This window comes from Rutidosis leptorrhynchoides, chromosome 3 (assembly GCF_046630445.1).
Source record: "Rutidosis leptorrhynchoides isolate AG116_Rl617_1_P2 chromosome 3, CSIRO_AGI_Rlap_v1, whole genome shotgun sequence".
Taxonomy (NCBI): domain Eukaryota; kingdom Viridiplantae; phylum Streptophyta; class Magnoliopsida; order Asterales; family Asteraceae; genus Rutidosis; species Rutidosis leptorrhynchoides.
The window spans coordinates 645,206,780-645,278,868 of NC_092335.1; the positions used below are offsets into that span (position 1 = coordinate 645,206,780).

Below are 72,089 nucleotides of genomic sequence, written 5' to 3' on the forward strand. Positions count from 1 at the left end.
AGCTACGAAAATTTTGTAACAAATCTAGACTAAACATATCCTAACTAATTTATATTGTATTATACATATTATGTAATCTTGGGATACCATAGACACGTATACAATGTTTTGACATATCATATCGACCCATATACATATATATATATATATATATATATATATATATATATATATATATATATATATATATAGTGGTAGGATCAAGAGGGAAGTAACCATTTGGGGGGAAGCGGGGGGAAGCAAAAACTTTTTTTTTTTTCGTTTTTTGAAAAAACTTTGTTCACGAACATTATAGATGAGATGAAAATATGAACATTTAGTAGAGACACTTTGTGATAAATGTTTTTATTTTGGCGGGAAAACGCTCGAAGAAGTAATATATAACAATTATCGTGTTTTTCGAGCGTATTTTGAGATTTTAGCTATTGGGGTTTAGATATTAGGGTTTATAGGGTTTAGATATTAGGGTTTAGAAATTTAGGGTTTAGGGTTTGGATTTAGGGTTTAGATTTAGGATTTAGATTGAGTTTTTAACCCGAACGGTTTAGAGTTTAGGGTTTAGGGTTTGGTGTTTTGGGTTTATGGAATAAACCCAAAACACCAAACCCTAAACCCTAAACTCTAAATCGGGCTAAATTTTACTTCACAAAACATGAAAAAAAAAACGTTCATATTCTTCACGGACAATATTATCTTGAATGTTATTTTTTTCGATCGTTTTCCCGCCTAAATAATAACATTTATCGCGAAGTGTCTCTTTTAAATGTTTATATTTTTGTGTGATCTTGATGCCGGAAAAAAAAATTTCAAAAAAAACAAAAAAAAAAATTTTTTTTGCTTCCCCCCGCTTCCCCCCGATTGGTTACTTCCCCATTGATCCTGCCCCTATATATATATATATATATATATATATATATATATATATATATATATATATATATATATATATATATATATATATATTTCGGAACAACCATAGACACTCTATATGCAGTAATGTTTGAGTTAGCTATACAGGGTTGAGGTTGATTCCAAAATAATATATATACCTTGAGTTGTGATCTAGCCTGAGATTTGTATACACTGGGTCGTGGATTGTATATTGATTTATTTTCTATACATCTAACTGTGGACAACTAGTTGTAGGTTACTGACGAGGACTGCTAACTTAACAAACTTAAATCATTAAAACGTAATAAATGTGGTGAATATACTTTTATCATACATTGATATATATATGTACATATTTGATATAGGTTCGTGAATCGACCAGTGGCCAAGTCTTATTTCCAACAAAGGAAAAATATGTGAAAGTGAGTTATAGTCCCACTTTTACAATCTAATATTTTTTTTGGGATGAGAATACATGCAGCTTTATAAATGTTTTACAAAATAGACACAAGTACGCAAAACTACATTCTATGGTTGGATTATTAAACCGAATATCGCCCTTCAAGTCTGGTAACCTAAGAATTAGGGAAATGGCCCCTAATTGACGCGAATCCTAAAGATAGATCTATTGGGCTTAACAGCCCCCATTCAGGTTATGGATGGTTTAGTACTTCGAGATTATTATACAGACGAGAGGTTCTGTTTTGGGGATATTCTATGCATTAAGTTAACGTCGGTTACCAGGTGTTCAACATATGAATGATTTTTATCTCTATGCAGTTTGCGAAATGCCTGATATGAGATGTGTTATAAAAATGAAATCTTGTGGTCTATTATTATGATTTGATAATATATAGGTTAGACCTATAACTCACCACCATTTTTTTTGACATTTTAAGCATGTTTATTCTCAGGTGATTATTAAGAGCTTCCGCTGTTGCATACTAAAATAAGGACAAGATTTGGAGTCCATGCTTGTATGATATTGTGTAAAAACTGCATTCAAGAAACTTATTTTTGATGTAATATATTCTTATTGTAAACCATTATGTAATGGTCTTGTGTAAACGGTATATTTTAGATTATCATTATTTGATAATCTACGTAATGCTTTTTAAAACTTTTATCGATAAAATAAAGGTTATGGTTGTTTTAAAAATGAATGCAGTCTTTGAAAAACGTCTCATATAGAGGTCAAAACCTCGCGACGAAATCAATTAATATGGAACGTTTATAATCAATATGAACGGGATATTTCAGTTGGTATCCGAGCATTGGTCTTAGAGAACCAGAAATTTGCATTAGTGTGTCTTATCGAGTTCGTTAGGATACATTAGTGAGTCTGGACTTCGACCGTGTTTACTTGAAAAATGATTGCTTAACATTTTTGTTGGAAACTATATATTGTTAACATGTAAATATTATGTGATATATTAATCTCTTAACGTGTTTGATATTGTGTGTTAGATGTCTACCTCTAGTACAAATCCCATCGACTCACCTAATAATAATGAGGAGTCGAATATAGTTTGGGAAGATTCACAAATTCCTGAAGAGGAACCGGAAGAGGAGGAATTGGAAGAGGAGGAACCGGAAGAGGAGGAACCGGAAGAAGAGGAACCGGAAGAAGAGGTTCCGGAGGAGGAAATATTAGGAACCATAGAAAAACAGATAAATAAAAGAAAATCCTCAAACAATGGACCAAAGTTAAAAATGGTCAATGGTGTTTCCGCCGAGGAAGAAAAATAATGGGAAGATTACCAATTATCCGATGAATCGGATCCCGATGAGGATTCCGATGATGTTATAGAAATTACCTCGACCCAATTTGAAAAGGCAAAAGAAAATAATAAGGGAAAGGGCATCAAAATAGAGAAACCTGATTCCAACCCCGATGAACTTTATATGTATCGTCAACAACCGTATTTCTTAAGTTGTAACAATAACCCGGGAACCTCTAAGCCACCAGGTTTTTCTAAACCATTTGTGAAAACAACGGTTCGTATTAGAGGAACATCATATATCCCTAGAAAATTAGCAAAACGAAACAGGTCCGAAGAGGAAGAAACTAGTGAGTCGGAATATAGAATTGTAATCATGAGGTGTAAAATATATAAAATAAGTGTGCTTGTACTTTTCTTGTTGTATGTGAAAATTGCTTGTATTATTTGATAATTATCTTTTACAAATCTAATTCTCGTCTGTTTTACAGTATAAAAACACAATGGACGTTAAGGATAGACAACCAAAAATTTTAGAAGACCTACCCGGGGACATGATTGATGAAATCTTGTCTAAAGTCGGTCAAAATTCGTTGGTACAATTATTTATGACAAAATTAGTTTGTAGAACATTTGAAGAACGTTCCAGACATGCCTTAGTTTATAAAAGGCTTTCATTTGAAAGATGGGGTATATCACATTAGGGACACCGTAAGTTACTCCGTGTTTTCTTTAAAGCGTTAAATACGGGGAACCCAAATGCAATTTTACGCTACGGGTTAAAAACCTATTTTGACTCAACATATCCCAACGTAGGACTTCGTGAGTTAGAAAGAGCTTCTAACATGCAACATAAAGAAGCATGTTATGCTTATGGGTTAGTGATGTTCGCTTCTCACTAAAGTGAGAAAAAGAACATCGGATTACAACTTTTAAATAAAACCTTCCCACAAGTGACGTATTCAGTAGTTGGGGTGAGAAACAAGGTTTTAAGATTATAACGGGGCTGTTGGGCATTACGAAACCCTCGTCCCTTTGACGACGTTACAACATGTTGTCTTGTCAATGACCACAATGGTTATGTTCCACAAGACCAAGGATCGGAAGTAGTCTTAGTAAAACCAGAATGCATGACTTGTTTCTGGACTTATGAATTACGTGTTTTTATTGCCTTTGCTGAACGACTTGCATATTAACTAGGATTGTTGTCACAACTGTTTTGTATCAAAGTTATTGTGTGCTATATTTCATGCTATATGTATAATAGCGGTATTCTAAGTTTGTAAAATATTGTATAAAAGTTTGAACGCGAAATATTATTATAATCAGTTTTTCATATAGAATTGTAGTAGTTGAATTGAATATTAGCTACTAAGTATGAACTTAACGGGTAGGTACTACCCGAATTAAAACTATAAAACACTAATATGAAGAAAAAGCTTTTATAAATGAGTTCATATTATGCTACGAAATACTATTGACTACTCTTAATATTTTATATGATTAACTTAATTCTTTTGAGCTATTTTTGAAGGAAATGGCACCGACGACTCGTCTGAATTTGAACATGAGCGAGGAAGACTTCTGTGTTTTCCTTGCAGCAAACATAGCCGCGGTACAGGCCGCAATGCAAAACAACAACAATAACTCTGAATCTAGCAATACAAATAACACTACAAGAAATTGTGTAGGATGCTCCTACAAAGAATTCATTGCCTGTAAACCTTTGGAATTCGATGGAACTGAGGGTCCAATCGGATTGAAACGGTGGACCGAAAAGGTTGAATCGGTGTTTGTCATAAGTAAGTGTACTGAAGAAGACAAAGTAAAGTACGCTACGCATACCTTCACAGGTACTGCGTTAACATGGTGGAATACCTACCTAGAGCAAGTGGGACAAGATGCTGCGTACGCACTACCGTGGTCAGCATTCAAACATCTGATGACTGAGCAGTATCGTCCCAGAAACGAGGTCAATAAGCTCAAAGTAGAGCTTAAAGGATTATGAACACAAGGTTTCGACATTACCACATACGAACAACGATTCACGGAGTTGTGTTTATTGTGCCCAAGAGCGTTCGAAAATGAAGAGGAGAAAATCGACGCATTTGTAAAAGGGTTACCAGAAAGGATCCAAGAAGATATAAGTTCACACGAGCCCGCCTCCATACAAAAGGTGAGTCGAATGGCTCATAAACTCATAAATCAGATTGAGGAAAGAGTTAAAGAGCAGGCGGCCGAAGAAGCCAACACGAAACAAATCAAGAGAAAGTGGGAAGAAACCAGTGACAAGGGTCACAATTTTAACAATCAACACAACTACAATCGCACCAATTTTCGCAACAACAAACGCAACAACAACCACCCCAGCAACAACTGTTTCAACAACAATAACAACCGCAACAACAACAATCCCAACAATAACAACAAGAGGTAGAAACCATGTCAGAGGTGTGAAGGATACCATCCGACTGGGCTCTGTACGGCAGTGTGTACTAAGTGTAAAAGAAAGGGCCATGGTGTGACAAAGTGCGAAATCTACGGATCAATGGCTAAGGGAACAAATAATGCTGGAACAAGTTATGCCGACATTACCTATTTCGGATGCGGGAAGAAGGGCCATTACAAAAATGCGTGTCCAAATTAGGGGGATAATAATGGGCAAGGCCGAGGAAGAGTCTTCAACATTAATGAGGTTGAAGCGCAGGAAGACCCGGAGCTTGTTACGGGTACGTTTCTTATTGACAATACATCTGCTTATGTTTTATTTGATTCGGGTGCGGATATAAGCTATATGAGTAAGGATTTCTATGCTAAAATAAGTTGTCCATTGACGCCTTTGGATAATAAATTTTTACTCGAATTAGCAAATGGTAAATTAATTACAGCAGATAAGATATGTCAGAATCGAGAAATTAAACTGGTTAGCGAAACGTTTAAGATTGATTTGATACTAGTAGAGTTAGGGAGTTTTGATGTGATAATCGGCATGGACTGGTTGAAAAAGGAGAGAGCGGAAATCGTATGTTACAAAAATGCGATTCGCATTATGCGTGAAAAAGGAAAACCTTTAATGGTGTACGGAGAAAAGAGCAACGCGAAGTTAAATCTTATTAGTAATTTTAAGGCGCAAAAACTAATAAGAAAAGGTTGCTATGCCGTTCTAGCACACATCGAAGAAGTTAAACCCGAAGAAAAGAACATCAATGATGTTCCCGTCGCAAAAGAATTTCCCGATGTATTTCCGAAAGAATTACCGGGACTACCTCCACACCGATCTGTTGAATTTCAAATAGATCTCGTACCAGGAGCTGCACCAATAGCTCGTGCTCCATACACACTCGCACCCAGCGAAATGAAGGAACTCTAAAGCCAATTACAAGAACTCTTAGAGTGTGGTTTCATTCGACCAAGTACATCACCATGGGGAGCTCCTGTTTTGTTTGTCAAGAAGAAAGATGGTACATTCAGGTTGTGTATCGACTACCGAGAGTTGAACAAAGTTACCATCAAGAACCGTTACCCACTACCGAGAATCGATGACTTATTTGATCAACTACAAAGTTGTCAGTTTATTCGAAGATTGATTTACGTTCTGGATATCATCAAATGCGGGTGAAGGAGAATGATATTCTGAAGACTGCTTTTAGGACGCGTTACGGTCATTACGAGTTTATGGTTATTCCGTTTGGTTTAACTAACGCACCAGCTGTGATCATGGACCTCATGAACCTAGTTTGTGGGCCATATCTTGACAAGTTTGTCATTGTCTTCATCGATGACATACTTATATACTCAAAGAATGATCAAGAGCACGAAGAACATTTGAGAAAAGTGCTAGAGTTATTGAGGAAAGAAAAACTGTACGCTAGGTTTTCAAAGTGTGCATTTTGGTTGGAAGAAGTTCAATTCCTCGGTCACATAGTGAACAAAGAAGGTATTCAGGTGGATCCGGCAAAGATTGAAACCGTTGAAAAGTGGGAAACCCCAAAAACTCCGAAGCATATACGCCAATTTTTAGGACTGGCTGGTTACTACAGAAGATTCATCCAAGATTTTTTCAAAATAGCAAAACCCTTGACTGCATTAACGCATAAAGGGAAGAAGTTTGAATGGAAGGATGAGCAGGAGAAAGCGTTTCAATTGTTGAAGGAAAAGTTAACTACGGCACCTATATTGTCATTGCCTGAAGGAAATGATGATTTTGTGATATATTGTGACGCCTCAAAGCAAGGTCTCGGTTGTGTATTAATCCAACGAACGAAAGTAATTGCTTATGCATCTAGACAATTGAAGATTCATGACCAGAATTATACGACGCATGATTTGGAATTAGGCGCGGTTGTTTTTGCATTAAAGACTTGGAGGCACTACTTATATGGGGTCAAAAGTATTATAAATACCGATCACAAAAGTCTCCAACACATATTTAATCAGAAACAACTAAACATGAGGCAGCGTAGGTGGATTGATTTATTGAATGATTACGATTTCGAGATTCGTTACCATCCGGAGAAGGTGAATGTGGTAGCAGACGCTTTGAGTAGAAAGGACAGAGAACCTATGCGGGTAAAAGCTATGAATATAATTATTCGTACTAACCATACTACTCAAATAAAGGAGGCGCAGCAGGGTGTCGTAAAAGAAGGGAATTTGGAGAATGAAATACCCAAAGGATCGGAGAAACACCTTAATATTCGAGAAGACGGAACCCGGTATAGAGCCGAAAGAATTTGGGTACCAAAGTTTGGAGATGTGAGAAAAATGGTACTTGGGGAAGCACATAAAACCAGATACTCAATACATCCCGGAGCGGGAAAGATGTACAAGGACCTCAAGAAATATTTTTGGTGGCCGGGTATGAAAGCCGATATTGCGAGATATGTAGGAGAATGTTTGACGTGTTCTAAGGTCAAAGCTGAACATCAGAAACCATCAGGTCTACTTCAACAACCTGAAATCTCAGAATGGAAATGGGAAAATATTACCATGGATTTCATTACTAAATTGCCAAGAACTGCAAGTGGTTATGATACTATTTGGGTAATAGTCGATCGTCTTACCAAATCAGCACACTTTCTGCCAATGAGAGAAGATGATAAAATAGAGAAGTTGGCACGATTATATTTAAAGGAAGTTGTCTCCAAACATGGAATACCAATCTCTATTATCTCTGATAGGGATGGCAGATTTGTTTCAAGGTTTTGGCAGACACTTCAACAAGCATTGGGGACTCGTCTAGACATGAGTACTACTTATCATCCACAAACTGATGGGCAAAGTGAAAGGACAATACAAACCCTTGAAGACATGCTACGAGCATGTGTTATCGATTTCGGAAATAGTTGGGATCGACACCTACCGTTAGCAGAATTTTCCTACAACAACAGTTACCATTCGACTATTGAGATGACGCCGTTTGAAGCACTTTATGGTAGAAAGTGCAGGTCTCCGATTTGTTGGAGTGAAGTGGGGGGTAGACAGATTACGGGTCCGGAGATAATACAAGAAACTACTGAGAAAATCATCCAAATTCAACAACGATTGAAAACCGCCCAGAGTCGACAAAAGAGCTACGCGGACAGTAAAAGAAAAGATATAGAATTTGAGATTGGAGAGATGGTCATGCTTAAGGTTTCACCTTGGAAAGGCGTTGTTCGATTTGGTAAACGGGGGAAACTAAATCCAAGGTACATTGGACCATTCAAGATTATAGATCGTGTCGGACCAGTAGCTTACCAACTTGAGTTACCTCAACAACTCGCGGCTGTACATAACACTTTCCACGTCTCGAATTTGAAGAAATATTTTGCTAAAGAATATCTCACTATTCCATAAGACGAAATCCAAATCAATGAAAAACTTTAATTTATTGAAGAACCCGTCGAAATAATTGATCGTGAGGTTAAAAGACTTAAGCAAAAAAAGATACCAATTGTTAAGGTTCGATGGAATGCTCGTAGAGGACCCGAGTTCACCTGGGAGCGTGAAGATCAGATGAAGAAGAAATACCCGCACCTATTTCCAGAAGATTCGTCAACACCTTCTACAGCTTAAAATTTCGGGACGAAATTTATTTAACGTGTAGGTACTGTAGTGACCCGAACTTTTCCATGTTTATATATATTAAATGAAATTGATATTTACATGATTAAATGTTTCCAACATGTTAAGCAATCAAACTTGTTAAGACTTGATTATTTGAAATGAGTGTCATGTAGACAATTGACCACCCAAGTTGACCGGCGATTCACGAACGTTAAAACTTATAAAAACTATATGATATATATATATATATATATATATATATATATATATATATATATATATATATATATATATATATATATATATATATATATATATATATATATATATATATATATAGTTAACATGATATTATGATAAGTAAGTATATCACTAGGTATATTAACAATGAGTTATATGCATAAAAATGAGACTACTAAGTTAAGAAACTCGAAACGATATATATAACGATTATCGTTATAACAACGTCTTACTAAATACATATGTATCATATTAAGATATTGTTACACTATATTTAACATGATAAAATGATAATTATATATATCATTAAGTATATTAACAATGAACTACATATGTAAAACAAGACTACTAACTTAAGAATTTTGAAACAATATATATACGTAACGATTATCGTTGTAATTGTATTTTAACATATATATTTGATGTTAAGATATATTCATACACCATGTTATCATGTTAACATAACAATTTAACATCTCATTTAAGTATAATAACAATGAATTAATTACATTTAACAATATCGTTAACTTAAAGGTTTCAAAACAACACTTACATGTAACGACTAACGATGACTTAACGACTCAGTTAAAATGTATATACATGTAGTGTATTTAGATGTATTAGTACACTTTTCAAAGACTTCAAGACACATATCAAAGTACTTCTACTTAACAAAAATGCTTACAATTATATCCTCATTCATTTTCATCAACAATTCTACTCGTATGCACCCGTATTCGTATTCGTACAATACATAGCTTCTAGATGTATATACTATATACTATTGGTATATACACTTCAATGATCAGCTCCTTAGCAGCCCATGTGAGTTATTAAATATGTGGGAACCATCATTTGGCAACTAGCATGAAATATCTCACAAAATTACAAAAAATAATATAAATCAATCATGAATTATTTACATGAAAACAAACTTACAAATTCTTTATATCTAATCCATATACCAACGACCAAAAACACCTACAAACACTTTCATTCTTCAATTTTCTTCATCTAATTGATCTCTCTCAAGTTCTATCTTCAAGTTCTAAGTGTTCTTCATAAATTCTATAAGTTCTAGTTTCATAAAATCAAGAATACTCTCAAGTTTACAAGTCTACTTCCAAGCTTTCTAATCCATTTCAAGTGATCATCCAATCTCAAAAATTCGTTCTTATTTACAGTAAGATATCTTTCTAATTCAAGGTAATACTCATATTCAAACTTTGGTTCAATTTCTATAACTATAACAATCTTATTTCGAGTGATAATCTTACTTGAACTTGTTTTCTTGTCATGATTCTACTTCAAGAACTTTCAAGCCATCCAAGAATCCTTTAAAGCTAGATCAATTTTTGTCACTTCCAGTAGGTTTACCTACTAAACTTGAGCTAGTAATGATGTTCATAACATCATTCGATTCATATATATAAAACTATCTTATTCGAAGATTTGAACATGTAATCACTAGAACATAGTTTAGTTAATTCTAAACTTGTTCGCAAATGATGCGTGATTATGACTTTAAAAATGCAATTTAGAACAAGCTTTCTTCACCCAACAGATCTGAACACAAAGACCCAATTTGTAACAGTAACAACCCAAAACAGAGTATAAAACTCTGAAATAAGAACAAAAAGGATAGAGAATCTAAACCCTTAATTGATAAAGATACCACCACAATTAGAGATCTAGAAACACTCCAAGTCTTCAATTACAGCTGATAAAGATTCCACCACAACTATAATATCAGATATGAAGATTTGGATTTCACCACAATGTTTGATAAAGTAACACCACAAACACTGATAAAGAAACCACTCTTAGCCACCGGAATCAAAGATTCATAAAGACACGGAGATTTTTGTAAATAGATAAGCTCTATCAAACTTTTCATTCAATCATCAACTAACTTTTACAATTACAAGAGCTCTCTATTTATAGCAGAAGCTTAACAGCTATTTTCTAGAAAAGACAAAAACATAAAAAGGAAATGGAGACAAAAATGACAAACAATTACAAATTAGCCAATAAGAATAAAGGACACAATCTACAAAAGCCTGCCATTTGGTAGTGCTCCTTCCCATGATAAAAGCATCCAATGATAGATGAGAATCTTCCTTGGACATCTAACATTCTTCTAGAACAGCCACGCACGTGTTAAACACATGACCTGACCAGTTTATTGAAAAGCATAAGTAAACTTTGAATCGTATCAGCAAGTTGGCCCCTCAAAAGAAAACAACGTCGCCTGCTGGTTGAACTAAGTTTCGTATGCTGGTTGAACTAAAATTCTTCAGCTGGTTGAACTAGCTAGTTTGCCTAAGTATTAACTTTGCTTGTTCAATTTGCTGGTTACCCGGCTGAGTGAATTAAAGCTTTACTGGCTGAACTAAGCTCATTTGCTGGTCCGGCTAGCTGGTTCTTCTTAATTGTTGGCTTGCCTTCAACTATCAAAAACTTTATTCATCAAAACATAACTACTTCAGTTTAAGGACTGAAGTAGGGTCACCCCTGAGCTTCTTGAACCAGCTCCAAAAACACTTAGATGATATGAAATAGATGGCAACACGACCATTTCTTGACCTGATTCGGGTATAACATCTTTTGAGCTCGTGCTGGCTGTGTTGCTGGTTACATTGCCCAGCTCACCCGCATCATCCTCCCCCTCTAAAAAGGAACTTGACCTTAAGTTCTCGAGGTTGTCATCTTTCAAGTAGGGCATTAAATCACCAACATTAAAAGTGCTAGACACAGCAGTATCACCAGGCAGCTCGACCTTGTAAGCATTATCACCAAATTTTTCCAACACTTTGAAAGGACCCTCAGCTCTTGGCATCAGCTTGTTCTTCCTTTTTACTGGGAACCTTTCCGTCCTTAGATGAATCCAAACAAGATCATCAGGAATAAAAGTGGGCTGCTTTCTCTGTTGGTTAGCTTTAGCCTTGTATTGCTGGTTGGTCTTCTCAATTTTGGATTTCACTTGCTCATACAACTTCTTTATTTCTTTGGCCTTTGCTACTGCATCAACACTTGCCTTAGGCTCAATTGCAAAAGGAATCAGATCAATGGGTGTGAGTGGATTTGCACCATAGCAGATTTCAAATGGTGATTTTCCTATGGAGTAATTATGTGCACTGTTAAAAGCAAATTCAGCTTGAGCAAGCTTTAAATCCCACTCCTTCAAACTTTTCTTCACAAGTGGTCTCAGCAGCATTCCCACAGTTCTATTGGTAACTTCAGTTTAACCATCAGTTTGGAGATGGTGAGAAGTGCTGAATAAAAGCTTTGTTCTAAGAAGCTTCCATAATGTCTTCCAAAAATAGCTTAAGAACTTTGTATCTCGATCAGACACAATGGTTTTGGGAACTCCATGAAGACGAACAATTTCTTTGAAGAATAAAGTAGCAACAATAGTAGCATCATTGGTTTTGTTGCAGGCTATGAAATGAGCCATCTTTGAAAATCTGTCAACAACAACCATAATAGAATCTTTGCCTCGCTGAGTCCTTGGCAACACAATAATGAAATCCATGCTCAAATCTTCCCATGGCTGGTTGGGAACAGGAAGAGGAGTATATAAACCCTTGTGAAAAGTTGACTTAGCTTGACAGCAGGTAGCATAACGATTAATCACAGCTTTAACATCTTTATCCATACATGGCCAGCAAAAGTGTTCATTTAGCATCTCCAATGTCTTGTTAACCCCAAAATGACCAGCTAGACCGCCTCCATATGCTTCTCTAATTAGCAACTCCCTGATTGAATCTTTTGGGATGTACAATCTGCTACCCTTGAATAGAAAACCATCATGTTCAACATAATCTCTTTTAAACTCAGCAGGTGAACAATTCAAAATTGGAGCAAAGTCTGGATCAGCTTCATACAACTCCTTAACAAATGAGAATCCAAGAACTCTAGCTTCCAGAATTGACAACAAAGAATATCTCCTTGATAGAGCATCAGTGTTTAGACACAAAGGAGTACATCTGCAAGAATTCAACCCATTTTGCATGCCTTGGATTTAGTTTGTGCTGCCCATTAATGTACTTCAAAGCTTCATGATCAGAAAAGAGAACAAACTGCCTTGGCTTCAAATAATGAGACCAGTGATCAACAGCTCGAATGATGGCATAAAATTCTTTATCATAGGTGCTATAATTTAGCTTGGACCCCCTTAGCTTTTCACTGAAATAAGCTACTAGTCATTTTCCTTGCACTAGCACAGCTCCAATGCCAACACCACTTGCATCACATTCAAGTTCAAACAGCATATCAAAATTAGGCAAAGCAAGTATAGGTGCTGAACTTAGCTTCTCTTTCAATGATTCAAATGCTGATTGGGCAGAACTAGACCATTCAAATACCCCTTTCTTCATACAATCAGTAATTGGAGCAACAATTGTGGAGAAGTCTTTGATAAATCTTCTATAAAATGAAGCTAAACCATGAAAACTTCTGACTTCAGTGATGGAAGAAGGACTTGGCCATGATCTGATTGCTTCCACCTTAGATGGATCCATTCAAATGCCTTCTTCAGAAACCACATATCCAAGAAACACTACTTTGCTGACAAAGAAATCACACTTCTCCAGCTTTGCATATAACTGATTCTGCCTTAACAGCTCAAATACTTTCCTCAGATGATCCAAGTGTTCTTCTTTAGTTTTCGAGTACACTAGGATGTCATCAAAGTAAACAACCATAAACTGACCAATAAGTGGCCTGAGCACTTCATTCATAAGTCTCATGAATGTGCTGGGTGCATTAGACAACCCAAAAGGCATAACCAACCACTCGAATAATCCACCTTTGATCTTGAAAGCTATCTTCCATTCATCTCCTTCTTTCATTCGAATCTGATGATACCCACTTCTAAGATCAACTTTGGAAAACACAAGAACCATGCAGCTCATCTAGCATATCATCTAATCTAGGTATGGGATACCTATGCTTGATGGTGATGTTGTTAATAGCTCTGCTGTCTACACACATTCTCATAGAACCATCTTTCTTTGGAACCAGCAAAGCTGGTACTGAACAAGGACTCATGCTGGTTCTAACATACCCCTTGGCAACCAGCTCATTAACTTGCTTTTCTAATTCTTTTGCTTCATGAGGGGAACATCGATAAGCTACTTTATTAGGAAGAATAGATCCAGGTACAAGATCAATTTGATGTTCAATACCCCTGATTGGTGGTAAACCAGTAGGTAACTCAGTAGGAAACACATAAGCAAATTCGGATAACAATGGCTTTACCCTAGCTGGTATTTCATCATGCTGGTTCAACTCATCACTTTCAACCATCAGCAATAGATAAGCACCAGTACCACCCTTTAACTCAGTATCAACTTCAGCTTGAGTCATAAACGAAGTTTTATCATTCTTAACAGTAGGATCAGCTCTTGGTATTTCACCAGGCTTTAAAGAAGTGAGGGTGATCTTCTTTCCATTCACATACATTGAATAAGTATATTGGTGTCCATTATGATAGACATACTTATCAAATAACCAAGGTCTACCAAGCAGCAAATGACAAGCATCCATAGGAATAACATCACAAGTAATCTCATCCTGATAAACAGTACCAATTGAAAATGGAACAGTAACTTGGTGAGTAACCTTTACCTCGCTGCCTTGGTTAAGCCATTGAAGTTTGTATGGATGAGGATGCTTCTTTGTAACCAGCTCAAGCTTTTCTACCATATGAGCAGATGCTGCGTTTGCATAGTTGCCTCCATCAACAATCAGGCTGCACACTTTGCCCTTGACTGTGCACCTTGAATGAAAGATGTTTTCACGCTGACTCTTATCTTCAATAGCCTCAGCTGAGTGCATTACTCTTCGAACTACTAAAAACTCTCCAATATCAGCAGCAACAAACTCTTCACTATCAGACTCATCATATGCTGGTTCAGTTTCAAAACCCCCTTCCAAATCTTCAATCTCTTTTAGTGTAAGAGCACGCTGGTTAGGACATTAAGCTTGAAAATGCCCAAATCCATGGCACTTGAAGCATTTCCTTCTATCATCTTTAGGACCAGCTACAACCTGCTCTTTGTCTTTAGATACATTGGATGCTGCCTCGTTATGCCTAGGCAGCATAGATGATTGACCCTTCATAGGCAGCACAGCTGACTTGGAATAAGACTTAAAATTAATTTTCTTCTTTGCTTGTTTCTCTACTTGAATACCAACGACCAAAAACACCTACAAATACTTTCATTCTTCAATTTTCTTCATCTAATTGATCTCTCTCAAGTTCTATCTTCAAGTTCTAAGTGTTCTTCATAAATTCTATAAGTTCTAGTTTCATAAAATCAAGAATACTCTCAAGTTTACAAGTCTACTTCCAAGCTTTCTAATCCATTTCAAGTGATCATCCAAACTCAAGAATTCGTTCTTATTTATAGTAAGATATCTTTCTAATTCAAGGTAATACTCATATTCAAACTTTGGTTCAATTTCTATAACTATAACAATCTTATTTCGAGTGATAATCTTACTTGAACTTGTTTTCTTGTCATGATTCTACTTCAAGAACTTTCAAGCCACCCAAGAATCCTTTGAAGCTAGATCAATTTTTGTCACTTCCAGTAGGTTTACCTACTAAGCTTGAGCTAGTAATTATGTTCATAACATCATTTGATTCATATATATAAAACTATCTTATTCGAAGATTTGAACATGTAATCACTAGAACATAGTTTAGTTAATTCTAAACTTGTTCGCAAATGATGCGTGATTATGACTTTAAAAACGCAATTTAGAACAAGCTTTCTTCACCCAACAGATCTGAACACAAAGACCCAATTTGTAACAGTAACAACCCAAAACAGAGTATAAAACTCTGAAATAAGAACACAAAGGATAGAGAATCTAAACCATTAATTTATAAAGATACCACCACAATTAGAGATCTAGAAACACTCCAAGTCTTCAATTACAGCTGATAAAGATTCCACCACAACTATAATGTCAGATATGAAGATTTGGATTTCACCACAATGTTTGATAAAGTAACACCACAAACACTGATAAAGAAACCACTCTTAGCCACCGGAATCAAAGATTCGTAAAGACACAGAGATTTTTGTAAATAGATAAGCTCTATCAAACTTTTCATTCAATCATCAACTAACTTTTACAATTACAAGAGCTCTCTATTTATAGGAGAAGCTTAACAGTTATTTTCTAGAAAAGACAAAAACATAAAAAGGAAATGGAGACAAAAAGGACAAACAATTACAAATTAGCCAATAAGAATAAAGGACACAATCTGCAAAAGCCTGCCATTTGGTAGTGCTCCTTCCCATGATAAAAGCATCCAATGATAGATGGGAATCTTCCTTGGACATCTAACATTTTTCTAGAACAGCCACGCACGTGTTAAACACATGACCTGACCAGTTTATTGAAAAGCATAAGTAAACTTTAAATCGTATCAGCAAGTTGGCCCCTCAAAAGAAAACAACGTCGCATGCTGGTTGAACTAAGTTTCGTATGCTGGTTGAACTAAAATTCTTCAGCTGGTTGAACTAGCTGGTTCGCCTAAGTATTAACTTTGCTTGTTCGATTTGCTAGTTACCCGGCTGAGTGAATTAAAGCTTTACTGGCTGAACTAAGCTCATTTGCTGGTCCGGCTAGCTGGTTCTTCTTAATTGCTGGCTTGCCTTCAACTATCAAAAACTTTATTCATCAAAACATAACTACTTCAGTTTAAGGACCGAAGTAGGGTCACCCCTGAGCTTCTTGACCCAGCTTCAAAAACACTTAGATGATACGAAATAGATGGCAACATGACCATTGCTTGACCTGATTCGGGTGTAACATCTTTTGAGCTCGTGTTGGCTGTGTTGCTTGTTACATTGCCCAGCTCACCCGCATCAGTAAATAAAGTTAATCCTTCTAACTTGACCTTTAAAATCAACTAAACACATGTTCTATATCTATATGATATGCTAATTTAATGATTTAAAACCTGGAAACACGAAAAACACCGTAAAATCGGACATACGCCGTTGTAGTAACACCGCGGGCTGTTTTGGGCTTGATAATTAAAGACTATGATAAACTTTGATTTAAAAGTTGTTCTTCTGGGAAAATGATTTTTCTTATGAACATGAAACTATATCCAAAAATCATGGTTAAACTCAAAGTGGAAGTATGTTTTTCAAAATGGTCATTAAGATGTCGTTCTTTCGACGGAAATGACTACCTCTTTAAAAAATGACTTGTAACCTGTATTTTTGACTAGAAACTTATACTTTTTCTGTTTAGTTTCATAAATTTCAGTTCATTATGAAACCATAGCAACTTGAATCACTCAAAACGGATTTGAAACGAAGAAATGACGGGTAAAACAAAATTGGATAAATTTGCTAGTTTTAGCTACGAAAATTTTGTAACAAATCTAGACTAAACATATCCTAACTAATTTATATTGTATTATACATATTATGTAATCTTGGGATGCCATAGACACGTATACAATGTTTTGACATATCATATCGACCCATCTATATATATATATATATATATATATATATATATATATATATATATATATATATATATATATATATATATATATATATATATATATATATATATATATATATATATATATATATATATATTTCGGAACAATCATAGACACTCTATATGCAGTAATGTTTGAGTTAGCTATACAGGGTTAAGGTTGATTCTAAAATAATATATATACTTTGAGTTGTGATCTAGCCCGAGACTTGTATACACTGGGTCGTGGATTGATTCAAGATAATATATAATGATTTTTTTCTATACATCTAAATGTGGACAACTAGTTGTAGGTTACTGATGAGGACTGCTAACTTAACAAACTTAAATCATTAAAACGTAATAAATGTGGTGAATATACTTTTATCATTCTTTGATATATATGTACATATTTGATATAGGTTCGTGAATCGACCAGTGGCCAAGTCTTATTTCCAACAAAGGAAAAATCTGTGAAAGTGAGTTATAGTCCCACTTTTACAATCTAATATTTTTTTTTGGGATGAGAATACATGCAGCTTTATAAATATTTTACAAAATAGACACAAGTACTCAAAATTACATTCTATGGTTGGATTATTAAACCGAATATCGCCCTTCAAGTTTGGTAACCTAAGAATTAGGAAAATGGCCCCTAATTGACGCGAATCCTAAAGATAGATCTATCGGGCTTAACAACCCCCATTCAGGTTATGGATGGTTTAGTACTTCGAGATTATTATACAGACGAGAGGTTCTATTTTGGAGATATTCTATGCATTAAGTTAACGTCGGTTGCCAGGTGTTCAACATATGAATGATTTTTATCTCTATGCAGTTTGCGAAATGCCTGATATGAGATGTGTTATAAAAATGAAATCTTGTGGTCTATTATTATGATTTGATAATATATAGGTTAAACCTATAACTCACCAACATTTTTGTTGATATTTTAAGCATGTTTATTCTCAGGTGATTATTAAGAACTTCCGCTGTTGCATACTAAAATAAAGACAAGATTTGGAGTCCATGCTTGTATGATATTGTGTAAAAACTGCATTCAAGAAACTTATTTTTAATGTAATATATTCTTATTGTAAACCATTATGTAATGGTCGTGTCTAAACAGTATATTTTAGATTATCATTATTTGATAATCTACGTAATGCTTTTTAAAACCTTTATCGATAAAATAAAGGTTATGGTTGTTTTAAAAATGAATGCAGTCTTTGAAAAACGTCTCATATAGAGGTCAAAACCTCGCGACGAAACCAATTAATATGGAACGTTTATAATCAATATGAAGGGAACATTTCATCAGGGTTCATTTATTTCGCATAATCTTCAACGATCAATTTGATTCGCAATTGATCCCAATTTCTCTCATAGACTTCAAAGATATTTTGAAATTCCTATGCTGAATTCAGTCGTCATAAAGGGAACGATTTGTTGATAATATGCTGATTCAAATGATGATTTTCGTGGGTATATTTAGAGGGGATTAGGGTTCTAAGCTTTCTAGTTAGATAGCGAATGGGTGAAAATTACATAACCCATTTTATTTAATCTCATTCCGCCTTTTTTCAATTAGAATGGGTATTTTAGTCATAATAGCGTTAATCATTTAGATTATGAGGTCATAATCATGATGTGTAGATTTTAATGGTCTAGATTAGTTGTTATTAGATAACATGATCTATTTTTGTGTTTGTTATTATATATATATATATATATATATATATATATATATATATATATATATATATATATATATATATATATATATATATATATATATATATATATATATATATATATATATATAATATATATATAGTATAAATTATTATTATTATTATTATTATTATTATTATTATTATTATTATTATTATTATTATTATTGTTATTATTATTATTGTTATTATTATTATTATTATTATTATTATTATTATTATTATTATTATGAGTAACACTTATTATAATTAAAATTATTATTGTTACAATTAATAATAATAATAATAATAATAATAATAATAATAATAATAATAATAATTATTATTATTATTATTATTATTATTATTATTATTATTATTATTATTATTATTATTATTATTATATATGAATAATAATATTATATTATTAAACATATTTCATTAGAATAATAAGATCACATAATAACACGTCTTAAAAAAAATTAAAAATTGCATTTATTAAAATCCTAAAAACACAATAACAATTACATAAACGATAATGACGAATACAAAAATTAATTGGTGTTGTATCCCTCGTAACATGTGTTAGAAAGGTCGTCAAATATACTCTACAGTACAACGTGATTCGCCCCGAGCGGAGCACAGTTTTCCAACTACATATACCATTTTTTTCTTTTTTTGAGAAACCAGAGTTCTTCCGAGTCTTCATCATAATAGGCAAACTCCGATGCCTCTAGATCAACTTGTTGTTGCATTAAATTGAATAAATTGCCTATATAATATCCGGTAACATCAACATCTTCTAACAGCTTTTTGGAACCACCATGATATTTTTTCATGTCTTCTTCAAAAAAAAAATCACAGTAACAAACGTCATGTGGGAGCTTTTATTGTCCTTAGTTTGACCTCTTAATCCCATGTCGGCTCATGGGATCAAGCATAGGATATTGGGCTAGGCTATATATGTGTGTGATGCATGGTTGTGTTTTATTTTATGCATTTATATTTAATTGTTGATTTAATATATGATAAATGGTTATGATGGAAACATCAAATAAAAGCGGTAACGAGTTTCTAAAATTAAAATTGATGATTTTAAAAAAAAAAAGTTAAACTCTAACGAGTTTAAAGTTAAATGATTTTGAAACTAAAATTATTTATGTTTTTGATGAAAACATTAAATAAAGTAATGAGTTTCAAAGATTAAAATTGATGATTTTAAAAAGTTAAACTCTAACAAGTTTAAAGTTAAAAGATTTTGAAACTCAAATTATATATGACCGAAATCTTTTAAAATTGTTTTAAAACGATACACGTTTGTGTATTTGTTATTTTTTTATATATAAAATAAAATAACAAACTAGACGCATAAATATGATTGATATATATAATTGGTTAAAATGATTTTTCAAAAAATGTAACGAATCTTGTGTGCATGCATTATTCATTGACACAAACATTTTCAAATACCCGTCAAATTTAAGTCATGTCATCCAATGAGCTTGCAAACACTCCTAGTTATTTTTTGGTTACGGTGAGACCTAATCGAATTATAGCCACGAGGTGAATTTTCTAATCTAGTGAGACTAGCGTGAATTTTCATTGTTTTCAAATTGGACGACTTAATCGTATTCACGGTGAGACCTGAGTTCGAGGCAAAGATGGGACAAACATGCCAGTAGATAATAATAGTTTGTTGGACTACATATATCTCTAGGTCCCATAAAGATCTAAGAGTTGCACTTGAAATGCAATTAGTACCCGCTACCTACCAATAGACTCCATAACTGGTAGCTGATCAATAGATGTGGCTATGGAACCTCTATGTGGATCTTAGGCTTTCGTAAATTAATTATTTTTAAAAAGTAAAAAAAAAAACTTGGGTAGTTAATTTATTACAGCTCAATATAGAAAATACTAATTTGAATCTTATTTATGTTGTAGATGTCAAACAATCAAAACGTAAACCAAAATACACTTCCTTCTTTATTGGAGAAGGATAAAATCAATTGTTCGAACTTCCTGGAGTGACACTGCAACTAGAGAACTATTCTCAAATATGAAGGGAAGTTGAACAATATTAAAGAACCCTTACTCAATCCTCTTGCTGAGACAATTGTTGCTATTCAGCAAAGTGCTTATCGGATGTTGTTTAATGAGTAGAGGAAGAAGGGTGGTAGGGTAAAAAAGAATAAGACAAATACTTTGTGGAAGAAAAATGGCAAATCATTTGCTAGGAAGAATATTCTACCTTCCAAGAAGGAAAACCTATCAAATGACACTGAATGTTTCCATTGTGAAAAAGTTGGCCGTTGGAGAAGGAATTATCCTATCTTCCAATCTAAGCTGAGAAATGGCACGGCTGGTGAGACTAGCAATCAAGTATATTTATATACAGTTATATATTTTCTTCTAGTGATTCCTGGACTTTTGTTACCGGTTGTGGCCTTCACATCTATAACAATATGAAGGGAATGAGAAGAAGTATTGAACTGTAAAAGGATGTAGTGACCCGAACTTTTCCATGTTTATATATATTAATTGAGATTGATATTTACATGATTAAATGTTTCCAACATGTTAAGCAATCAAACTTGTTAAGACTTGATTAATTGAAATATGTTTCATATAGACAATTGACCACCCAAGTTGACCGGTGATTCACGAACGTTAAAACTTGTAAAAACTATATGATGACATATATATGGATATATATATAGTTAACATGATACTATGATAAAGTACCAACTTTAACTAGCATGTTCTCCATTATCCCTCTAGGATATTTTATTGATCTATCGGCTAGTTGTATGCTTATTCTGGTTGGTTTCAATTCTCCAAGGTCTAGTTTAGCGTATAGTGAATACGGCATTAGATTTATACTAGCACCTAAGTCTGCCAATGCTTCTATTGAACTAAGACTACCCAGAAAACATGTAATTGTGAAACTTCCTGGATCAGATAGTTTTTCTGGTATCTTATTCAACAGCACTGCTGAACAATTGGCATTCATGGTAACAGCCGAGAGTTCTTCCATTTTCTTTCTATTTGAGATTAGATCTTTCAAGAATTTAGCATATCTAGGCATTCCTGAAATCACATCAATGAAAGGAAGATTTACATTTATCTGTTTAAACATATCCAAGAATTTGGATTGCTCGGCTTCAAGTTTCTCTTTCTTCATTTTACTCGGGTAAGGAAGTGGTGGTTGGTATGGTTTAACATAAGGTTTATCCTTAACTGTGTTATCTTCATTAACCTTTTCAACTACCGGTTCTTTTTCCTTATCTTGATCAGGTTGTGGTTCTTGTGGAGTAGGAATAGTTTCATCAGAAGTTACAGGTATTTCAGGTGGTTTAAGTGTTGTACCACTTCTTGTGGTAATGACTTTAGCTGTTTCATTCCGGGGGTTAGCATTTGTATCGCTTGGTAGACTTCCCGGTTTTCTTTCACCTATTAACCTTGCTAGGTTACTTACTTCTTGTTCCAGATTTTGAATAGAAGCTTGTTGATTTCTAAATGCTTGAGCATTTTGTTCATTTGTTTGTTTTTGAGATGTGAAAAACTGTGTTTGAGTTTCAACTAGCTTCGTCATCATATCTTCTAAATTTGGCTTTTTATCATCGGTTTGTTGTGGTGGTTTGTTTTGAAAATTCGGTCTTTGCTGATTGTAAGTATTATTGGATACTTGTTGATTGCTAGGACCTTGTTGGTTGTTGTATGGAATATTTCGGTTATAATTCTGGTTTTGATTGTAAATCGGTCTTGGCGGTTGATAATTATTCTGATAATTATTTCCAGGCCTTTGGTTTATGTATGAAATATTCTCTCTTTGTTCCATTGTTAATTCAATACTGAGACAATCTTTTGTCAAATGTGGTCCTCCACACTGCTCACAACTAATTCGTATTGAGTGAATATCCTTAGTCATCTTTTCCATTCGTCTCTCGAAAGCATCTATCTTTGCCGAAATGGAATCTAAGTCATGGCTAGAATCGGCTCTAGCTGCTTTAGATGATCTAATGATATCTTTTTCTTGGTGCCACTCATGTGAGTGGGAAGCAGTATTATCAATAATTTTGTAAGCATCAGTTTCGGTTTTCTTCATAATAGAACCACCAGCTGCTATATCTATGTCTTTTCTTGTAGTGATGTCGCATCCTTGGTAAAATATTTGTACTATTTGACAGGTGTCTAAACCATGTTGCGGACATCCTCTTAACAACTTTCCATATCTTGTCCACGCCTCATATAGAGTTTCATTTGGTTTTTGTGTGAATGTAACAATTTCTGCTTGAAGTCTTACGACTTTAGATGCAGGAAAGAATTGTTTAAGAAATTTGTCAATTAAAACATCCCATGTATCAATCGCCCCTTCAGGTAACGATTCCAACCAATCTTTGGCTTCTCCCTTTAAAGTCCAGGGAAATAACATGAGATATATCTGTTCATCCTCCACTTCTCGGATTTTAAATAGTGTGCAGATCCTATTAAAGGTACGTAGATGTTCATTTGGATCTTCCTTCGGCGCACCACTAAATTGGCATTGATTAGTCACCATGTGTAGAATTTGTCCTTTGATTTCATAATCTGGCGCATTAATGTCTGGATGGGTAATTGCGTGACTTTGGCCAGTGCGTTTAGCTCTCATTCGGTCTTCCATACTTAAAGGTTCCAGATTCTCCATAATTGAATTTGTTGACTCGGTATCACTAGATGATTCTGTTTTAATGGTTCGTTCCTCAACAATCTCTGTTTGAATGATTGGTGGTTCCGGAGGAAAATTTAGTGGTTCAGGATCTACGAACCGTTCCTGAATATTTTCCGGATTCTCAATTGTGAGGTTGGGTTCAAAAAATTGGATTATCGGAAATTTGAACTGAAGTACTTGGTTGACTGGATGACGATTCTAAAGAAAAATCAACGGCGGTTATATTTGTTAAACGATGTCTTGATCGAGTTACAGGTGGTGAACGTACAAAAGGTGATGAACGTCTTGCTCGGTGCATTCACTGAATATCCTATTAGTTTTAAAAAGGAAAGAAAAATTATAATAAGTTATCCAATCAATAGACTTTTCTGATTTTGCCCACGTTTCGAATAGCCAAAAGATGCAGCAGAGGGGCAGGATTCGTTTGGTCTCAATATAATTGAGGACTGTTTGGCTCCAATAACCCGGTCCACGTACAAATCCAACTATTACTACGAACCAGAAAATTTTGATGTCTATTAATTTAACCACTCAAAATAAATTTTCGTAATTTTAAGAAATTTAGATAAGAAGTAGAAAAAAATTCTAAGTCCTAAAACTAGAATAGCGAGAAATAAGAGAGAAAAAGAGTTCGTCGCAAAAGGTCGAAAAAGAAAAAAAATGGTTGAAAAATAAAAGGTGACGGAAAAATAAAAGAAACTTATAAAAACTTAAAAATACTTAACTAACCTAACCTTATTACTACAACTAACTTAAAATTATAATCGCAAATTGAAATTATTAATTGGAATGATAATTGGTACATAGTAAAAGGTCTAAAAATATTAAAGCTTACAGGAGAAACTAAATCCCAAATGGAAATAACTTAAAAAGAAACTAAAACTTAAAAAGGCGTCGCAAAATTCTAAAGCACCTAAATCTTAGTCTAAAGAAAAAGCACTTAAGGAATTCTACGGCAAAGCCTAAAAATCTAGGAGTAAAAATAACTATAGCAAAAACTAAGTTTAAAATTAAATATGAGCTAAAAATACAAATATTACGCTACAACGATTAAAAAGGGACAAAATATTAAAAGAAATAAAAAGTGATAAAAAAAATACAATTTTTATTAAAATATTATTTTTATATTAATTATATTAAAGTATTAAGTTTTAAATATAATAAAACTAATTAAAAGTAGTTAAAATTAATTAAACTAAAAACTTAATTAATAATAATAAAATCAAATTAGGGTTTAATTAATAATAATAAAATAATATCCGTAATAAATGCGTTTTTAGGGTTTATTTGTGGCCCTGTCAGACCCCTCATGCGAGTCGCATGATTTTAGAGGGTGGGTCATGCGAGTCGCATGGATACCCTGAACTGGTTCAATTAGACTGGTTCAAATGACAGGTCACGTAATATTTAATATTTTATTTTCTTTTTTTTCTGTTTTAAATTTAAATAAAATATATATATATAATTAAAATAAAAACTTAAAAATAAACTTAAAATACTTTATAATTTTGTAAAAATAAAAGAAAAACTTAAAAATATACTTAAAATATTTTTTTTTCGATTTTAAAAGCTTTTTTTTTTTTATATTTTTTAATTTTTAAACAAAAATATAAATTTTACAAAAACTAATTATAACTTAAAAATTAAAAATTATAACGTTTCGCTTGGCGAATGTCCCCGGCAGCGGCGCCAAAAATACTTGATGTTATGCGAGGTGTATATAAAATAGTTATTATTTTACTAGGAAAAACTATTAAATACGATACAATTTTACACAAGATATTTATTTATTTATAGAATGGATATACTTAAACCTTGCTACAACACTTATAGGCAGTGTACCTAATCGTACAGTAGTGTAGTTTTTAGTAAGTCCGGTTCGTTCCACAGGGAAATCTTTGAACAAAGCTCAACGCTATATTAGTTTACTTTTATAAAAATACAAATATATATATAAGTAATATTATTGTTATAAAGGGGGGTTTTTACCGTTTAATGACCGGTTTGTCGATTTTAAAACTTTAGTCGCAGTTAAAACCTAATGTAAAATATAAATACAAGACTAAAATTAAAGCGTAAAGTAAATAACGATAATGAAATTGCGAATAATAAAAATGCGATAAAATAAAATTGCGATAATTAAAAAGTACGATAATTAAAAGTGCGATAAAATAAAATAACAATAAATAAAAGTGCGATAATTAGAAGTGCAATTAAATATAAAATAAAGGAAATTAAATATGAAATAAAAGAATTATGCTTATTTAAACTTCCGTAATCATGATGTTTGACGTGTTGATTTTAGTTTTATGCCCATGGGTTAATTGTCCTTTGTCCTGGATTATTTAATATGTCCGTCTGGTTTTTGTCCATAACAGTCCATCAGTCATAAATATAAATTGCAAGTGTCCTTGTCAAATTATTATTATACCCGAAGTTAAATATTCCAACTAATTGGGGATTCGAATTGTAACAAGGTTTTAATACTTTGTTTGATGAATACACCAGGTTATCGACTGCGTGTAAACCAAGGTTTTACTACTTTGTTAACAATTACACCAATTACCCTTGAATGTAATTTCACCCCTGTTTTAATTATTCTAGTGGCTATTAATCCATTCCCGTGTCCGGTTAAATGAACGATTATTCGTACATATAAATACCACGCCCATCGTGTCCGATCGAGTGTATATGGTAATTTATAGGGACGCCCAATTGTAAATCTTTATATTAACATTAACAAACTTTCATTTAGTTAAACAAATATAAAGCCCATTAATAGCCCATAGTCTAATTTCCACAAGTGTCGTTCTTTTGTCCAAACCCCAATTATGGTACAAAGCCTAATTACCCAATTTTAGTAATTAGCCCAACATCATGATTACTTCGTTTTAAATAAGCATAATAATAACTTAGCTACGAGACATTAATATAAAAAGGTTGAACATAACTTACAATGATTAAAAATAGCGTAGCGTTACACGGACAGAATTTCGACTTACACCCTTACAACATTCGCTAACATACCCTTATTATTAGAATTATAATTAAAATTAAAATTAAAATATAAATTATATATATATATATATCGTATATATTGAGAGAGATTAAAATTATGTGTATAAAACTCGGCAGAAAACTGGCTTTATATAGGACCTGACCAACATTTTCACTCCATGCGACTCGCATGGATTTGTGCCTCTGGCCATGCGAGTCGCATGGCCACCCTGGATCCAGCCAAATTGCTTTGTTTTCTTCTTGCCGACGTAATATAATAATAATAATATATATAATATATAATTATATATAATTATATATATATTATATTATATTCTTGTGCATAGTAGACTAGATATTTTTGGTCCGTTGCGTCGGGCGTTTCTTCTTGGCTCAGGTCCCGGTTCCGGATTTTCGAACGTCCTCGCGTACAATTTAATATCTTGTACTTTGCGTTTTGAATCTTGTACTCTTGTGATTTCGAGACGTTTCTTATCAATAATTGGAACCTCTTTGATTGTCTTTTGTTCTTTTGAGCTTTTTGGTCGTTTGCGTCTTCAATTCGTCGAATCTGTCTTTTGTCTTCACCTTTTATTATTTAAACGAATATCACTTGTAAATAGAACAATTGCAACTAAAAGCTTGTCTTTCTTGAGGAATAATGCTATGAAATATATGTTCGTTTTTAGCATTATCAGTCCACCTTCGATAGCGGTCGCTGATCGGAAGGCCCCAAATAAGGTCGTAGGTACTAGCTTACAAAAGACTAACCTGTTAACCTTGAAAAGATGCTGAATGATGCTGTTCTACGTAATGTGTATCGTATGCGATGGTTACGTAATGTGCTGTGTGTGGTAAACGATGATTAGGGTTTGTATTTATAGGCAAACCCTAATTCTAGAACCGTCCCAGATCATGATAATCTCATCCATAACTGACTCCCCCGAATCACGGATATAATTATGGAAAAGATATTTACTTGACAGCTAAGCAACCGCCGTACCGGGAACAAATGCATTCGCACGCCGCATACCGCACACAAGAACACGCATACGCACAATAGTGATTGTCCGCATACATTCGCGGTGAGCATGCGGGTTGCGGTATCATTACACACATTTTTTATTTACGACATGGCTCGAACTCACATCCTCAAGCAGTGTCAGAGCTATTTTTTTATTTTTTTGAAGTATTAGACTAGGTATATAGCAATTGAGCCCAGCGTAGCGGGCTGACGCACTTACTTATGTTCTTCAATTCTAACTCCTTACTAGAGAGTTGCTTTTTATTTGCTAATATAATTTTACCATTAAAAAAAACTAGAGTCATCTCAATTTTTTTATTTTAGTAAGGAAGCATCTAAATGTATCAATTTGAAAACTTTTATTTAAGTATTATTTTATGCATATCAAAATAAATTTAAAACTTGTAAGAAAATTTGTAAAATAATTTTTGGAACATCAAATACACACATTTTTTTGTTTATAACATGGCTCGAACTCACAAGCTCAAGCAGTGTTAGAGATTAATGAGAGCAAGGAGGGGCCCTGGCCACCCCACAAATTTTAGTAGTTAATAAAGTTTGTAACCCAAATTTTGAGTTACGTACGTTTGCGCTTTTGAATCTACTCGATTGGAGTCCGTATGAAGGAGATGTGACCAAAACGGCGAGGGCTCGCAAAATTTAACTGTCACCGTTTTAGTCATATCTACTTCATATCAACTCCAAAACTCAATTTTATGGTTACCAGAAATTCAGAGTATTCCGTTCGAAATCTTTATACTTTATAGTTTAGTGACTATTCTTATTTATTGACATATACATATGTCTTTCAACACACTATAAATTTATATTGTATGCTAAAAGCATTATATCTTCACGGTAAAACATGTCATGTTCTCCTCCAATGAGCATGTTCAATTTCTGACGCTGATTTTTATGTTGATAAGTTCGCTTATGACCGTTGAGCTAGAAGTCTTTTTTAGTAAATAAAAATTGCCAAGTGACATAAACTCTCATTGACTTCTCAATTAACATCATTTGTGTTTTTTTTTTTCACTTAGTTTTTGTCGAATTTGTTAAGTTTAAAACACCATTTAAACTTAGATGTCAAAATCATTTATAAATATGAGTGTCGAAAAAGGAAAATGATATAGTTAACTAACCTCTAAATGTTTAAGCTTTGTAAAAATGTACGGTATAATACAAGGGCAACAATCTAAAAAAATGGAAAAAAGTTGCCTTGTTTACTTAATTATCTTTTGATATGATGGAAGAACAAATCTTCAAAACAAAAATAAATATAAGTAAATATATAATAATGGAAAGAGAGTTGATATTTTCACTCTTGATTTGATAAATTCATTCATAATTTTGCTTAAAATATAAATACAGTACAAGTTTCAAATGCATGATATAAGTAGATTTATCAATTATACAAACTGTATTTAAAAATATAATGTATAACTAGTAAAATGACCCGTGGAATCACGAGTTTGTTTAAACGAAACAATTTAATGACATATTTTAGGTATTAAGTAAATGTAAATGCTAAAGTCATTTATTTTAATGATCCGTTCGACTAAAGAAACTTGTCCTTGTTTTTACAAATATATAGAGACATGAATTTTCGCATACATATGTAACGTAATTAATCTCGTAAAGAGATCCATATTTGAATATTATATAATAATTATAATTATAATTATCAAAATATAAATAGTAATAATAAAGTTTATTCAAAGTTAAGTATTTATATTTTTAATATAATAATAATTATTAATAACAAATGTCTTTTGAAATTTTGTTAGAAAATTAAAATACAATTATTATATAAAGATTGTACAATATACTTTAAAATTTATAGATGTGTTTGTACAAATTAGGAGGGACCCGTAAAATCACGGGTTTGATAAAGAAAATCATTTGTAAAGAAAATCACGGGCTTGCCATCCACTTTGATAGTATTTGATAAGGCTTCTTGTGGAAGCTATGTGTTTAATTTAATACTGCGTTTATTTTTAATTAAAGTACCTAATAATTTTTAATTATAAATTAATTAGCTTTATGACATTACTTACATGTTCTCACAATTTTTCTTTTTCTTTTCTGATTTTTTTATTGAAGAAAAAAGAGTAATTATTAGACTATCATTTTAGCATTTTAATAGAACTTATAAATAAATAGATTTATATGATTGATATGATGCACACAATTAATATTTTATAATATAAATATTTTCTTATTGTTATTGAAGTAAGAAGTAAGGTGGACGATGAAAACCTTAATTGTTGGTATGATCATGATTCTTGACTCTGCCTTTTTCCTTTTAACTATCGCGTCAATATGGAATTATTATTGGCGTTCATGTATACATCGCATCCAACGTCTTTTGTATCTGATAAATTAACCTTGTTACGTAAAAATACATAAATAGAAAAGAAGTAAAAAAACAATCATGAGATAACTCGATTAAACGGAGTATATTTGAAAAAAGGGTAGCATAGACATGATAAACCTCACATGTTTTGACATTGGCTATGTTTGACATGAAGCGTTTTAAAGCTTTTAGGAGCATTTAACTTTTATAGAAATAACTCTTAAAAAATTCGTTTGGTTAAAAAGGCTTAAAGCATTTAGACTGAGGGAAAAAACTAAAAGCTAATTGAACTCACGTTTGAGAAAAAGCTCATAATTTTTTGTCATTTTTATTTATTTATTTTAACAGTTTTAACTATTATGTCAAACACATAAATACATATGAAAACTAGAAGCTCCAAGCTACAAGCTACAAGTTACCAGGTAATAGCTACAAGCTACAAGCTACTTTGGGCAAACATACCCACCACCTACGTAAATTTAAATTTAAAGCGTATAACATACTTCAGTGATAGCCAGATTTATAAGTTATTGAATTTTACCACCGCGTTTCTAGTCAAGTGGTATCCCCATTCATTGTGTTTGGGGTTTAGGTTAAGGTCGTAAGTTCGAGCGTCACTTAGCTCACTCAATTAATCTGCTTGAAATATCGAGCTCCAATTGACCTCGAGGGGGTTTTCTCCTAGTTCCATTCAGGATTCAAACTCGATCCACCTGCCACTCGAGATGGTTTGAGGATCGAGTTTCTGCAATGCGATTCGTGTTTCCTTCCGAAAGTGCGTGCGTGCATGGGAAATGATCGCGAAGGTGGTTAATACCCCTCTAGGTGATGCCGACAACTTGCCTCCTTTCAAAGAACAAAATAAAAAATAAGTTATTGAATTTTTTGGTGCACATTAGGTTCATTTGCGTTAACTACTTTTTCCTACATTTATCAACAACGAGTTAAAAAAAACCCGTGAGTATATTTGTTAATTATATGTTGTTAAGAAAAGGAATGTGATTTTACCGATATATTTATATTTTTTGTTATAACGCAGCCTAAGCTTTTAAATCAAAGCTTCGGAAGCTGAGATAAAGTGTCTGAAAGAGAAAGAAGAACTTAATAAACCAAACTGACGAAAATAGAATCAAATATGAGAAATAAGGGAGTGACATGCTTACAATACCGAAGTAACGTAGCAGCTCACCATCCTAAAAATCATCAATTCATCCTCCATGATCCCAACATATAGATGTACTCATTCTTTATTAACGGGCTATAGGCCCAATTGTCAAATTTTCGGCCCAATTGTCAAATGTTCGGCCTAATAGTAAACAAATCATTAGCCCATTACTGGAAACCGTATATATGAAACCCTAAATCATACCAGTTGGCTTTTGCGCACAGGGTTCTTCATTGCAATATTTTTGCTTCTCAATTTACAGGTCTGTAGCTCTCGTTTCTGTTTATTCCTAATCAGTTATACACAATTATGCAAACACATGAGTGTTTGCGTATGTTAATTTGTGATTTGTGTATATTGTGCGTTACATCTCTTTAGGTTAGGGTTTATATTTGAAGCTCATCTATATTTCATTTAATGAAATTAATTTGTGATTAATTTCTCCCTTTTTAAAATTCATTATTAACATATGAAGTACAGAAGAAATTAGGGCTATTATATCATTTCCTAAATAATCTGCAATATCGCCCCGAACTTACTTAAGTGTCGGTAAGTTTGCTTATTAAGTCATAATTATTTTCTATTAGTGCTATTTAATTTCTGTAAAAAAATGTTTCACTTATGTAGTTAAACTTGATATTGTACAATTGTATTTTATTTGAAGTTTTTATGCAGGATAGATATATCAGGTATTTATCTTAAGAATATTGTGCTAGTTAGATTATTGTTTGATGAAAAGTTGTTTCTTTAGTAGGATCCCTATATATGTTTTATGAAATGTTAAATTAAGGTTATGTGAATAAACAGATTTTGGTTGTTCTGCAGTAATCAATCAATGGCAGTCCCTAAGCTTGATAAGAAGATTATCAAAAAGCGGGTCAAGAAGTTCAAGAGGCCCCAAAGCGACTGGAAAATATGTGTCAAGGTAGTTACTTGTTCATGTTTTATTAGTGTAAATGCTAAATGAATAAGAGTGGATTGAAACTTTAACGTTGTGTGCTATTTTTACAGGAAAACTGGCGCAGGCCAAAGGGTATTGATTCGCGTGTTAGGCGAAAGTTTAAAGGTGTCACTCTTATGCCCAACATTGGTTATGGCTCAGACAAGAAGACCCGCCACTTTTTGCCAAATGGTTTCAAGAAGTTCGTTGTGCACAATGCCAAAGAGTTGGAAGTTCTCATGATGCACAACCGGTACAACAAGTTTTTACCAATATATGCATTACTTTTATATCATATATAAATAAATGATGATAATGATAATGATTAACTTGAACCTAATAAAATTCAGGACATACTGTGCTGAGATAGCACACAATGTTTCTACACGCAAAAGGAAGGATATTGTTGAGCGTGCGGCTCAATTGGATGTGGTTGTTACCAACAAGTTAGCCAGGCTTCGCAGCCAGGAAGACGAATAGGCTTGAATTCCCTTACCCGCAGTTTCATTTTCGAATTCTAGCATACTTTATGTTCGCGTAGTTTTATTATCAGAAGCTTTATTCGATTGTGATGCTTATGAAGTGGTTTTATTAAATTAAAGATTTCTTATAAGAATGCATGCATATTTACTAAATGCTATGAATCTTTTCTACATGCGGTGATCTTTCATATTGCTTGCCACAGCGCTTTATTGTCTGTAGAATCAACGAAGCCTTGATATCCGTGTGCTACGCGATTCTTTGTTGGCTTGTACTTGACGCTTTAAATTCAGTACTCTTGTATCTCTTTGTTGAAAGATGCTTACTGATTGCTTCATGGTGCATTTGCTACATCTACCTTGTAGTAAATTTTGTTAAAATCTAACTTTTTAGTAGGATTTTCACTTCTAATGATCTCTTTAATGCAATTTTCGACCTCCATTGTTTCTCCCGTAAGTCTCTTTATGCAAAACCCTAAAGAATTCAAGTGAAGAATTGTTTTCTCCTTGCACTCTGCATCTCCTTGAATCTTGTCTGTAACTTCAATTGAAACACACATCGTCTCCAAAGTTTGTTGATTTCCTGCTTCCAAATCCTTTGATCCTTCTGTTTCTTGTAACTTGTCTTCATTTTCGTCAATAGATTTCACCAAAACAATGTTCTGTAAACGTTTGACACATGGGCTCGTGTTCTCCTTCAACATCCCCAAATTGCCATTGATATGTTCTTGAAGCTCTTTCAAAACCCCGTTATTGCATCGTGTTATAAACTCCATGTTATAGATCGTAAGTTGCATCAAATCGACCATATTTGATATTCTTTCTTGCACGCGAAAGTAGTTAGAAGCCTGAAAAGGTAGAAACCAGAAGCTAGGCTCTAACGACGCATCTTTGATCAAGTTCTTGAAGTTTCGTATATCGTCTTTCAATCTTTCGATATTTTCTCTCATCGAAGGAAAATTTGGAGCCATGTTATCTTTATGACTTGCTACTCGGTGTAAGCATTCGTCTAAAGTCACCAAGCATCGAGACAACTGACGCTTGACCAAAGTTCGTTTGCTTATGGGTCGAAGGACGATTTCCATTAAGACCATACAAAAAAGCCCGATTGAAACTTCGGTTAGTCTCGCAATAGCGAACTCCTTTGGCGGGCCATAGTTTTTTCGACCAAGTATCAAAAGTGCTCCGATAACAGCTGATATGCCACCGCTTTCGCCCAACATTTTACTATGATGTAACATGCTTGTGAACACGATCCACGGTAGAAGAATAATGAACCTGATTTCGGCAACTTGGTTTAACAGACAACTACCTAGGACCCCGTATACTGTCCCGATTGCTGTACCTTGCACTCGAGCATTTGCAACCGTGAAAATCGGTAAATCTCCTTCTACGAAACTAATTGCAATAGTAAGCCCCGACCAATACCCGTTCTTTTTATCGAAGAACATGCCAAGAAGCACGGCTAGACCTAACGATATCGAGCACTTTAAAGCGAATATGACTCGCTTTGAACTCGATTGAGTCTCATTCGGGCTAATTATAGATTCTTCTGTTGTATTAACCTTTTGACTATCGAGTGATTCGGTCCTAGGGTTCATGTTTGTGTTGTTTACAAGTAGTTCAAAGCAAGATAAGAAGAAAAAAGCCGGTAGGTCTTTGTGGGTAGTCGAAATGTTTGTGAGTGTGTGTAACGACTTGTCAAATAGTTCATCTTTTCTTTCGGGAACGGTCATTGCATCATCAAACGGTACGAGACACCTAGCGTGATCAAGCTTTAGCGTTTGTTGGATTCGTGTGCTTTGTAAGACGGTTTTTAACTCTTCGTTGATTATATCAAGCGGAAATGAACGAACGTCAGATAACGCCATTTTCATCCCTCGAATTGGCGTTTCTATGTCGTTTACTCTGTCTCCCATCTTCTTAAAGTCCCGTACATGATATTTTTCCCACTTCACACCTTCCTGTTAACAATAAAAGGAAATATCAGTAATATATTCATTAAAATATACAGTTAAAATCAGAGTCTCCCTTAAAAAAAAATTTCTTTCTAGGTTGATCTTTTTACAACAAGTTTTAATTTCGTGGTTACCTGAATAAAGTTGATGTGATCAAGAAGCTTGTTTGCTGATTTGGTGATCGGTTCAGCTTGAGAAATGAGATCGTCTGCTGTTGCTTTGTCATCGCTTAAGAAAGCTTTCATATAAAGACTGCTTCGTTTTGATGCGTTTTCAGTATAAACTTGGAATTGCTTTTTTACCTGCAAGCATAAGAAAATAAATTTACTTATCTTGAACCTAGATCATTTACAGTTTTTAACATGTTAATTTTACAACTATACTTATAATTGTAACTATTATTACTCCGTATAATATAATGATTAACTTTTTAATTAAGAAAATTCTTGTAATAATCAAACAATCAGTTTCAAATGGTGAATCTACATACCAAATTGTTGTGTAGATTTACTGTTTTATTGACTTCATTAAAAATTTCCAATGTATAAATCAAAATTAAGAGATACTCAGATATTAAGACCGGCCTCGTACTATTTTTTTATCTGTAAAAGTATAAAAATTGACCCTTTTTTAAAATTTAACAACGACCCTTTTCTTCTAAATATATATACTGTATGTAACGTTGTAACATCATTATTTATTTGTTTATCAGTTATTCGTGCAACAAGTTAACTACAAGATACAAAAATTCACTAAGATATCAATTCTGTCAACTATGACACATGAATTAAATACACAAAAAATTAATTAGTACGTTGAAAATGAATAAACGATTATTATAAAAAAAAATTAAAATTAAAATAAGCCAAATGGAAGTTGTCCACACATACCTCATTTACAGCTAGCCTAGGGTATGGTAGAATCAAAGCTAGGACCGAAGCAGACACCCCAAGAGCCGTGCATGCTGCAATATGAACCGGATGGGTCACGGGCCCTGCATTCGGGCCACGAACCACCGCACCCACATAGATAATCACAAGTTGTGCAAACGCAATTCGTTTAGTTAGTAATGGAAGGAACTCTGGCACTGCAACTAAAAACGAACTGATAGCCACAGCGACAGAAGCACCAACCTCCGTGAATTGATCCGGGCCCACGGTCCAAAGACATAAGACCGTGGAAGGAACCACTAACACGGTTGCAACAAATGCATACCATGATCCTCTTAACGCGGTGCCTAGTGTTGCATCGGATACAATTAGTATAGCGGTTACATAAGCCACCGAAGGGTATTGGATTTGGTGACGAACTTGTTCTGGTCCATATAACGCAGTGCAACCGATTATGGTGCATGCTATGGCAGTCCTAAAGGCGGATCCAAGTCTTTCGCGCCATATAGCTCCTGCATGGGACTCTGCTACACTTTTGAGTCCCATTTTATTGAAAGGGTTGGGGCTTGAAATTGATTAAAAATGTGTGTTTTGAAGGAACCTTAGTTTTGGGAGAATTTTGAGTATGGTTTAGATGTAAGACATATGTATTTGGTTCATTTGATATCTTGCAAGGTGGTTTTGTAGGGGAAAAAAGCGAGGGGCATTACTATGTTGTGGTCCTACGTGTGGGACAAATTTTCATTAGTAGTAGAGAAGAGGACTATTACGTAGTAGTATTATAATATGATTAGTTTATTTATATACTTATATTTATACTATTATTATTATAGTACTCCGTATATAGTATACTATACAGTATATAGTATAGTATAGTATAGTATAGTATAGTATAGTATAGTATAGTATAGTATAGTATAGTATAGTATAGTATAGTATAGTATAGTATAGTATAGTATAATGTAATAATAATGTATGTATTGTATATTATTATTATTATTATTATTATTATTATTATTATTATTATTATTATTATACTATATTGTAAATTGTAATGTAATAAATATATCGTATGTACTGTATATATGCACTCGGATTGGTTATATAGTAAAATATATAACATCATTGGTAAAATTAATAAATAAAGATTTAGAGAAGCTGCCACGTGAGAATTTTTGAATGATTAAAATAAAATTATACTATCTCCTTGGCCGGAGTAGTACAAAGGATTTTGAACAGAATATTTTTTTCCGTACGTGACAATCATTTTCAAGTCTTGAGGTGGGAGAAGCGGAGCCAGAAATTGTAATTAAAAGAGATTTAGCTTATTGTATTTTGAAAGGTAAACTTAAATATTGAAACAAAATATTTGTTATTTTCAAGCGACTATTATATTTGACGTATAAAAAATGTACATGTTAATGATAGCTTGGATATATGCTTATTCAAATTTGCAATGTATTTTGTATATAGAGTCCTTATAAAAAGATACGCAGAGTAGGACAAACTTTATGATAAAATACGTAGAGTAGCACAAACTTTTTTGATTAAAATGCACTCGAAGTTTAAACATATACATGTTGATGAAAGATATCAATTAACGAGCGTTGAGCGAGTGAGGTGTCCAATAAGCTATAAGAGCGAGCTATATGTATCAAAATTCCAAAGTTAGAGGATGTTGAACACCCACAAGCCTCTCTACCATGGTTGCAAAAATCGGGAGAACTCGGCGAGAACTCGGAATTTCATTCCTGGCGAGAACTCGTTTTGAAATCGGTCAACGACCAAAAATCGGTCGAATCTCCAAAAAATCTGTCAAATCTCGGAAAAATCGGTCAAATCTCAGAAAAATCGGTCAAATCTCGGTAAAATCGGTCAAATCTCGGAAAAAACTCGATAAAATCTCAAAAGTCAACGAAAGTCAACTGCCGATAACTCCCCGAGTTCTCCCCGAGTTCTCCGAGTTCTCGTTTTGGAGACCCTGCCGAGAACTCCCCGAGAACCGATTTCTGCAACCTTGCTCTTTACTAGCTCCGCCTCCGAACGTGGGGATCCGGGACGGGAGGCCATATTCTCGTCCGGAAGATTTGACCCGGACCCAAAAATATGTTTAATCATTGCTACTTTTTAACCAAACTAAAACACGACTTTTGAAACATCAAGTTAACTCGTAACCTTTTTTGACACTTTCTCGGACCACCTAAAAATATATGGTTTATGAGTAGGGTTGTGCATGGTCCATACCCGGACCGGACCAGACAATACCCGGACCGGACCGAAACCCAATTTTTTATGAAAATAGGAACCGAGGACCGGACCATTTAAATACGGTTCGGTTCGGTCCGGTTCTAACTTCGGTCCAATTGGTTCGGGTAAAAACCTGACCCATATATATAATTTTGAAAAAATGTTATATATATTATTTCATTCCATTATTTATAACGCACTTCATATAATTATCAATATATGTCATGCACAAATGAAAAAACATAATCATATAAATAAACCAATCCAAGTTCAAAATCAAAGTACTAAATGAAACTTCAAATAATACCAAATTATCAAAGACTCAAAGTACTAAAGAGAGGATGATGATTGATAAGAACACAAACTAAACCTTTGGGTATATAATTCACAGCCTATCATTTACCATACGAACTATGATAGCGTATATATATATATATATATATATATATATATATATATATATATATATATATATATATATATATATATAAACAACCTTATAGAGTTTATCAGATACGAATTGTAATCCATTATTTGCTTTGGCTCCAAGATATGGTAGGATAACTAAAATTCCTATTATTATTTAGATATTGTTTACATAGTTATCATGTATTGTATTTTAGTATATATGTAACTTAATATCTATAAGATTATTGCCATAATAAATATGTATATTAGTAAAAAGGATATATTATCAGTACATAATATATGTTGGCCACAAAGATATATGTTTTCTCGGTTCGGTCCAGACCAATGGTCTTTTCGGGTTTGGCCCGGACCGGACCGAAACCCGAAATAATCAAGATATATGGACCAAGGACCGGACCAAATATTCTCGGTTATTTAGGTTTTGGTTCGGTTCCTCCTCGGTCCTCGGTTTTTTTCGGTCCCACCCGGACCATGCACACCCCTATTTATGAGGTCTAAATTTCAAACTTTGTTAGCAAGACATCTTTGAGTGAGTGAATATGACAAAATGATTGAAAATTATTTAATCTAATCATTTATTTTGTATACATCTTACTAAAAATATTACATGTTTGTCTAGTTGTATCGATCATGGCCATTTCACTCGTTACCTTAATAACATATTATGATCGTTACTTTTGAGGTTAAAATGAAATTTATTTGACTTTGAAAAGTCACGGTTAATAGAACAAATGAAAAAGTTGACTAGTTATAAGTGAATCCAATTTGATAGGAACAGACTGCAACTTTTTTTATGCTAGTATTCCATTTCTTGTATCCAAATAACGTGAAATACAAGAAAATTTGCACTTTTTATTTGTATTACATTTTCATTTTCATGACTAGCTAGGTACGTTCAGATATAAAATCAATTATTAGAAACAGATTTTTTTGTTATATAAGTACCATTTTCTAGATTTTTTAAATTTCCGTGCAATAACGGGCAAATTAATGAAATCAGTATTTCATTTTCATATTAAGTTATGTCATGTCATACTTCATAAAAGTTGATTAACAGAATTAGATAACAGATAGATTTTATACATATACTCGAATTTTCAGGAAGTATCTACATGGTTACCATTTTTTATTCTTCAGGTGTTCTATATTATACCTTAATGAAATAAATATAGATAAAAATGTAAAGAAAATATAGTTAAACTTAACTCATATAAATCTCATCAGTTAAATTAGTGTCTATATAAATAAATTTTGCACTAAATGCTAGAGACTAGATTTTTCTTTACACTGAAGAAGGGTAGTCCTGTGACTCTCTAAGGATACTTTGTACTCAATTGTTAACTAACTCGTTGCTAGTTTTTTTAATAAAACTTTAGGTGTTAAAGTAAAATTCTTGTTTCCTTGCAGAATAAACTATTTTCGAGATTTAAAATGTTACGCAGCCAAATTTTCCGGGAAAACATGTTTAGACCCATAGATTGCCAAGTTGAAGGGCGTAACAGGTGTTCAAAATTATATATATAATAATTTTTTATCTTTTACTATAGATTAGATTAGATTTGATTATTGGAATTAGAGATTAGACATGATCTCTAAAAGGAAGACATCATACTTAGAATTTATAGAATTTAATGATACGCTATTCGGCTAGCGTACAAAAACTCAATAGAAAAGCATATTCGAATGAAGAACCGTTCACATAAAGGTGAATAAAAGCTATAAAAATCATAAGTTTGACGATAGCGGACAACGGATAGAAGATACAAGATGAGTTTATGCATAGCTTATGCATAATTACGGTCATTACGTATTCAAAGTAAATACAATACCATATACATTCATTGAATCGTTGTTTCGCACACGTTATAATAAACACTGATATTGAACGTTGAATTCTTACTTTGTATTGATAAGTAAGTTTTTCACTTAAGATCATACAATAGATGTATTTAAGGTTAGTTAAAAGTTATACTTAGAATATATTTGATGTGTAAGTGTAAGAACTTTAAATTTGTGTTGTAGTTAATGTGTTAGTGGCTTGCCTCTCTTAGCGAGAGATCAGGAGTTTGACTCCCGTGGGGTGCAGCATTGCACACAAGGTTGTCCCTTAATCCTTGAATTCAAGGGTGCCTTCCGCACATCGCGTTGCGGTACAGTGGCGGAGGGGGGTTTTACCGCCCATGCCCTCAGATTGGGCTGAGTTTCCTCCTAGGTAGCAGTTGGGGGCGGGTTATGCAACTGCAGGAGATGAACGCGTGGGTAGTTTAGTCCACTCTGGATGATCCCTAGCTGCCGTTAAAAAATATTTGTAGGAACTTTTCTTTTTTGTTATGGATAATTGTTTGAAAATGCATCGAACTTTCACCATATTCCTATTGTATCCATCAAACTTTTAAATCTTCTATTGTATGTATTCAACTATTTAAATTGTTCTATTTTACGTATTTAACATGTCAACTTCAAGTAATCTGCTAGACAAAATTACATCATTGGTCCCTCATGCTTGTCATATATTACATGCTAGTCATTTATGTTTTTTTTGCCGTCATTAGTACCACATGTTTGTTCTAGTCTTTGATCATCTTCATCTCATCTCGTCTCATCATCATCTCGTCTCATCATCATCTCTAAAACTAAAACTCAAACAAATCTGAGATTCATATTCCAAATCAAATTCACCAATAAATATTCACTTGTAAGTCAACAACTTTGATCGAAAAGTAACAGGAATTAACATCTCTTTTCGAAGCACATATTATTCATCCATCTACACATATGAAATTATCCAAATGAATTTACTATGCAAATCAATTCTAGTTTCAAATCTCACATACTTGTCAAATGTCTTCACTCCTTCAAACAATAAAATAGGTCACTGCCTGCTTGAAAATCAATATATCCCCGATATTTAATTTAACCACCAAACACACCTAAACTCTAACAATCGTCAGAATTTCATCTCAAACTTTATCACTGTCATTTTTCAGATCCGTCATGTTATTTAGTTGAACATTGTGTACATGAGAAACAAGATGAGCAAATGACCACCACCACCATTCGACACTTTCAGATTGGCGTTTTCAGCAACCAGCATTGCCACCATATTCGACACTCTTAGATCTACGAAACCTGGTTTCAATTGCGTTTTCAATTGCGTTTTTAGTCGAAATCTCATATCAACGGTTTCAATCGCTTTTTTGATCGGCGTATACATGTGAAATCTCTTGGGTTCCAATCTAGGTACGATGATTGGTTCCAATCGAGGTACGGCGGTTGTTACAGGAAGACGATGTACAATTGTTCCTTCTCAAGTTCATTTCATTTCATTCATTTGCTTTTAATTGTTTTTGAGTTTTCGACGTCGATCATGTTTGTTACGGATTCTTAGCATGTTATGAGTACTTGATATGTTGAGTAGGGATTTTTTAGTTAGATGTCACATTCCATTTTGATTGAATCGGATATTCGATTTTGAATAACAGAATTAATATATTTGTAGGTTTAGTGCTTCTGAATGGAACTTCATTATAGTGTCTATGTTGGTTGAATGTTCCGATTTGGTGTTTTATTTGAGTGATTCTTGAAGATGAAGATGTTCTTGATAATGATGAAGGGATTCAAGAGAATGGTAGGATGTAATAAGACTTAACGGAAAAAATTAACGGACATTAAGTCGAGGGACCAACCATGAACTTTTTATACATATTAACTGGATACCAAATGTTCAAGTTACTTAATGCATATAATAGAACAATTTCAAAAGTTGAATGCATACAATAGAAGATCTGAAAATTTGATGCATACAATTGGAATATACTGAAAGTTCGATGCATTTTCAATCAATTTTCTCTTTTTGTTATACCTTAGAATATATTTATTGTGTGTATACTAGAATGTTAAATTTATACATAATACTACAATTCACCATTTTTGTTTGTCACATGTGCTTATCATATGGAGTATTGATACACTCGGATTACTAACAAGAAACTTTAATAAAGTGTTGCACGTTCTATTAATCTCATCTCTAATACCATAAGAAGTAAGTACTATTTGGTGTGTATGTTGATGTATAATGATTGACATACCAAAATGATGAAAATAACACCTATAGAAGAATATTAAAAAATTCAACAACCAAAGTGTTATGATCCACGAATAAATCATGTGGATGCAGAATAAGTTGATGAAGCAAGAGGGAATTGAATTGATTGTACATATAATCGCCGTATGAATAAGGGAATACATAAATGCATTATACGATGGATTTAGATTTGGATGAACGATAATGGTACATCCATCATTGTAGGTGGCATCATGTTATGGACTTCATTTATTCCATTCTCTCTAATTCAATTATAAACCCTAATTTTGTGTGGTTCCAAGTGATAGAAGTTAATGAGGTTTGAACCATTGCCAAATTGGGCTCTAATTATGACTCTATCTAACTTGCTAATGCTGTCCACAAGCTTAAGTATTTTCATCCTCTACAACTTTCGTGTGAATTTAATACGATCAGATCGACCTCGTGTCAAAAACCTTAGTACGAAGATAGATAACATATGGAAATTTATCGAGGTGACTATACATCTGGCGGGCTAGCTTTAATACGATTGGGATGGTTAACCATTACAATAGCTGAATTCGCGCTTAACTTCTAGCCTTAAGTGCTAATTATTTTGTCTATAATTAGTGCGGGAGACATGATCAAAATTTTCTTACTTTCAATGTACTATAGAAAAAAGTAAGGTCTCATTATTAAAATGTTGAAATTTTACTAACTCGAACCGATTCACGCCAGACTACATTCGATCTACTTTATAAAGAAAAATGAAGTAAGGTTGTATTTTCAAAATGTTGAAATTCCACTAACTCCAACCGATTCCCGCCATACTATTGTTCAATCCGTGTTCAACTAACGTGCAACTCATATAGTCTTCCAACCCGGATTATCAAACAACGTTATACAAGAGATTTTTGTAACTATGTTGCGTCTGTTTAGAAAAGCGACACCGAATTATAACAAACCGCTAGTAATATTTGAAATAAAAACAATAAAGGAACATCAAGATTTAACGTGGAAAACCCCAATAGGGTAAAAACCACGGGCAAGGAAAGAAACGTTTCACTAATAAGAATAATAGGAATTACACTTCTCACTAATTACAAGGATAAGCACCAATCTTTATATCTCTTGTGATTAGGAGATTAACACTCACTAACTCTCTATAGACTCTTTTAGTATACAAGAACACTTGTGATTTTTGGGATGAAGAATAAGCTTGCAAGAAGGCCTATTTATACTAAAACAAGATGGGGTTGGTGAATTGTGAATGCATTTACTTGTTAGGTGAAATATGCAAGTAGTCAAATTTGCCATCTCAAATTGTAGGCTTACGTATCCAACTTCATATTCTTGTTTGACTAGTGTGCCACCTTCTAGACTATTATTATTTCAACAATCTCCCACTTGAAGATTTGATTGAAGCTCAATCAATCTTCACACGATAATCCTTCCTTGCCAATAATGTTGCTTATGTCTCTGCTAGGCCGCACGAGGAACGACACCAAATAAACTTGTCACGATTGATTGACTTTGTTAGAAAATCAGCCACATTATTATCATTATGAATTTTCTGCACATCCACGGTTCCTTCTTCCACTTTCTCACGAACGAAGTGATACTGAACTCGTATATGCTTTGTCTTTGAATGAAATGCCGGATTCCTTGCAAGATGCAAGGCACTCTGGTTGTCACAAAATAGAGTGATATTCTCTTGTTTGTGCCCGAGTTCCTCCAACAACATCTTCAACCATACCGCCTCTTTAGTAGCTTGAGTAGCTGTAACATATTCTGCCTCTGTTGTTGACGTGGCCACAACTGACTGCGGTTTTGAAACCCAGCTTACTATTCCACCACAAAGTGTGAAAACATATGCAGTGGTAGATTTACTTTTATCGATATCACCTGCATAATCTGAATCAACATACCCTTTGACAATAAATTTCGGTTCCCCATAACATAATGCAACATCTAAGGTTCCCTTGATGTATTTAAGGATCCTCTTTACCGCATTCCAATGCTCTTTACCAGGATTCGCCATGTACCAACTAACTACTCCCACTGCATGTGCAATGTCTGGTCTTGTACATATTATTGCGAACATTAAACTTCCCACTGCTAATGCGTACGGTATTTGAGACATCTCCTTCCTCTCGTCTTCACTGCTAGGACACATAACGGAAGATAACTTGAGATTAGTAGGAAGTGGGGTTGAGATTGGCTTACTATCTTGCATATTGAAACGCTCCAAGATTTTCCTCAAATAATTCTTTTGAGAAAGCCAAATCTTCCAATTATCTCTGTCTCGGTGAATTTGCATCCCTAGAATCTTGTTTGCGGCACCCAAGTCTTTCATTTCAAACTCCCTAGCCAATTGAGCCTTCAGCTTATTAATACGATCTTTGTTAGGGCCTGCAACCAACATGTCGTCTACATATAACAGCAAAATGACAAAATCATTGTCCCCAAACCTCTTGAAATATGCACAAGGGTCTGCATAAAGTCTGTTATATTCAAGGCTCATTATGAAAGAATCAAATCTCTTGTACCAACATCTCGGCGCCTGTTTGAGACCATACAGAGATTTCTTTAACCTGCAAACCAAGTTCTTTTTTTCTTGTAGTTCAAAACCTTCTGGTTGAAGCATATAAATTTCTTCTTCAAGATTTCCATGAAGAAATGTAGTTTTCACATCTAACTGCTCTAGATGCAAATCAAATGTAGCACACATCGCTAGAACTACTCGAATTGTTGTAAGTCGAACCACAGGAGAAAATATTTCATTGAAGTCCGTACCTTCTTTCTGAGCATATCCTTTAACCACCAGTCTTGCACGATACCGCTCCACTTGATCATCGCCATTTCGCTTGATCTTATACACCCATTTATTTCCAATAGGTTTTCTACCTTTCGGCAATGGCACAAGTTCCCATGTTTTATTTTTATGAAGAGCTTCAATTTCTTCCTGCATAGCCGTCATCCACTGAGATGCATCTGAATGATTCAGTGCCTCGCGAAGAGTTGTTGGCTCTCCTTCCTCTGTTAGAAGATAATATGCAACATTGCTTTCCATAATATAATCCGAGTGCCACCCTGGACGTTTTCGTTCCCGATTAGAAATACGAGTTGCTGGAGCTTCATCAACGACTACTTGATTTTCATCGTGCTCTGGTACTGCTTCAGAAGAATCTTTATGAAATTCATTTCCAACCTGTATCAGTGTAGTTTCTTTTGAAGTGCTAACATCTTCAAGATCTTTGTCTTCTGTAAAGACAACATCTCTGTTGATGACTACTTTGTGGGCAGTGGGGTCCCACAAGCGATACCCCTTAACTCCATCAGCATACCCCAAGAACAAACACTTTATGGACTTCGGATCCAACTTTGTCGTTTCTTGAGAATTGTACATTACGTACACAGGACTTCCAAATACATGAAGGTCAGAATAATTAACTTGTTTTCCAGTCCACATTTCCATCGGCGATTTCAACTCAATTGCAGTTGATGGTGACCGATTTATCACGTAACAGGCAGTACTTACTGCTTCTGCCCAGAATGATTTTCCCAATCTTGCAGTTGCCAACATCGCCCTTGTTCTATCTAACAAGGTTCTGTTCATCCGCTCTGCCACTCCGTTTTGTTGAGGAGTGTATGAAATGTCCCGTTCTTATTGATTAAAAACGTTCCATATTAATTGATTTCGTTGCGAGGTTTTGACCTCTATATGAGACGTTTTTCAAAGACTGCATTCATTTTAAAACAAACCATAACCTTTATTTCATCAATAAAGGTTTAAAAAGCTTTACGTAGATTATCAAATAATGATAATCTAAAATATCCTGTTTACACACGACCATTACATAATGGTTTACAATACAAATATGTTACAACAAAATAAGTTTCTTGAATGCAGTTTTTACACAATATCATACAAGCATGGACTCCAAATCTCGTCCTTATTTAAGTATGCGACAGCGGAAGCTCTTAATAATCACCTGAGAATAAACATGCTTAAAAACGTCAACAAAAATGTTGGTGAGTTATAGGTTTAACCTATATATATCAAATCATAATAATAGACCACAAGATTTCATATTTCAATACACATCCCATACATAGAGATAAAAATCATTCATATGGTGAACACCTGGTAACCGACATTAACAAGATGCATATATAAGAATATCCCCATCATTCCGGGACACCCTTCGGATATGATATAAATTTTGAAGTACTAAAGCATCCGGTACTTTGGATGGGGCTTGTTGGGCCCGATAGATCTATCTTTAGGATTCGCGTCAATTAGGGTGTCTGTTCCCTAATTCTTAGATTACCAGACTTAATAAAAAGGGGCATATTCGATTTCGATAATTCAACCATAGAATGTAGTTTCACGTACTTGTGTCTATTTTGTAAATCATTTATAAAACCTGCATGTATTCTCATCCCAAAAATATTAGATTTTAAAAGTGGGACTATAACTCACTTTCACAGATTTTTACTTCGTCGGGAAGTAAGACTTGGCCACTGGTTGATTCACGAACCTATAACAATATATACATATATATCAAAGTATGTTCAAAATATATTTACAACACTTTTAATATATTTTGATGTTTTAAGTTTATTAAGTCAGCTGTCCTCGTTAGTAACCTACAACTAGTTGTCCACAGTTAGATGTACAGAAATAAATCGATAAATATTATCTTGAATCAATCCACGACCCAGTGTATACGTATCTCAGTATTGATCATAACTCAAACTATATATATTTTGGAATCAACCTCAACCCTGTATAGCTAACTCCAACATTCACATATAGAGTGTCTATGGTTGTTCCGAAATATATATAGATGTGTTGACATGATAGGTCAAAACATTGTATACGTGTCTATGGTATCTCAAGATTACATAATATACAATACAAGTTGATTAAGTTATGGTTGGAATAGATTTGTTACCAATTTTCACGTAGCTAAAATGAGAAAAATTATCCAATCTTGTTTTACCCATAACTTCTTCATTTTAAATCTGTTTTGAGTGAATCAAATTGCTATGGTTTCATATTGAACTCTATTTTATGAATCTAAACAGAAAAAGTATAGGTTTATAGTCGGAAAAAATAAGTTACAAGTAATTTTTGTAAAGGTAGTCATTTCAGTCGAAAGAACGACGTCTAGATGACCATTTTAAAAAAACATACTTTCACTTTGAGTTTAACCATAATTTTTGGATATAGTTTCATGTTCATAATAAAAATCATTTTCTCAGAATAACAACTTTTAAATCAAAGTTTATCATAGTTTTTAATTAACTAACCCAAAACAGCCCGCGGTGTTACTACGACGGCGTAAATCCAGTTTTACGGTGTTTTTCGTGTTTCCAGGTTTTAAATCATTAAGTTAGCATATCATATAGATATAGAACATGTGTTTAGTTGATTTTAAAAGTCAAGTTAGAAGGATTAACTTTTGTTTGCGAACAAGTTTAGAATTAACTAAACTATGTTCTAGTGATTACAAGTTTAAACCTTCGAATAAGATAGCTTTATATGTATGAATCGAATGATGTTATGAACATCATTACTACCTTAAGTTCCTTGGATAAACCTACTGGAAAAGAGAAAAATGGATCTAGCTTCAATGGATCCTTGGATGGCTCGAAGTTCTTGAAGCAGAATCATGACACGAAAACAAGTTCAAGTAAGATCATCACTTGAAATAAGATTGTTATAGTTATAGAAATTGAACCAAAGTTTGAATATGATTATTACCTTGTATTAGAATGATAACCTACTGTAAGAAATAAAGATTTCTTGAGGTTGGATGATCACCTTACAAGATTGGAAGTGAGCTAGCAAACTTGAAAGTATTCTTGATTTTATGAAACTAGAACTTTTGGAATTTATGAAGAACACTTAGAACTTGAAGATAGAACTTGAGAGAGATCAATTAGATGAAGAAAATTTAAGAATGAAAGTGTTTGTAGGTGTTTTTGGTCGTTGGTGTATGGATTAGATATAAAGGATATGAAATTTTGTTTTCATGTAAATAAGTCATGAATGATTACTCATATTTTTGTAATTTTATGAGATATTTCATGCTAGTTGCCAAATGATGGTTCCCACATATGTTAGGTGACTCACATGGGATGCTAAGAGCTGATCATTGGAGTGTATATACTAATAGTACATACATCTAAAAGCTGTGTATTGTACGAGTACGAATACGGGTGCATACGAGTAGAATTGTTGATGAAACTGAACGAGGATGTAATTGTAAGCATTTTTGTTAAGTAGAAGTATTTTGATAAGTGTCTTGAAGTCTTTCAAAAGTGTATGAATACATATTAAAACACTACATGTATATACATTTTAACTGAGTCGTTAAGTCATCGTTAGTCGTTACATGTAAATGTTGTTTTGAAACCTTTAGGTTAACGATCTTGTTAAATGTTGTTAACCCAATGTTTATAATATCAAAAGAGATTTTAAATCATTATATTATCATGATATTATGATGTACGAATATCTCTTAATATGATATATATACATTAAATGTCGTTACAACGATAATCGTTACATATATGTCTCGTTTCAAAATCATTAAGTTAGTAGTCTTGTTTTTACATATGTAGTTCATTGTTAATATACTTAATGATATGTTTACTTATCATAATATCATGTTAACTATATATATAACCATATATATGTCATCATATAGTTTTTACAAGTTTTAACGTTCGTGAATCACCGGTCAACTTGGGTAGTCAATTGTCTATATGAAACCTATTTCAATTAATCAAGTCTTAACAAGTTTGATTGCTTAACATGTTGGAAACATTTAATCATGTAAATATCAATCTCAATTAATATATATAAACATGGAAAAGTTCGGGTCACTACAGTACCTACCCGTTAAATAAATTTCGTCCCGAAATTTTAAGCTGTTGAAGGTGTTGACGAATCTTCTGGAAATAGATGCGCGTATTTCTTCTTCATCTGATCTTCACGCTCCCAGGTGAACTCGGGTCCTCTACGAGCATTCCATCGAACCTTAACAATTGGTATCTTGTTTTGCTTAAGTCTTTTAACCTCACGATCCATTATTTCAACGGGTTCTTCGATGAATTGAAGTTTTTCGTTGATTTGGATTTCATCTAACGGAATAGTGAGATCTTCTTTAGCAAAACATTTCTTCAAATTCGAGACGTGGAAAGTGTTATGTACAGCCGCGAGTTGTTGAGGTAACTCAAGTCGGTAAGCTACTGGTCCGACACGATCAATAATCTTGAATGGTCCAATATACCTTGGATTTAATTTCCCTCTTTTACCAAATCGAACAACGCCTTTCCAAGGTGAAACTTTAAGCATGACCATCTCTCCAATTTCAAATTCTATATCTTTTCTTTTAATGTCAGCGTAGCTCTTTTGTCGACTTTGGGCGGTTTTCAACCGTTGTTGAATTTGGATGATCTTCTCGGTAGTTTCTTGTATAATCTCCGGACCCGTAATCTGTCTATCCCCCACTTCACTCCAACAAATCGGAGACCTGCACTTTCTACCATAAAGTGCTTCAAACGGCGCCATCTCAATGCTTGAATGGTAGCTGTTGTTGTAGGAAAATTCTGCTAATGGTAGATGTCGATCCCAACTGTTTCCGAAATCAATAACACATGCTCGTAGCATGTCTTCAAGCGTTTGTATCGTCCTTTCGCTCTGCCCATCAGTTTGTGGATGATAGGCAGTACTCATGTCTAGACGAGTTCCTAATGCTTGATGTAATGTCTGCCAGAATCTTGAAATAAATCTGCCATCCCTATAAGAGATAATAGAGACTGGTATTCCATGTCTGGAGATGACTTCCTTCAAATACAGTCGTGCTAACTTCTCCATCTTGTCATCTTCTCTTATTGGCAGGAAGTGTGCTGATTTGGTGAGACGATCAACTATTACCCAAATAGTATCAAAACCACTTGCAGTCCTTGGCAATTTAGTGATGAAATCCATGGTAATGTTTTCCCATTTCCATTCCGGGATTTCGGGTTGTTGAAGTAGACCTGATGGTTTCTGATGCTCAGCTTTGACCTTAAAACACGTCAAACATTCTCCTACGTATTTAGCAACATCGGCTTTCATACCCGGCCACCAAAAATATTTCTTGAGATCCTTGTACATCTTCCCCGTTCCAGGATGTATTGAGTATCTGGTTTTATGAGCTTCTCTAAGTACCATTTCTCTCATATCTCCAAATTTTGGTACCCAAATCCTTTCAGCCCTATACCGGGTTCCGTCTTCCCGAATATTAAGATGCTTCTCCGATCCTTTGGGTATTTCATCCTTTAAATTTCCCTCTTTTAAAACTCCTTGTTGCGCCTCCTTTATTTGAGTAGTAAGGTTATTATGAATCATTATATTCATAGATTTTACTCGAATGGGTTCTCTGTCCTTCCTACTCAAGGCATCGGCTACCACATTTGCCTTCCCCGGGTGGTAACGAATCTCAAAGTCGTAATCATTCAATAATTCAATCCACCTACGCTGCCTCATATTCAGTTGTTTCTGATTAAATATGTGTTGAAGACTTTTGTGGTCGGTATATATAATACTTTTGACCCCATATAAGTAGTGCCTCCAAGTCTTTAATGCAAAAACAACCGCGCCTAATTCCAAATCATGCGTCGTATAATTTTGTTCGTGAATCTTCAATTGTCTAGACGCATAAGCAATCACCTTCGTTCGTTGCATTAATACACAACCGAGACCTTGCTTTGATGCGTCACAATAAATCACAAAATCATCATTCCCTTCAGGCAATGACAATATAGGTGCCGTAGTTAGCTTTTTCTTCAATAACTGAAACGCTTTCTCTTGTTCATCATTCCATTCAAATTTCTTCCCTTTATGCGTTAATGCAGTCAAGGGTTTTGCTATTCTGGAAAAGTCTTGGATGAACCTTCTGTAGTAACCAGCTAGTCCTAAAAACTGGCGTATGTGTTTTGGAGTTTTCGGGGTTTCCCACTTTTCAACAGTTTCTATCTTTGCCGGATCCACCTTAATACCTTCTTTGTTCACTATGTGACCGAGGAATTGAACTTCTTCCAACCAAAATGCACACTTTGAAAACTTAGCGTACAATTCTTCCTTCCTCAATACTTCTAACACCTTTCTCAAATGTTCACCGTGTTCTTGGTCATTCTTTGAGTAAATAAGTATGTCATCAATGAAAACAATGACAAACTTGTCAAGGTATGGTCCACACACTCGGTTCATAAGGTCCATGAACACAGCTGGTGCATTAGTTAAACCAAACGGCATGACCATAAACTCGTAATGACCGTAACGTGTTCTGAAAGCAGTCTTTGGAATATCATCTTCTTTCACCCGCATTTGATGATACCCGGAACGTAAGTCAATCTTTGAATAAACAGACGAGCCTTGTAGTTGATCAAATAAGTCGTCGATTCTCGGTAGTGGGTAGCGATTCTTGATGGTAAGTTTGTTCAACTCTCGGTAGTCGATACACAACCTGAATGTACCATCTTTCTTCTTGACAAACAAAACAGGAGCTCCCCACGGTGATGTGCTTGGTCGAATGAAACCACGCTATAAAAGTTCTTGTAATTGGCTTTGCAGTTCTTTCATCTCGCTGGGTGCGAGTCTGTAAGGAGCACGAGCTATTGGTGCAGCTCCTGGTACAAGATCTATTTGAAATTCAACAGATCGATGTGGGGGTAATCCCGGTAATTCTTTCGGAAATACATCGGGAAATTCTTTTGCGACGGGAACATCATTGATGCTCTTTTCTTCAGTTTGTACTTTCTCGATGTGTGATAGAACAGCATAGCAACCTTTTCTTATTAGTTTTTGTGCCTTCAAATTACTAATAAGATGTAGCTTCGTGTTGCCCTTTTCTCCGTACACCATTAAGGGTTTTCCTTTTTCTCGTATAATGCGAATTGCATTTTTGTAACAAACGATCTCTGCTTTCACTTCTTTCAACCAGTCCATACCGATTATCACATCAAAACTCCCTAACTCTACTGGTATCAAATCAATCTTAAATGTTTCGCTAACCAGTTTAATTTCTCGATTCTGACATATATTATCTGCTGAAATTAATTTACCATTTGCTAATTCGAGTAAAAATTTACTATCCAAAGGCGTCAATGGACAACTTAATTTAGCACAAAAATCTCTACTCATATAGCTTCTATCCGCACCCGAATCAAATAAAACGTAAGCAGATTTATTGTCAATAAGAAACGTACCCGTAATAAGCTCCGGGTCTTCCTGTGCCTCTGCCGCATTAATATTGAAAACTCTTCCGCGGCCTTGTCCATTCGTGTTCTCCTGGTTCGGGCAATTTCTAATAATGTGGCCCGGTTTTCCACATTTATAACAAACTACATTGGCATAACTTGCTCCGACACTACTTGCTCCGCCATTACTTGTTCCGACACCATTTGTTCCTTTCGTTCTATTAACCCCTGGTCCGTAAACCTCACACTTCGCCGCGCTATGACCATTTCTTTTACACTTGTTGCAAAATTTGGTGCAGAACCCCGAGTGATACTTTTCACACCTTTGGCATAGCTGCTTCTGATTGTTGTTGTTGTTGTTGTTGCGGTTATTATTGTTGTTAGGATGATTGTTGTAGTTGCTGTTGTTGTTGTTGTTGTTGGGCCATTTGTTGTAGTTGCGATTGATGTTGCGATTGTTGGGATAATTGTTTCGATTATTGTTGTAATTGCTGTTGTTGTTGTATTGGTGATTCTTATCACCGTTTTCCTCCCACTTTCTTTTGACTTGCTTCACATTGGCCTCTTCAGCAGTCTGTTCTTTAATTCTTTCTTCAATCTGGTTCACTAGTTTGTGAGCCATTCTACATGCCTGTTGTATGGAGGCGGGCTCGTGTGAACTTATATCTTCTTGGATTCTTTCCGGTAATCCTTTCACAAACGCGTCGATCTTCTCTTCCTCATCTTCGAATGCTCCCGGACACAATAGGCACAATTCTGTGAATCGTCTTTCATACGTGGTAATATCAAATCCTTGGGTTCGTAACCCTCTAAGTTCTGTCTTGAGCTTATTGACCTCGGTTCTGGGACGGTACTTCTCGTTCATCAAGTGCTTGAATGCTGACCACGGTAGTGCGTACGCATCGTCTTGTCCCACTTGCTCTAGATAGGTATTCCACCATGTTAACGCAGAACCTGTGAAGGTATGCGTAGCGTACTTCACTTTGTCCTCTTCAGTACACTTACTTATGGCAAACACCGATTCGACCTTCTCGGTCCACCGTTTCAATCCGATCAGTCCTTCGGTTCCATCAAATTCCAAAGGTTTGCAGGCAGTGAATTCTTTGTAGGTGCATCCTACACGATTTCCTGTACTGCTAGATCCAAGGTTATTGTTGGTATGTAGCGCAGCCTGTACTGCGGCTATGTTTGAAGCTAGAAAAGTACGGAATTCCTCTTCATTCATATTCACGGTGTGTCGAGTAGTCGGTGCCATTTCCTTCAAAATAGTCAAATGGAACAAGTTAATCATACAGAATATTAAGAGTAGTTAATAGTATTTTGTAGCATAATATGAACTCATTTATAAAAGCTTTTTCTTCATATTAGCGTTTTATAAGTTTAAATTCGGGTAGTACCTACCCGTTAAGTTCATACTTAGTAGCTAATATACAATTCAACTATTACAATTCTATATGAAAACTGATTATAATAATATTTCGCGTTCAAACTTTTACACAATATTTTACAAACTTACAATACCGCTTATTTTACATATAGCATGAAATATAGCACACAATAAATTTGATACAAGATGGTTGTGAAGATAATTCTAGCTAGTACACAAGTCGTTCAGCAAAGGCAATAAAGACACGTAATTCATACGTCCAGAAGCAAGTCATGCATTCTGGTTTTACTAGGATTACTTCCCATCCTTGGTCTTGTGGAACATAACCGTTATGGCCGTTGATAAGACAGCGTGTTGTAATGTCGTCAAAGGGACGAGGGTTACGTAATGTCCAACAGTCCCGTAACAATCTAAAAACCTCATTTCTTACCCCAATTACCGACTCCGTCACTTGTGGGAACGTTTTGTTTAATAGTTGTAGCCCGATGTTCTTGTTCTCACTTTGGTGAGAAGCGAACATTACTAATCCGTAAGCATAACATGCTTCTTTATGTTGCATGTTAGCCGCTTTTTCTAAATCACGAAGTCCAATATTCGGATATATTGAGTCAAAATAATTTCTTAACCCATTGCGTAAAATAGCATTTGGGTTCCCCGCAATATATGCGTCAAAGTAAACACATCGTAACTTATGGATTTCCCAATGTGATATCCCCCATCTTTCGAACGAAAGCCTTTTATAAACCAAGGCATTCTTGGAACGTTCTTCGAATGTCTTACAAACTGATCTCGCCTTAAATAGTTGTGCCGAAGAATTCTGACCGACTCTAGACAAGATTTCATCAATCATGTCTCCGGGTAGGTCTCTTAAAATATTGGGTTGTCTATCCATTTTGTAGTGTAAAATAGACAAGAGTTAGATTCATAAAAAAAATACTTATTAATACAAGCAATTTTTACATATATCATAAAGCATAAGCACACTATATTACATATATTACACCACACGAATACAACTATCTTATTCCGACTCGCTTGTTTCTTCTTCTTCGGTTTTGGTTCGTTTTGCCAAGTTTCTAGGGATATATGATGTTCCCCTAATACGAGCCATCGTTTTCCACATTGGTTTAGAAAAACCTGGTGGTTTAGAGGTTCTCGGGTCATTGTTACAACTTAAGGACTTCGGGGGTTGACGATACATATAAAGTTCATCGGGGTTGGAATTAGATTTCTCTATTTTTATGCCCTTTCCCTTATTATTTTCTTTTGCCTTTTTAAATTCAGTTGGGGTAATTTCTATAACATCATTGGAATTCTCGTCGGAATCCGATTCATCGGAGAATTGGTAATCCTCCCAATATTTTGCTTCCTTGGCGGAAACACCATTGACCATAATTAACCTTGGTCGGTTGGTTGAGGATTTTCTTTTACTTAACCGTTTTATTATTTCCCCCACTGGTTCTATTTCTTCATCCGGTTCCGATTCTTCTTCCGGTTCCGATTCTTCTTCCGGTTCCGACTCTTCTTCCGATTCCTCTTCGGGAACTTGTGAATCAGTCCACAAATCATTCCAATTTACATTTAACTCTTTATTATTATTAGGTGAGTCAATGGGACTTGTTCTAGAGGTAGACATCTATCATATAATATCAAACGCGTTAAGAGATTAATATATCACATAATATTCACATGTTAAAAATATATAGTTTCCAACAAAATTTGTTAAGCAATCATTTTTCAAGTAAACACGGTCGAAGTCCAGACTCACTAATGCATCCTAACAAACTCGATAAGACACACTAATGCAAAATTCTGGTTCTCTAAGACCAACGCTCGGATACCAACTGAAATGTCCCGTTCTTATTGATTAAAAACGTTCCATATTAATTGATTTCGTTGCGAGGTTTTGACCTCTATATGAGACGTTTTTCAAAGACTGCATTCATTTTAAAACAAACCATAACCTTTATTTCATCAATAAAGGTTTAAAAAGCTTTACGTAGATTATCAAATAATGATAATCTAAAATATCCTGTTTACACACGACCATTACATAATGGTTTACAATACAAATATGTTACAACAAAATAAGTTTCTTGAATGCAGTTTTTACACAATATCATACAAGCATGGACTCCAAATCTCGTCCTTATTTAAGTATGAGACAGCGGAAGCTCTTAATAATCACCTGAGAATAAACATGCTTAAAAACGTCAACAAAAATGTTGGTGAGTTATAGGTTTAACCTATATATATCAAATCATAATAATAGACCACAAGATTTCATATTTCAATACACATCCCATACATAGAGATAAAAATCATTCATATGGTGAACACCTGGTAACCGACATTAACAAGATGCATATATAAGAATATCCCCATCATTCCGGGACACCCTTCGGATATGATATAAATTTTGAAGTACTAAAGCATCCGGTACTTTGGATGGGGCTTGTTGGGCCCGATAGATCAATCTTTAGGATTCACGTCAATTAGGGTGTCTGTTCCCTAATTCTTAGATTACCAGACTTAATAAAAAGGGGCATATTCGATTTCGATAATTCAACCATAGAATGTAGTTTCACGTACTTGTGTCTATTTTGTAAATCATTTATAAAACCTGCATGTATTCTCATCCCAAAAATATTAGATTTTAAAAGTGGGACTATAACTCACTTTCACAGATTTTTACTTCGTTGGGAAGTAAGACTTGGCCACTGGTTGATTCACGAACCTATAACAATATATACATATATATCAAAGTATGTTCAAAATATATTTACAACACTTTTAATATATTTTGATGTTTTAAGTTTATTAAGTCAGCTGTCCTCGTTAGTAACCTACAACTAGTTGTCCACAGTTAGATGTACAGAAATAAATCCATAAATATTATCTTGAATCAATCCACGACCCAGTGTATACGTATCTCAGTAATGATCACAACTCAAACTATATATATTTTGGAATCAACCTCAACCCTGTATAGCTAACTCCAACATTCACATATAGAGTGTCTATGGTTGTTCCGAAATATATATAGATGTGTCGACATGATAGGTCAAAACATTGTATACGTGTCTATGGTATCTCAAGATTACATAATATACAATACAAGTTGATTAAGTTATGGTTGGAATAGATTTGTTACCAATTTTCACGTAGCTAAAATGAGAAAAATTATCCAATCTTGTTTTACCCATAACTTCTTCATTTTAAATCCATTTTGAGTGAATCAAATTGTTATGGTTTCATATTGAACTCTATTTTATGAATCTAAACAGAAAAAGTATAGGTTTATAGTCGGAAAAAATAAGTTACAAGTCGTTTTTGTAAAGGTAGTCATTTCAGTCGAAAGAACGACGTCTAGATGACCATTTTAAAAAAACATACTTCCACTTTGAGTTTAACCATAATTTTTGGATATAGTTTCATGTTCATAATAAAAATCATTTTCTCAGAATAACAACTTTTAAATCAAAGTTTATCATAGTTTTTAATTAACTAACCCAAAACAGCCCGCGGTGTTACTACGACGGCGTAAATCCGGTTTTACGGTGTTTTTCGTGTTTCCAGGTTTTAAATCATTAAGTTAGCATATAATATAGATATAGAACATGTGTTTAGTTGATTTTAAAAGTCAAGTTAGAAGGATTAACTTTTGTTTGCGAACAAGTTTAGAATTAACTAAACTATGTTCTAGTGATTACAAGTTTAAACCTTCGAATAAGATAGCTTTATATGTATGAATCGAATGATGTTATGAACATCATTACTACCTTAAGTTCCTTGGATAAACCTACTGGAAAAGAGAAAAATGGATCTAGCTTCAATGGATCCTTGGATGGCTCGAAGTTCTTGAAGCAGAATCATGACACGAAAACAAGTTCAAGTAAGATCATCACTTGAAATAAGATTGTTATAGTTATAGAAATTGAACCAAAGTTTGAATATGATTATTACCTTGTATTAGAATGATATCCTACTGTAAGAAATAAAGATTTCTTGAGGTTGGATGATCACCTTACAAGATTGGAAGTGAGCTAGCAAACTTGAAAGTATTCTTGATTTTATGAAACTAGAACTTTTGGAATTTATGAAGAACACTTAGAACTTGAAGATAGAACTTGAGAGAGATCAATTAGATGAAGAAAATTGAAGAATGAAAGTGTTTGTAGGTATTTTTGGTCGTTGGTGTATGGATTAGATATAAAGGATATGAAATTTTGTTTTCATGTAAATAAGTCATGAATGATTACTCATATTTTTGTAATTTTATGAGATATTTCATGCTAGTTGCCAAATGATGGTTCCCACATATGTTAGGTGACTCACATGGGCTGCTAAGAGCTGATCATTGGAGTGTATATACCAATAGTACATACATCTAAAAGCTGTGTATTGTACGAGTACGAATACGGGTGCATACGAGTAGAATTGTTGATGAAACTGAACGAGGATGTAATTGTAAGCATTTTTGTTAAGTAGAAGTATTTTGATAAGTGTCTTGAAGTCTTTCAAAAGTGTATGAATACATATTAAAACACTACATGTATATACATTTTAACTGAGTCGTTAAGTCATCGTTAGTCGTTACATGTAAATGTTGTTTTGAAACCTTTAGGTTAACGATCTTGTTAAATGTTGTTAACCCAATATTTATAATATCAAAAGAGATTTTAAATCATTATATTATCATGATATTATGATGTACGAATATCTCTTAATATGATATATATACATTAAATGTCGTTACAACGATAATCGTTACATATATGTCTCGTTTCAAAATCATTAAGTTAGTAGTCTTGTTTTTACATATGTAGTTCATTGTTAATATACTTAATGATATGTTTACTTATCATAATATCATGTTAACTATATATATAACCATATATATGTCATCATATAGTTTTTACAAGTTTTAACGTTCGTGAATCACCGGTCAACTTGGGTAGTCAATTGTCTATATGAAACCTATTTCAATTAATCAAGTCTTAACAAGTTTGATTGCTTAACATGTTGGAAACATTTAATCATGTAAATATCAATCTCAATTAATATATATAAACATGGAAAAGTTCGGGTCACTACAGTGTATGCCCTCGTGAACTGCCTTTTGATACCTTCTTATTTGCAGAACTTATCAAATTCATCACCAGTGTATTCTCCTCCATTATTAGTCCTTAAACACTTGATCTTTTTACCAGTTTCAAGTTCAACCCGCGCTTTGTAAACTTTGAAAACTTCAAACACATCTGCCTTCCTCTCGATTGGGTACACCCAACATCTCCTAGTGTAATCATCAATAAATGATACAAAATACTTTGCTCCTCCTAGGGATTGAACTGGTGCTTGCCACACATCAGAGTGAACCAATTATAGAACCAATTTACTTCTAGAATTTGATGTGTTAAACTTCAGGCGATGCTGCTTGCTGATTACACAATGCTCACAGAAAGGTAGCGATACCTTTGTAAGACCAGGAATAAGATTTCTTTCAACAAGAATCTTCATACCTTGCTCAGACATGTGTCCAAGCTTTTGATGCCATGTCATAGCAACTTTATCACTTGAACTATTCGAAGCAACAGATGCTTCCGATTCCTGTACCGTCTTGCCTTTCAGAATGTATAAATTAGCACCCACCTTTTCTCCTTTCATTAGTACAACCGCGCCTTTCTTGATTATCATGATCTTCTCATGTATCACCATCTTACAACCAAGATCATCCAATTGTCCTAAAGATAATAAGTTCTTCTTCAAACCCTCCACGTGTCGTACACCTTGAATAGTACGAACTACACCATCATGCATCTTCAGAATGATATCTCCAATTCCAATGATCTTTAGTTCATGATCATTGCAACTGTATACAGATCCTCCTGAGATACGTTCATATTGTTTGAACCATTCTCTTCTAGGGGTCATGTGAAAAGTAGCTCCCGAGTCAAATAACCAGACATCAACAAATGTCTTTCTGCCTTCATTTACTACCACTGCCTCACTAACCAAAGCAGTCCCATCATCTGAAGTGCTTGCAATATTTCCTTGAGGATTTGAGTTATTTAAACCCCGACAATCCTTCTTCAGGTGACCTTTCTTGCCACAAATGTAGCATGTATAGGTCTTCTTCTTTTTAGACTTCGGTTTACCATGATTGTGACTCCCACTTGGGCCACGTTCCATTAATCTCCCTCCTGACACCAATAAGGTCTCCACTTATCGTGAACCAGCCTGTTTGTCCTCCTTGTTATTGCGCCGATTTTCTTCTTCTAGAATAGCAGCCGCAACTTCATCATAGACTAGATACTCCGAGAGAACATTATTGGTTAAGTTAATAATGAGTTGATCATACGAATCAGGTAGACTCTGAAGTAAAAGTTCAGCACGTTCTTTTGGCTCTATATTGCAACTTAATGAAGCGAGTTGAGAAAATAGAGTTTTCAAAGAATTAATGTGCTCATTAACCGAAGTAGATTCATTCATGCGTAGCGCATAAAGTTTCCTCTTAAGGAATATCTTGTTGTGGAGTGATTTGGTCTCGTACAATTTTACCAGGTGATCCCAAATCCCTTTCGCCGTCTTCTTTTCTTCTATGCTAGACAAAACACCATCTGCTAGTGCCAGATGAAGATTTGCGATAGCCTGGCCGTCCATCTCTTCCCATTTTTCATCAGTGACTTCGGTTGAACGTCCACTGATGACCGCCAAACACTTATCCTTTCTCAGGATAGCTTTCATCTTTAGTTTCCATAACGAGAAGTTACTCCCGTTGAACTTTTCAATTTCGAATTTCGTAGACATTGCTATAATCACAATCTTCTTTTCGACAATACTATTTTTCTGAGAAATAGTACCCAGGAACTTTTATCGACTGAAATTAATCTTACTTATTTTCTGATGTGGACGATCCACTCCCGTGGCAACCACAGAGCATACGATAAGTAGATTAATACACACTAGATATTAGAACCTTAGCTCTGATACCACTTGTTTAGAAAAGCGACACCGAATTATAGCAAACCGCTAGTAATATTTGAAATAAAAACAATAAAGGAACACCAAGATTTAACGTGGAAAACCCCAATAGGGTAAAAACCACGGGCAAGGAAAGAAACGTTTCACTAATAAGAATAATAGAAATTACACTTCTCACTAATTACAAGGATAAGCACCAATCTTTATATCTCTTGTGATTAGGAGATTAACACTCACTAACTCTCTATAGACTCTTTTAGTATACAAGAACACTTGTGATTTTTGGGATGAAGAAAAGCTTGCAAGAAGGCCTATTTATACTAAAACAAGATGGGGTTGGTGAATTGTGAATGCATTTACTTGTTAGGTGAAATATGCAAGTAGTCAAATTTGCCTTCTCAAATTGTAGGCTTACGTATCCAACTTCATATTCTTGTTTGACTAGTGTGCCACATTCTAGACTATTATTATTTCAACAGCGTCTAAAATGAAGGACACTCTTGTAGCTGATTAACGCCGGCCTCAATTAATCTTCACATAATCATATCCAAATCGGTTTAGTGTGCGTTTGTTTTACCTCTTAATTGAATGGAAAAACCCTCTGGTAAAATAAGAACCACCCCCACATTCAAACCCCTTTTTTTTTACCACTATATGTCATTCAGCGTGTTTATTTCTAACTTCTGAATGACAGATTGTGTTGAATGATTCAACATTCAGTACTGAATCATTCAGAGCTGAAATTATCTTTTAACCATTAAATACATAATTTTTATGTAATATTCTTTTTAAATTATATCAAGAACACTTATTAAACAATTATATTGTAGTTTTTATTCATGTCAAAGGTCAATAAGATAATTTTATATCATTCAACTTATTCGTACAAAATGATTATTAAACAACTTATTGTCATTCAGAAACACCTTCATTCAAACCTTTAAATCATTCAAATTATGAACCATTTGATTTTATCAAACGAATTCTTAGTGTCGATTATTATTTTTTATCGATTATTTTGTAAAAAAGATGAAGTTAAATTAGATGTACACTAGCATTGATATAATAACTAGAGTGGATATTAATTGGTCATTCACAGTTTTTTTTTTTTTTGTGACAAAAACTATTTCTTAAAATAATCTCACAACCAAAACTGTTATCTTCAATTCTTGTGACAATATGACTATTGACAGCTAAGTAATATAATGTCAAAAATAGTCAAATAATGCATAAAAATCAAACGGGACCCATCTCGGAATCACTCCAAGTAATAATACGAAGAGAAATAACTAAAATCAGCCTATCTGACTTTTGTTTTATAGCATGAAAACTGTACTTATTTTATACTTATGAAAGGTCTCATGTCTTCCTGACGTTGCTTAAATTATTTTTAACGAACTTCTGAAGTTATATACTTGTCCTTATGTAACAATATTACATCATATATAATATTTATATTTATATGATTATGATATTAACTAGTTTCAAACATACAATGTTTCCAGATTTGAATCAAAACAAGTTAGGTTTAACTTATTATATCACATGGATTTAAGAAAAAGAAGAAATACGTAGACTATATAATACCTAGTGACGGCAACAGCCTCCTAAGTTCATGCCTGAAAAGTTTGATATCTAGGAAAAGGTTATTTGACCACGTTTTATGATACAATATCGCGGATCATCCCAAAGATCTTAGAAGATCGAGTTATAAGGTTCAAAGCTGATTACCCGATTAAACAACGCATATCTTAGAAAATTATATATATATATATATATATATATATATATATATATATGCACAACCTCCTCTAGTACACACTCAACATGAAAAATGTTATCAGTGTTAAAAATAATCGGTTAATGAGTCAAGTCATCGAAAATTATAATATAACTAATATATGTATATAAAAACTTGGGAACCTCCACTTATTATCAAATGATTTTAGAGTACATGGTAACATATGAACTTATATATAAGACATGATATTGGGCTAAAGTGATCCTACCATGATATCAGGATGCAAGATGGTCGATTGTAGTCTTATGCAATCAAATCAAGAGGGAGAAAGAAAGCAATAAGGCTCATTACAGGGAGAGGAAGAAGCAGAGACGTCATGTTGCGTCTCTCAACGAGAGCACCATTTGTTCATGTATATATTTTTCGAAAGAAAACATATCCACGAACAACAATATGAGAGGGTTTTTTTAGGCGTCTAACGTTGTTAACCTCCGGTCGGATTACCTTGATAACCCATACCTGAGATGATGATCTTGGGAGGATGCCTAACGAGTTTCCGCAGGCCGATAGCCGAAATCTATCGACTGTGAAAGGGGGAAACCCTACGAGATCCGTAGGTAAAAACCCTAGAATTAATTGTGTATTCCGATCGTAGAGACGATCATGGAGGAAAGTGATAATTCGGCGCTGGAAGCATTGCGCATTGCCGTGAGTTGTATGCATTGGGATGTGAACTTGATGTAGGTTTGGCCCATATTTATAGATGAGAATTAGAGTTTAAAAACCACGCAGACTTGCCTGAGTGGTCACCGAGTTGCCCAATGAAGCACACCACCATAGTTCAATTTCTGGCTATGACAAATTATTCAAAAAGAGAGTGTGACTAGAGGGTGCGCATAATGCGCAATTCACCCGGTACCAGATCTCGCGCTCGAGGACTTGATTACCTGAGATTTTACCTTCTATGGGGAGCCAATGTGCTCGTTCATAGGAGGGTTTCTTTGCTTACAAAAAAAAAAAAAAAAATAGGGTTTAAATAACTTGTGGGCTAAGTCAATCATGTGAGCCCTAATTGGGTAAACCCATCGTCATCACTAATGTATACATATAAACACTTGAAAACCTCCAATATTATTATTAAAAAATACTTCTATCGACTTCGGCCCAAAACCCATTATGGTTTTTAACACCTGATTTGAACTAAAAGAAGCAGAAGATATTATAAAAAAGGTGTGGCTTGATCCTGTAAATGTAAATCGTCCCGATTGTATCCTACGAAATAAACTAAACAATAAAAAATTAGAACTAAAAAAATGCAGCTCCCAATTCGATAACATCGACAATCAAATAAAATCTCACCTAAACACCGCATCCGAATGGGAAAGGCAAGCTGAAATAAGAACATTAACCGAACAAGAAAGAAAAATATGGGTCGAAGAAAAAATGAACCACCTTGAAAAAGAAAAAAAGAAGGCTAAAATGTTAAAACAAAAGTCTCGCATAAAATGGGCCCTCGAAGGGGACGAGAACTCCAAATACTTTCATAATTACATAAAAAGAGGAAATAATAAAAACAATATTCGTGGTGTCTCCTCGAACGGCACCCGGTCCAAAGACCCCAAAACAATAAAAAATGAAGCATTCCGCTATTTCGAATCAATCTTTAAATAAATAAAAAAAAACAAAAGGGCTCATTCTCCTTCGATAATGAACCACATCTAGAATACATTTTCCAATCTGACAATATTTTACTTGAAGATTGTTTTAGCGAAAATGAAATTTGGGATGCACTCCACGGGTGCGAAAGCTCAAAAGTCCCTGGGCCGGACGGTTTTAACATGAAATTTTTCTAAAAATATTGGTGGTTGATTAAAGAAGATCTCATTAAGGCCTTAGATTGGTTTCGGAGTAATTCTGAAATCTCTAAAGGTTGCAATGCCTCGTTTTTCACACTAATACCGAAAAAACCGAATCCCATCGGCTTTAATGAATACCGCCCAATATGTCTAATCGGAAGCTACTACAAAATTCTTACCAAAGTCCTTTCCAATAGTCTCTCCAAAGTTATACATAAATTCATTTGATGTGAACAAACAGCTTTTTTGAAATGTAGAAACATCCTCGATAGTGTATTAATTGTAAAAGAAATCATAGATGAACTTAAACGTAAAAAACCCAAAGGCCTCATATTTAAGGTAGACTTCGAAAAAGCATTCGACTGTATTGAATGGTAATTCCATTTGAAACAATGCATTCCATGGGATTTGGAAATAAATGGATAATTTTATTCGTGCATGTTTATCTTCTTCGACATATGACAAGGTGATCCAATCTCCCCATTTCTTTTCATCATTGCAGCAGAAGGGCTAAATATCCTTTCAAAAAGGGCCATTTCAAACGAGCAATTTCGCAGCATACAAGTTGGTCACGATAATGTTATCGTCTCCCACTTGAAATACGCGGATGATACCTTTTTTCGGTGAATGGAGTAAAAGAAATGCTAAATACCTATCCAAACTTCTTAAGTGCTTCGAAAACATATCGGGTCTCAAAGTTAACCTTAGGAAAAGTAATTTATACGGAATCGGTGTCACAAAAACGAAGTGAATACTATGCCAAAGTACATCGATTGTTCCGTGGGTTCCACTCCATTTACCTACCTCGGCCTTCCAATAGAAGTCCCTACATCAAACACTTCGTCATGGCACCCGATCATCGAAAAGTTTGATAAGTGACTATATGATTGGAAAGCTAAATCCATCTCATTTGGCGGTCGTTTAACACTCATCAAATCTGTCCTTAGTAGTTACCTATTATAATACATCTCACTTTTCCACGCTCCCATCAACATTATTAATACACTTGAATCTAAAAGACGAAATTTTTTTTGGAGAGGGACCGAAGCAGACAATATAATTAACTGGATAAAATGAGATCGTATTCTACTTTCCTACGACAAAGACGACCTAAATATCGAATGAATTTTTTGTAAAAATATATCACTACTTTGTAAGTGGCGGTGACGATTTAAAAACCAAAAAAAAAGGCATTATGGGTTAAAATCATCTCTAGCATTTATGGGGCGGGATGCGGGTTAGATACTAATTCTTTTTGTAGGAACATTCAGGGCTAAACAATATGGAACGAAATCATAAAGGCTGGAATTATTGCCGATAACATCTGCACTGAATTCACCAACTCCATCACCTAATGTATCGGTAACGGGTCTTGCACGAAATTCTAGACAGAATGTTGGTGCGGTACTGTCCATTTCTGCCACCTTTTCCCTCGGCTATTCATGCTAGAGGTCAACAAAGAAGCGTTGCTCGCTGACAGAATCTCCTCTCTTAATGCGGTCACCTCCGGAATATGGAACTGGGCACGTCCACCTATTAGACGCACTTTAAATGAACTAAATGAACTTAATAATTTAATCACTTCTTGTGTATTGTCTGACAGGTTGGATTCTTAGAAATAGGGATGGCGCCCACGGGTAACGGGCACGGGTACTATATACCCACGACCCGTCCGTCGGGTTTCTTTTTTGCACGTTGAGACCCGTTACCCGCCCATGGGTAAAAACATTTCTCCCATGCCCGTGACCTGCGGATACCTGTGACCCGCGGGTAATAATAATATACAACTTTTTATTAGAAAATCTAAATAATTTTATTAACTGTAAAATGATATTTACAAGCTATATTTATAATGACGTGAAAATTAAGTTTTTTACTTGTATATAATATTATATTTTGAATGATTATCCAAATACTAGTAAAATAGCTTTTAAATTTAATAATCGTAAGTATTAATTCGTGGGTAAATTAAGAAAAGTCTCATGTATTCACGGGTCGGGTTTTACCCGTGACGGGTAGTATATACCCGCGACCCGCCGATGGTTATAAATTTTTACCCGTACCCGTGCCAGCAGATAAGATTTAATGATTTTACCCGGCCATCATGGATCGGGTACCCGCGGGTCACGGGTTTTTTCTCGCTCATTGCCATCCCTACTTGGAAATGGTCATTGGACCCATCGGGCCAATTCAAAACAAAGACGTTAACTAATGCTCTTGATAAATGCAAATTAGCTCCATCATCCTCTCCCGACGAAACACCTCGTAACAAGCTCTTACCACAAAACATCCACATACTCGCTTGGAGAATCAAGCTCCGTAGAATACCAACTCGTGTGGAACTTGATAAACGCGGGTAGTACTCGACTCATTACTTTTCCCGCTATGCAATAATCACATAGAAACGGTAGAGCACATCATTTTTCATTGCCCTTCTTCAAGGGTTATATGGAACCAAGTAATACGTTGGTGGAATCTCCCACACAACACATTCACAAGCCTTAAAGATATTCTCACAAACAATCAAGTGTTCGTCAACTCTACACAAGGCCGCCTAATTTGGCAAGCCACCAAATGGGCTTGTTGTTACATAATTTGGAAATATAAAAATCTCAAAGTCTTTTGCAATAAGGATTGGTCGCCTGCATCCATATTATCCAAAATCCAAACCCAAAGTTTCTCCTGGATATCCAAGCGAGCAAAAAAGAAAAGACTCGAATGGCAACAATGGCTTATAAACCCTACATACTTCGTTGCCTCACCAAACACACGAATGGGCATCGGTTAATTCACCAACCCGAACATAATCATGTTTCCAAAAATACATGCACATCATCGATCCATTATATCATTGGTAGTATGTTCACGGGATTAAATGTCTAATATTTCTCCATCTTTGTCACTGCCCGATCAGTATTGACAACGATGTAATAGGACCAATAATTGGTAGTGTTAGGTAGTCATAAGTACCGTTTATGGCCTATAAATATGTAATGCTAGAAGAAGAAGAGATCATAACAAAATAACAAAATATGATAACTTCCTCAGTGATGTAATAGGACCAATAATTGGTAGTGTTAGGTGGTCATAAGTACCATTTATGGCCTATAAATATGTAATGCTAGAAGAATAAGAGATCATAACAAAATATGATAACTTCCTCCTTCTCTGATCTTGTATAAAGTCTGCTAGCCTGCTTGCTTTGCATGTTCAACCGTTCATTCTCCCAATCCACATGGATCATTCTCATACTATTCTCGCAGTTTTTCTTTGTAATATCTCGTGTTATATATTTCATGTGTTGTATAGCTTCGTGATATAGGGCTTATTGTAATTGTAATTATACATTATAATAAATAAAGATTTACTTGCTTTTCAAAGAAAAATATACTAAGGAATCTGTTAAAATATATCATCCTTTACAATCTGATTTCTAATATTTCATTTATTGTCATATTTTGTTCTTATTCTCTATGATGAGCATGTGCAGGTATTGTTGTATCCTTAATATTGCTTATCAAAGATTGAAAGTTAAAGATGTAGATCAAAGTTGCAGAATTGCTGGTTGAATGATGCTGAACTAGAGTTTGTTCCTGTGAAGATTATTTTGTGGCTAAAGTTAAATAAACACTTCTTGTGTCTCTGCTTCTACAAGTTTTAAAGCTCAAAGTATAAAAAAAGAAGTTAAGGGGGCTATATGTAATTATTGGATATTTTGTTATAAAAAATCCAATTCCAGATCATCTGATCATTCAGCTATCATCTCATCACGATCTCACACTTTTCTCTCATCTAGGATTTTGTTCATCTTCTCTCATTCGATCATCTTCTTGGTGTTTTAGTGAGATTAATTCTTTGTTCTGTAATCTTCATAAACATATTGTTTATAGAAGTCTGTTTCTGTGATTTTGGTTTCTGAGATTGTTCATTTATTATTTTTGTAAAAGATTTGAGAGATTCCGGCTTGTAATTTGTTAGATCTATTCGTTTATTGTATAGATCTTTTATAATAAAGTGGTTTGAGATCTGTTTTCATGGTATCAGAGCTACGGATTCGTTGTTTTCTGGTGTTCTTCTGTTGAAATCCAATATTAGGGTTTCATCTTCTGCAAGATCTGTGGTTTTGTTGGTTGTGAATTTTCTTTTCTTTCGGGTTCGATTGAGGACTGGTATTATTGTTTGTGTGTTTCATTGAAGAAGAAAACCCTAATTTCAAAATTAGGGTTACGGTGTGTTATATTTGGGGCTCATCTGAAGTTCTTGAATACAATCATTGTTCTATTTTTTTTTCCGCTGCACTTCTTCGTTGATTGAAGGATTTCTATCCTTCTAGGGGAGTCTCGAATTTATTCATTGTTTTTTAGTATAGTTAACCCTTATTTTTTTGAATCCCAGTGCCCAACTCTTGATCTGAGTTCTTTGAAACTCATGAATACCTGATCAAGCACTTGGTTGATTCCGACCTATTAGTGTTCTGTTATTTGTTATTTCACTAATCTGCAGGGTGCTTGGCTAGTAGCCAATTGCTTGCTGGAGTTTTGTAAGTGATTCTTTTCCTTTACAGGTGTCTGGCCAGCGATTGATGCTGTGATTGTGTTATTTGTTGCTATTGTTTTTCAGTGTTATCTTTGTTTGTTATTTGTTTATTTTTTTGTTCTGTGTTCTTGCTATTCTTGTTATTTTCTGTGTTTTCTCTATATCTGCTTCTTGTATTTTGTGATTTATTGAATTTGGGAATATGGGTGATAGTGGTGATTCGTCTGCATCTAAAACATTGATTAACAAACTTGATTTTGGTGATCCCTTGTATCTTCATGCAAGTGACACCACAACTGGAACACCTTTTATCACAATAAAATTAAAAGGGATAGAAAATTATAATATTTGGAACAGATCAATGTTATTGGCTTTGGGAACAAAAAATAAAATTGGTTTTGTTGATGGTACTGTTAAAAAAGATCAAACAAATGAAGTTTTGGCTAATCAATGGGAAAAATGCAATAAGGTTGTTTTGTCTTGGATTTTGGAATCTATGTCTGAAGATTTGTATAATGGACAAATTTTTTCTTCTGATGCATCTGTTGTTTGGAAAGAATTAGCTGAAACATATGACAAAGTTGATGCTTCTATTGTGTTTAATCTTCATTTTAAAATAACAACTATTAAACAAAATGGGCAGTCTGTTTCTGATTATTATCATACTTTGAATTCATTGTGGAAACAATATGATGCATTAGTTAAGCTGTCTGAATGTGTTTGTGATGCTGCTACTATTTTCGCTAATCATAATAAAATGCAAAGATTAATGCAATTCTTAATAGGATTAGATGATGTTTATATGTCCACTAGAAGTAATATCTTGTCTAGAGATCTTGTTCCAGATGTTAAAGGTGCTTATGCTATTATATCTAGAGAAGAGTCACATAGGGGAGGATATGTTAAAGATATTAATAAATATGTTGCCTCTGCTTTTGTTACTCAAACTGGAAATAATTTCAATAATAGTAATAATACCAGGTTTAACAATTCTAATAATAATCTTAACAGATATGGAATTAGAGGTCCTAATACTAATCTCAAATGCACTAAATGTAATAAATTAGGTCACACCATTGATATATGTTTTGAGCTTATTGGTTATCCTCCAGGTTATAAGAGACCTTATAATTCTGGTAATTCTAAGAATTTTACTGCTAATAATTCTGTTTCAGAAGGTGGTAACACCTCTTCTGCAGGATCTTCTTCAGGATCTGCTGTTCCCTTTAGTCTTACTAATGAACAGATGTCTAAGTTGATGAGTTTACTAAGTGATAGTCCTGTTCAACCTGAGGTTCAGTCATGTATGGCAGGTAGGTTTTATAATCATAATATGTTTTTTAATCAAAATTTTCAAAGATTTTACAATTTTAATAGTAATGTTAACTCCAATCAAGGTTGGATTATTGATTCTGTTGCTAATCATCATATGACTGTTTCTGAAAAAGATTTACATGATGTTGTTGATATTTCCAATCTAAATCTTAAAGTTTGTCATCCAAATGGTAGAGAAGCCATAATAAATAAAATTGGAAATCTTAAGTTAACCTTTTCTGTGACTTTATATGATGTCCTGGTTGTTCCAGGTTATTGTGTTAGCTTGTTATCTGTTAGTAGGTTAGCTAAGGATAATAAAGTTAGAGTTATTTTTGATGATGCTAAGTGTTACATACAGGATTTCAATGCAAAGATGATAAAAGGGACTGGTAGTGAAAATGGTGGTCTGTATTTGTTTGATTTACCTAAAGGTGATCATATTAAATGTAACAATAGTATTGTTTCTTTTGAGTCTTCTCTCATTTGGCACACAAGGTTGGGTCATCCTTCAGACCCTGTTTTACATGTGTTAAAAGACAGATTAAAATTAACAAATGTGATGGATGATCTTCCTTGTGAGATATGCCATAAGGCAAAACAAGTGAGCGAACCTTTTTCTTTAAGTGATCATAAATCTAAAAGTGTTGGTGAGTTAATTCATTTGGTTCTTTGAGGTCCTTATAGGGTCACAAGTAGAGATGGATATAAATTTTTTCTTAATGTTGTAGATGATTACAGTAGAGCTGTGTGGGTGTACATGTTGAAATCCAAAGATCAAGTTATTGAACATATTAAATCTTTTTCAAATCTTCTTAAAACTCAGTTTCAAAAAAATGTTAACATTTTTAGAAGTGACAATGGAACAGAGTTTGTCAACAGTCAAATGCATACATTTTGTGATACTAATGGTATTATTCATCAAACTTCATGTGCATACACACCACAACAAAATGGTATTGTAGAAAGGAAACATAGACATCTTTTTAATGTGGCTAGATCTCTTATGTTTCAGGGGGCATACCTCTTTATATGTGGAATGAATGTGTTCTAACTGCTACTTATATTATAAACAGATTGCCATCAAAGGTGTTAGCAGGAATGTCCCCTTATGAAAAAAAAATTTGGTGTTGAGCCTTCTTTCTCCCATTTTAAAAGCTTTGGGTGTTTATGTTTTGCAAAAATTTTAAATGTTTCTGATAAATTTTTTGAAAGATCTGAAAAAATGTGTTTTTATGGGTTATTCTAGTGAAAAAAAGGGTTACAAATTGTGGAGTTTAGACAGTAAAAATATGTTTTATTCAAGAGATGTCAGATTTTATAAAGATGTTTTTCCTTTTAAATTGTTGCATAAAAAGAATAATGTTTCTGATTTGAATCAAATAAATTTCTTTGATTTGTTTTGTTCTGAAAAGGTAATGCTCAAGGTTCTTCAAATCCCAATGATGATGTAATGACCCGCACTTTTTCGATCGTTCTATACTTATAAGATTAATATTTACATAAATTAAACCTTACCAACATGATAAGCAATCCAAATTGTTAAGACTTATGTTTTTGAAATGAGTTTTACACAACGTTTGACCGTCTAGTTTGACCGATGATATCACGAACTAT

General features: G+C 34.1%; 2 protein-coding genes across 2 annotated transcripts; one reads left to right on the forward strand and one right to left on the reverse strand.

Moving 5' to 3' along the window:
• The first annotated feature begins 31,609 nt into the window (after nt 1–31,609).
• Nucleotides 31,610–32,983, forward strand: LOC139899145 (large ribosomal subunit protein eL32z-like). Its single transcript, XM_071881976.1, has 4 exons — nt 31,610–31,650; nt 32,214–32,313; nt 32,400–32,581; nt 32,679–32,983. The coding sequence occupies exons 2-4, from the start codon at nt 32,224–32,226 to the stop codon at nt 32,806–32,808; spliced, it is 402 nt and encodes a 133-aa protein (XP_071738077.1). The 5' UTR covers nt 31,610–31,650; nt 32,214–32,223; the 3' UTR covers nt 32,809–32,983.
• LOC139899144 (uncharacterized) lies at nt 32,870–36,285 on the reverse strand. The gene is made up of 3 exons (XM_071881975.1): nt 35,656–36,285; nt 34,900–35,067; nt 32,870–34,771 (listed from the first exon to the last, which is right to left on the reverse strand). Exons 1-3 carry the CDS (start codon nt 36,199–36,201, stop codon nt 33,143–33,145), a joined length of 2,343 nt encoding a protein of 780 aa, XP_071738076.1. The 5' UTR covers nt 36,202–36,285; the 3' UTR covers nt 32,870–33,142.
• Nucleotides 36,286–72,089: the final 35,804 nt, after the last annotated feature.

What these genes read in the sequence shown, in the direction of transcription:
- LOC139899145 (XM_071881976.1), top strand. Translation starts at nt 32,224, where the DNA reads ATGGCAGTCCCTAAGCTTGATAAGAAGATTATCAAAAAGCGGGTCAAG. An exon ending in ACTGGAAAATATGTGTCAAG is followed by an intron (nt 32,314 to 32,399) that starts GTAGTTACTTGT and finishes CTATTTTTACAG; the next exon opens with GAAAACTGGCGCAGGCCAAA. An exon ending in GTTCTCATGATGCACAACCG is followed by an intron (nt 32,582 to 32,678) that starts GTACAACAAGTT and finishes AATAAAATTCAG; the next exon opens with GACATACTGTGCTGAGATAG.
- LOC139899144 (XM_071881975.1), bottom strand. Translation starts at nt 36,201, where the DNA reads ATGGGACTCAAAAGTGTAGCAGAGTCCCATGCAGGAGCTATATGGCGC. An exon ending in CTAGGCTAGCTGTAAATGAG is followed by an intron (nt 35,068 to 35,655) that starts GTATGTGTGGAC and finishes TTATGCTTGCAG; the next exon opens with GTAAAAAAGCAATTCCAAGT. An exon ending in ATCACATCAACTTTATTCAG is followed by an intron (nt 34,772 to 34,899) that starts GTAACCACGAAA and finishes TATTGTTAACAG; the next exon opens with GAAGGTGTGAAGTGGGAAAA.